We start from the raw sequence: 72,089 nt of genomic DNA, 5'->3' as shown, positions 1-72,089 counted from the left end.
CTTCCCGGAAACAGTCCATCCAAACACCGTTTCTATTAGCAACGGTAATCCCTCTCCCAGGGAACGCTTGCTGCCAAGATGGAGCTCGTGGTACGCTTCACCACCGACAACCATGTCAATGTCGGATGGAATATGGAATCTTGGATCTGCCAACGACAACTTAGGAAGATTCCACGTGGAAATGTCGATCGGAGCGGTCGGAAGGTTGACCGTCGGTCTATTGAGGATCAGGAACTCAAGCTTGGTGGAGTACGGTGTCGACTTCGACTTGATCTTAGCAGTCAATTGGCACTTGATTTGCTTGGTGGATTCACCTATACCAGCTACTGCGATATCCACTTTGGTGCGTCGGAGATTTAGGGAATTTGCAAGCTTGTTGGTGATTAAGTTGCACATGAATCCTGAATCTAACAGTGCACGTACGGGTATTTCCTTGCCGTTCTGGTCTACGACGAGGAGGCAAACCGTTTCCAGCAAAACTGTGCTGTGCTCAGCCTGGGCCGACAGGCTCACTTGGCTGTTCGGATTCATCGAGCTGGAAGGGCCAGCGATGGCGGACGTCGAGGGAAGAGGCTGGCTTGCTGCCACGACAGGAGTAGATTGCATGTTCGATGGTACTGGCTCGTGCAGCAGGGAGTGGTGTTTTTCATGGCAGTTACGGCAGGAGAACACGGAGGTACAATTCCTGGCTTGGTGTCCAGTACGGAAGCAATTCCAGCATAGGCGTTTCTGGGAAACCAGCTCACGACGCTGGCAGATGGACATCTCGGAAAATGCTATTGAAAGAGCAAATGCTTCTCCGGACAGGCGAGACACGGAGCACTGGAGCTCGATTCAACGGTGGCTGCCTTGTATGCCACCTTGAATGGTTGCGGGGTTGGAATGGAACCGGCCACCTTGGCTGTAGCCGGTTGTTGGGACCGATATCGCAGATCGGTTATAACGGACGTCAGCATACGGGCACGTTGGTAGAGGAATTCCATCAGCTTTTTATAGGTCACATCGTCGTTATTGCTGGTTTTCTCCTCCCAAGCACGTAGTGTAGTTGAATCCAGCTTGTAACAAAGGAGGTTGACCAACGGGGTGTCCCAATAATGGACTGGCTCGCCTAACTTTGCCAAAGCCCTTACATGTCGGTGGAAATCGTCAGCCAAAGCGTGAATTTCTTGGGGACTTTCTTGATTAATTGGCGAAAGGTCGTACAGAGCTCGGAAGAGCTGACGCTTCAAGAACCGCTTGTTGTCGTACCGTTTCAGCAATGCCTCCCAAGTCGATGCGTAGTTGTCCGCTTCTATGTCTACGGACTCGAATGGTTTTCGGGCTTCTCCCTCTAGTGACTGCAACAGGTACTGCAGCTTCGCAACCGTCGGAATATCTGTGTTGCTATGAATCATCGACGTGTACGTGTCACGGAATGCGAGCCATCGCGAGAAATCACCGTTAAACTTAGGTAGGTCGATCTTGGGCAAGCGTAGGTGGAAAGAAGACGAAACGTGAGCAGGGGTCGCCATTGTGTTGTTCAGCATGGTTTGGTTGGGATCAGTAGCGCGATTGGACAGTAGAAAACCTTTAACCCTGCAATAACGCGTCTCGAAATCCATGCGTTCTTCCAAGTGGGTATCTAGCATCTCCGACTTATCGTACAGCTCGATCTGTCCTTGTACCTCCAGGAACTCCTTGTAGATTCGGTCCAGTGAATCGAGGCGAATTGGTATTTGGCAGGCATCCCGATCGCAATCGAAATCCTCCGCAAACTTCTCCACTGCCTTCTGCACTACGAGGATCCCCTTCCGCTGTATCACGTACTCTGACAGCTTCTTTTCTGTTTTAGTCGCCATTATTGGACCACTTCACTGATCTTCACTACCACCACTTTAAGTATCGGAAACGGGAAAACGGTACAACTCGAAAATTCTGACTCCTTCCCGGCGCGGGTACCGTTCCTACACGACCCGAAATCGGAAATGGCACAATTCGAACGAAAAATTCCTTCCCGGCGCGAAATGCCACTTTTTCGCGGACAGACCGAGAATGGCACACAAATCGAACGAATTTATCCTTCCCGTCGCGAGCGTACCACTCTACGCGAATTTACCACTCACCACCACCTTATTAATAAAATGTAAATTTTTTCGCAACCAGAAAATTTTCAAAAATTTCTGTTCCGAGTTGGCGCAAATCAGCTGCGATTACAAAAGTTCGCAATGAACTGCAGCGATAGCGTCCAAAATGGCTCTAACGGTAGGCACCTTCGGGGGGCTGGGACGGGCAATGTCTTTGCCGTAGCGTCGCGTCAGCAGCAATTTGCAATGGTGTACTCACCGCACCGATCCTTCCTGGTTGGGGTTTCCTCCGATCCGGTTCGAAGGACCAAATGATGGGGCAACTTACATGGGGTTCCGGGTTCGAAGGATTTTCCTCTGTCTCCCTTCGAGACGGCCCAGGATGGTCGTTTTATTAAATTGCACCTTGCACTACTACGGTCTGTTTTTCACCCTTCTTCGACTGGTTATGCTGCTTTGCAGCGGTTTTCTAACTGCACTTGGGGTTCTCTTCTTTTCTTCGCCTCTACTGGGCCACACCTTGCAGACTTAATACTGCCTTAGATTCACTGGGTACATACGCCTTACAGTTCGCACAAAACTGCACTTGCAGTTTCCCGGGAGTATAATTTACGGTGAAATATTCGCTATTTTGTACACTCGCGACGACTAACCTTACAGGAGTACACACGCACCGTACCGTCTTGATGGAGATATTGTTGTTCACTGCCGTTGTCAGCTACTTTGCCTATTCCGTCTCACACGGGGCAGCGATCATTTTTTCTGTGTACTGGTGTGGTGTCTGATCGATCGGTACGGTCTTGCTATCGCAGTTTATGCTGCATTGCGGGATTTTGTGCACATTAGGAGAATGGCGCACTTTTCTGTTTAGCGGTTGATTATTTTAGGTATTTATTTATTTCTATTAGGCTTAGGTTAGTTTAAATTTAGATTTAGGTTTTTTTTAGTATTTCTCGGTACGTTCAGGCATCAACAACCACAATGTGACCAAAGAGGAGACTTTTGAAATCCATGTTGAAGAACATTTGTAGTTCGAATTTGTTGAATCCAACGAGCTATATGTTGACAAATCTAAAAGACACATCACAGATAAATAATGATAATAAGAGTGTGCTTGCAGAATTCCTAGAATCGCCTGAAACACTAACACGAACAGGAACATCACGATTCAAGCGACGTAGTCCTGCTGTTTTAACATTGCGCCGAACAGTTGAATACCACAAGGCGAAAACTGAAGAAAAAAGGAAAGTAAAGGAAGAGAAACAAAGAAAAACTGAGCTTAGAAAGAATAACAAGAAACCACCTCGTAAACAAAAGAATTAAAAATTAATATTTAGTACAAGAAGATTCCTGGTGAACTTTGAACCTTTTACTCCATAATACTGCTACAGATGAATTGTACACGAAATATATTATTGTTAACTCTATTGCATAACATTTAATGCTGCTTTGTTAAGTCTGCAGTAACCTAATTGAACCGAAAGTTTTTCTATTTCTCAAAATGATAGAACTATAAAAATACTTCATGCTGTCAGCCTTCCATATAAAGATTAATGTACCATTTTTGATTTACTTACACTGCTGGCCAATAAAATAGGTGTTAGATAAAAATACAGATTTTAGATTTTCTACGGGTTTGATGACAGGAGTTTGGTAGGGTCCGAAATTATAGTCACTTTATTATCCCGAAATCATTCCTTTACATACTTCTATGTGTGTTTTCGATCAATATCTTGCTGAAACTGCCATTTAAAGGCACGTTATCTTTGGCATAGGACTGCATGACATACTTTAGGATGTCCATTCTTTAGCCTTGCATTCGAATCTTACCATTATAGTGGTGTTGCGAAAAATAGGACCTGCGCCATTCCACGAAAAGTAGCCCCAAACCTCATTGTTCTCGCCTCTGTGCTTTACCATATTCTGCGTGTGTCGCAGATCAAACTTTTTTGCACTTTGGACGTCTAACGTTTCGTTGTTCATCTTCGATTCGTCCCTCCGAAAGATATGTCGCCATTTTTTGATCCCTTCTGAACCAGGCCTATTAACGGTGTTGAAAAGTAAATTGCATATTTCTGTGATGGCTTTTGCTTCGCAATAGTGGAACCTTTTCAACAATTCTTTCTGGGGGATTGGAATTTAACAGCTTACGGCGAACTATTCCCGGACTTATCACATTTCCAAATTTGAGTTATAATAGTCGTGGATGACGCGAATGGATGAAATTTCGCCAATTATGCAATACAATGGTCAGCTGCTGTAGATGTTATCTTGGGTTTTTTTTGCGTGTTTCCTTTTTTCAAAGGATTCAAGGTATTTGTAACGAAGTTTTCGGAATGCCGAAGTTTATTCTCGATTTATTTGTTCGTCTTATCTTCTTTAACCAAATTTCTTATCAAAACTCGTTCCACTTGAGCACAGTGAGATGTTCGACCCATTCTGTAACAAATTTTTGACTCATTCAACATTAAAATACATTTATTAACACGCCGAATACAATTTTTACCAAATAAAACATATAATGGTATTAAGTAAAATAATAACCCGTTAATACGTTCCACACACCTATTATATTGACCACACAAAAAAAAACCTGCGGCAGTCTTGTTTTGCATCTTGACAAAGATTGCAAATATAATCAGCGCCAACAACCCACTAGTAACTTGACAGATACCAAGGCTTGTGTGTGCGGTAGGTGTGATTGAGACTGGTGTAACTTGGTATGTGTAATTGAGAGAAAAACAAAATAATCTATCACACACCTATTTTATTGGCCAGCAGTGTATGTTCTTCTTTCATGCGTTAAATATACTGCAAAGAGAACGAGTCAGTAGGTCAGTTTAATAAAAAAAACTTCACTTTTTCCAAAATATATTCAGTTACATTCAGTGTGTCCAAAATATGCTTGGAACACTGTCCAAATTAATTTGGAAGGGTCCGAAATGTGAAAAATTCATGCTGTGAAGAAATGACATTTTGGAGTTTATGTCAATGTATAAAACATCCATTGGCAGTTTTCTTTCAAGAACAGTAATTTTGGAGCAGACTCGTGCATGTATTGCATTAAAAAACATAGGCAAGCAAACAAGTTTTGACGTTCACGTAATTCCACTTCCTCTAGGGGTCCAAAATTGGTTGGTTACCCTATTTGGTGAATATTTATGCATGATAATCGGTTGATAATGACATCTCGGTTCGTTAAACAGTGGCTTTTGATCAGATAATTTATGTTCTTTCATGACCTGCACCAGGGGCGGCGAAACACTCTACGCCCGAGTGGGTAGAAAGCATAGGGTGAGGGGTCCATTAGTAAGGATTTTTTCCCTTTTCGCAATGCACACGCTTACATTACATTCACATTAAATCACGTTCGTTTATGCAAGTGAAATTATGGCACATCGATGTTTTCAAATGTGTGTAGAGCGAGATACATGCGTTGCACATCTAAATTCTTTGTAATGGTTCAAAATTTCGAGTGGGTAATTACCCACTCTGTTATTTTCGAGTGGGTAGTACTACCCATACTACCCACGCTTTCCGCCGGCCCTGACCTGCACAACGCCCGAAAATAAATCTAATAGAAAATCTATGGAACGACATTGAAAGCTCGTAAATGCGAAGAAATTCAAGAATCGGAATGATCTCTGGATCTCAAAGAATCTGAATGATCATAGTTGGATGTACATGTTAGAGAGCTGTTGATTCTAATGGAGCGATAATGTAAGCTGGTTGAAAGCTTCCCCGGTTGTCTAGAGATTGTTTTCAAGCAAAAATGTTTCCCGACTAAATACTAAACAGCTATGAACCATTAGTCTTGATCTAGATAAAAATTAACAGCAATTTTTAAATATGTGCTAATTTTTAAATATGTGCTAATGCTGAATTCTGATTCTAATTACAGATTTCGTCTAATATCAAGCCATACGATTTATTGTCATCTACCCACTAACAGTATACTACATGTCTTAAAAGAATTAGTTAATGATCTATTTAATTTTATTACGTTATCCGATCTATAAATGTTGGGGGATATGAGTGAGCTAACTCTATGTCCACCACCGCAAGTAAAAAAAAATCCGGGATTAGGTTGACGATTTTTAGAGAGATTGCATAACCTTTCTATATAAGAAAGGTAAAAATATGCATAAGTCCAAAAAAGTCGATTCTTGCCAAAAAAAAATTTTTTCGAGCTTACCTCAAATCTCGATGTTTCATGCATTATAAAGTCAATTGGCATCAAAAATACAATTTCGATTTTGACATTTTCCCTTTCTCCACCCTTTAAGAATTTTTCATTTCAGTTAATATGGGAACGCCTCAATCTGTACTACGTCCATCACATCTGGACTACACTTATCCCGAGCCACAAATTAAACGATTTCAACGAAAATATATTTCTGCTTTTCCTGAGTATATTCAAACAAGGGATGCCTCTTCGGTTTGATCTGCTTGCACTTGCTAATTGGATAAAGCGGATAGAATCGAATGCAGCGGATTTTGTAGATCTTCATTCCATCTAAAGTGTGTAAAACAATCTACTGTCATACGTGATTCAATCGCAAAATGTTCCAACCTCTTCTGGATGTGCAATGCCTGTTCGAAAATGATGCAAAATGTTACTTTCCGGCAAACCATCTCATCAACCAACAATGCCATGGATGCCATTAGTGTGGAACACAATAAGGCACTGTTGGATCTCAGGAATGAGATGGAGCAGAATAACGTAAAAATAAATAAAATTTTGCAGCGCATTCCAGCCGTGCTAAACTATAAAACCGGCCGTAAGGGTAGCTCCAGCAGCTTCCGAAAACGTCCCCGCTTGGATGGCGATTGTGATCAGTCCTCTCCTAACGTTAATGAAGGCACCAAAGACATCGATTCCAACATGAAAATACCTTTGGCAGTAAAAAATCAGGCGAAGAATTGTTTTAGCTTTACCTGTCTGGTTTTGCCCCGAAAGCTACAGAGGAAGACTACGAAATTTAGTGCAGCAAAACCTCAACACCAGCGAGACTGTTGACGTCCGTAAGTTAGTTTCTAAGGGCAAAAATCTTGAAGAGCTTTCCCTCGTGTCGTTCAATGTCGGGAGCTGTAATAGCTGAAAACCGTCTCCCTGTTAAAATCCTCCTGGGAGAAGGGAATAATCTTCCGTGAGTTTGATTTTCACACGCGATATACGTTACGGTTCCAATCACAACAGCAGATATGAAATAAACACAAAAATCAGCACAACCCCGCTCACTGCATGTATCTCGCCAATCGCTAACACTTCAGACGGTACACTCGCAATTGAAATCACAGAGCTCACTCACGATTTGCTATCAGAATGTCCGCGGATTACGTACGAAGATCTCAAGAGATCTTTAGAGCCTTATCTGTTTCTGACTATGACGTAGTAGTATTAAGGCTCAAGTTACCTCAAGGTTTGGTAGTGTGCGTAAGAAAAATTGTGCTCAGCTTTGCCACCAGATTATCCATTTAAATCTTTTCAAAACTCTAAAAGAAGAATATCAGTTGATTTATTGGATCATCACGATTCAATTCATGCAAAATACCTGCTGGAAAAGCCATCGGCTTAGCTGAATGGTGCTTTTGAAAATGTGGCTGTGGTTTTTTCATTGCGCTGTTGTGTTGCATGCCCCAGCACGGTGTGGTAGTGTGACAAAAAATCACAGCCACTTTTTCAAAAGCACCATTTAGCGAAACCGATAGTTTTTCCAGCAGTTATTTTGTATGATTTGAATCGTTGTGATCTGATAAATCGGCTGATATTCTTCTTTTAGAGCTTTGAAAAGGTTTAAATGTATAATCCGGTGGCAAAACTGAACACAATATTTCCTACCCATACTACCCAGCGTTCAAAACTAATACATGCTCAAAAAAGGTAACTTGAACCTTAACAGAAACATGGCTTAACGACGATGTCCTCAATGCTGAGCTGACCGATGAGTATGAAATATATCGATGCGATCGAAATTGCTCTACCAGTCGTGTCCTACGTGGTGGTGGGGTATTGATAGGCATCAAAAAGGGATATCGAAGCAATATTGTGACCGTCGATGGAGCCGCCCGTCTAGAACAAGTAGCAGCTCGTATATATAATGGGGCAGTGTCTCACGTTGTATGTGAGATTTACCTGCGACCGAATTCTGATCTCGCTTTATATGAACAGCATGCCTCCTGTGTCAATCGACTGTACGATCAAAATGGTACCAACAATAGGGTGGTGGTTTTAGGCGACTATAATTTACCGCAGCTACGTTGGAGTTGAGATGACGAAGTTAGATGTTTTATTCCAATAAATGCCTCTTCGGAACATGAAATTTTGCTAGTCGAAACCATGATCGCTTCTGGCCTACAACAAGTGAACTATTTGACGAACGAGAATGGCAGGTTGCTTGATTTAGCGTTTGTTAGTAACACTGCCGAATGCGAAGTATTGGAGCCATCCTTATCGTTAATGAAATTAGATAGTCACCACAATCCGTTTGTGTTGAAAGTTGACTCTGTGTTTCCCGTGTCTATGAATGACGATGTTGATTTATTCTAAGATTTCAATCAATGCAATTATGATGAATTAAACACTGAAATTTCATGAATAATTTGGGTTGATATATTAACGCTGGGTACTCTAGATGAATCTGTGAATAGATTTTATCACGAACTGGAATCAATATTTCAACAACTTGGAGGAAACGCACGCGCCGCCCTGATAAAAAACGACCTTGGTGGAATGCTGAGTTACGAAATCTTCGAAATCGTCTCAGGAAGGCTCTAAAACGATTTTTTAGAACAAGAGGCGAAACCGACAAAACGTCCGTGCGGGAATTAGAACGCCAATTCGAGCTCGTGAATGCAAAATACTTTCATTCATGTGTTTCCCGAATTGAATGCAGCATGAAGGACAACCTAAAGCAGTTTCGGTCTTACCTGCGGAACAAAACGTGCTCCGGTGGAATCCCGGAATGCGTCAACTATCCAGACAGGACATCAACGTCACCAGCGGAGTCAGCAAATCTATTCTCGCCATTCTTTGAAAACATGCTAAGTAATAACTCACCACCTTTGTCTGAATCGTACTTGTTGTGCCAATGTTCACTTTGCCTGCAACATCATTCACCGAACATCAGGTACATATTAATCTCTGGGCGATTTGACAGTTCCAAGGGTCCGGGGTCCGACGGGCTACAACCATCGTTCATCAAGAATTGCTCTTCATCTTTGGCGCTACCAGCATCTCTATTATTCAATCGTTTCTCTTGCTAATAATGTTTTCCCCATGAAGTGGAATGAAGCTTTGATAACTCCAATACACAAAACAGGCAACGTACATGATGTCACCAATTATAGAGGAATTTCAATCTTAAGTTGCCTCCTTAAAATCTTCTAGAGTATGTTGTTAGATAATATCTACCCCGCGTTAAAACACATCATCACTTTGGACCAGCATGGTTTTGTAAAAAAGCGCTCGACAACTACAAATCTGATGAGCTACGTGTCGTCGCTGATTGATAAATTGGAAAAACGACAACAGATCGATGCGGTGCTTGCGACCGTGTTCATCATCAGCTTGCTGTGGAAAAGCTAAGGCGGACTGGACTACCAGACTGGCTGACTAATTGGATCTCCTCGTACCTTGCGAACCGTAGCACCTCGGTGCGACTTGGAACTACACTCTCTGATCCTTTCCACATTTCATCAAGAGTTCCTCAAGGGAGTTATCTCGGACCTTTTCTATTTGTGCTCTCTGTGAACGACCTCTGCAGTGAATTATCGTCTTCTAAAGTAATATATGTTGATGATTTGAAAATTTATCGTGTCCTAACAACTATGGTAGACTGTTGTGCATTGCAAATGGACGTCGATAGGATCATTGATTGGAACGACAGAAACGGAATGAGTGTGAATATTCAAAAATGCAGCACAATCACTTTTACACGAGTACATACTCCAATTAATTTCGAATACTCAATGTATTCTGCTCCCGTAGAACGAATCGTGTCCGTCCAGGACCTTGGCGTCATCCTCGATTGTAAGCTTCGCTTTGACGCACATTACTCTTCCGTTATAGCTAAAGCCTCAAGGGAGTTATCTCGGACCTTTTCTATTTGTGCTCTCTGTGAACGACCTCTGCAGTGAATTATCGTCTTCTAAAGTCATATATGCTGATGATTTGAAAATTTATCGTGTCCTAACAACTATGGTAGACTGTTGTGCATTGCAAATGGACGTCGATAGGATCATTGATTGGAACGACAGAAACGGAATGAGTGTGAATATTCAAAAATGCAGCACAATCACTTTTACACGAGTACATACTCCAATTAATTTCGAATACTCAATGTATTCTGCTCCCGTAGAACGAATCGTATCCGTCCAGGACCTTGGCGTCATCCTCGACTGTAAGCTTCGCTTTGACGCACATTACTCTTCCGTTATAGCTAAAGCCTACGCTGTACTTGGACTCATCAAACGCAACACTCGTGATTTCAATGATGTGTATTGTCTAAAAACACTATACATTACACTGGTACGCAGTATTCTAGAATATGGCGTTACTATTTGGGCTCCGTATCACACCATACACATTAATCGTATCGAACGGGTACAGAAGAACTTTATCAGGTTTGCATTTCGTCGGTTACCCTGGCAAAATCGTTTCCAGCTTTCTCCATATGAAGATCGCTGTATCCTCATCAATAGACCGGCAACAATTTTGACTGTTTTCGGAACACTGCTAATTCGAATGGTAATTGGTAATAATAATCATATGTAAAATATGAGCTTTTTTCGATAGCTCTAGTTCACCCACAAGAGGTTTCAAGTTTCTATAGTAATATATATATGGAAACTCGAAAATAAAAACTTGAATTTCAATCAAAAATTTCACAGTAACTCTGCGCAACTCAAAACTTACGGTCGTGTAGTTAATTTCATGGCGAATAGCTTTGTTGAAGATCGCATATTGATTTAGAGGTTCCTCTAAAAAGTTATTTAACTTTGAAGACCAACAATTTTTTTTTGAAAATTCTAAGCATTTGCGAGAAAGAGATGTAACACATAACGTTATATAAGAATATCGTTTTACTGCAAAATTGGATCAATTTGCAGTCTTCGGCAATGTTGATCCTACTCCTTAAGCTATATATCTACAGATTTTGGGATGCACAAGATGATACTGGCATTTTGTACTGAATTTATTGTTTCAACTGCCTATTTTTCATGTATTTTTACATACAAACTTGAAAACTCTTGTGAGTGAATCAGAGTTTTCGAAAAAAGCTCATATTTGAGGAGTGGTATGTGGAGCCAATTACCGTTTGATTTAACAGTGTTCCGAAAAAAGTAAAAATTGCTGCCGGTCTACTCATCAATCTCGAAACAGATGGATCTTTCTGCAACGACTTTTCATTTTCGACTTTCTGACAGACAACATAGACTCTCCTGCGCTTCAAGCAAAATTTGACCTCAACGTTCCGGGAAGATCCTTCCGGAGAATTGATTTTTTCCGACGCTCAACACATCGCACGCAGTACGGCCAGAATAATCCTTTGGATGTTTGCAGTCAACTCTTCAACAGTGACTATCATTTATTTAATTTTAATATTAGTAAAGAATCGTTTAAATAAAAAATAGGTTTAAGTTAGTGTTTAGTCTAATGGCGTTTTCGTTTTTTCTTGGTGCTACACCGGTGTAGTGCAAAGAAAGAGATAGACTGATTACACCCAAGTTTGAATGAGTGTAGCACCGACTACACCGGTGTAGTGCACTGTCAAAAACGAATATGCCATAAGTCTGTGCGATGTAACATTTTTTAATCGAAGACAATACACTACAATACAATACAACTTGCTGTGTGGTCGCACTCTTCAACCCGTAACTCTGGAAACGGAAGTCCCGATCAATAAAAAAAATCAATAGCAGCCGATGGGTGGGTTGTACCTTTGTGCAAATCGGTCCAGCCTTCTCTGAAAAACAGAGGTGACATTTTTTCCACATATGCACACAGACATTTTCCTCCGGACCGGGATTAGGTTGCCGATTTTCAGAGTGATTGCATAACCTTTCTATATGAGAAAGGCAAAAAGAGTCTGAATATATTGTCCACTATCGATAATCTTGAAAGCATATGGAACCGGTCATATTCCAGAATTAGTCACATTGGTTATCCGGTGATGACTGAAACCATTTTCACTAACAAAGTCTTTCTTCACCCTCACAACCCTTCTTTACACTTTTGATCCCTCGCTTCCTCCACTTCATTCCAAACAACACGAAGACAACATTTAACTCATGCTAATTGTTCTGTATAACTTTTTTTTTGTTTCAAGTGTGTCATCGTCGACATGTTGCTCATCAGATTTGTTGCAATCGTGCCCTTGTAAATATGTGCGAAGTGTAATAAGCATGTAATAGACATTTCCACAATTATTTTGAACATAACCATTACTTCACGGTGTCTCTGGTAGAACAATATTTAGACAAAAAATCAGTATCGCTGAAATATTAACTAATTGAATGCTTAGATACTCCTCTTTCATCTGGGACTAAATTTGAAATGTTCTATCGGGGGGTCTAGAACAATATTTTTTTTAACATTATTTTTGAAAACTGCGTTTCAATGGAAAGCTCTCAGAAGATATATCACTTTTAGGGGAATGGATCTTTGGACATACAGTATCAGAAGGAGGGGCTTGTTACGTTAATGAATACCTCCGAAGACACCAATGTCCGACATTTGGCAAATTTCGGGATGATTTAAATTCAAAATTTGAAAAATATTTTTACTCGGGGCATTTCTTTTTTGTCTCTGGCAGAACAATATTACCACAAACAAATCAATATCACTGACGTACTAACTATCCGGAAACTTGCTTCTATTTTAAACGAGACAAGTTTTGAATTGTTTTTCCTAAGGTTCAAGAACTTTTTTAATATGAAAAATAAATATCTATGTTTATATACATATTCGTTTATATGTCGATATATGAAGCTAACTTTTTTTTGAAAATTGATGAATAATTAGTATCAGTAAATAATTTCTTAGTTAATGATTTATTTGGGTTTTTTGAATTCAATTAGTTATGTGTATGTATTGTTTAGTATTTAAATTTAGTGCTTTTTCACAAACGTGCATTCCTTCGAGCGAGAAGTCATTTTGATGTGTACCAATTTCAATGATTACAGTGTTTGTTAGTATACTTATTATAAGTACATTGGCCTAATATCTGCTCCCTACTTCCATGGTAAGTGAGATGAACTGTCTTTGTAGATTAATTTTCTGTAATTGGCTGAAATTTTGAATACTTGCTTTTTTGATTTGCGATCAAAGTACATATTACTATATTTTGCTTTAAAAATGCTGCGATATAGAAAACGTTACAATTTTTCGCATCTACCAAGTTGTGAAAATATTTAAATTCATTTTTTTAATTCATTTATTTTAAAGAATTGAGTTTTTGGGCCAACATAGGGTTTAAACCTGTTATAATAACTTTTTAGAATTTCTTCAAATCCGCAAAACAATACCCTTTATATTTATATTTTATATTTTATGATAATGGAAATTTTTTTGTTCGGGATTCTTTTCCGACCCTTGTCTTGCTCAAAATTATATCACTTTTGGATTCCTCAGAACATTTTACATTTATTTCATGTATTTAGATCGTTTGTTTCGTAGACTACTCAAATAAAAATACTTAAGATAAAGTGCACTTTAAAATTTCAATTTTCCCATATTTGCAACAATAGAATTGCTACTTTGAACCAATAAACAATCCCTGAAACAACCTACTGCTTTCAAACATTTTGTCGCCTCCTCCAAATCAGATAGTATGAAATGATTTTCCGGAAAATATAATTTTCTGCTAAGATGTGGACTACTGCTCCTATGTGTTTTTAAAAGGAGAGTCTGTCGATCGTGTTTAAACTCGTAATTTTCAAGCAAACTAAAAACTAAAACAAATCAAATTGAGCTAAAATTGTTCGAATAAACCATACAACAATGATAGAATTTTGAATATAACATTATTTACAAAGAAACCCCGAGCAAAAATATATTCCCCGAAGAAAAATAAATTAAAGGAAACGATCTGTTTTGCAAACTTCAAGACCCCTTAATACCAATGCAAAACTGGCTAAATGGTGTCTTCGAAGCATTTCATTAACGTTACAAGTCCGTTCCTCTGACAATGTGTGCTCACTGATTTCACCTCCTGAAAGGGATATGTATGTTTTCAGCTACTCATTGAAAAATTACCTAAAAATTCATCAAAATGTTGAAAATAAATAAATGTTCTAGGCCCCCGATAGAACATTTCAAAGTTATGCTCAGATGAAAGAGGAGCATCTAAGCTTTCGATTAATGAGTATTTTGGCGAAACTGATTTTTTTGTTTAAATATTTTCTACCAGAGACACCGTGCAGCTATTGGATAAATAAGACAATTGCACCACTACGTGGATAAAAAACGGCTATTATTTTAAATGTATTTGAATATTAACCAAAATTATAGTTTCTGTTCAAAATTCGGGCACACCTTAAAACTCTGGGCCTGAGGAAACAAACACCCCCTCCCTCTCTCTCGGTGGCCCTGCTGTTTGCGCATTGTAAACTCAATTATCAATCACATGGCTACGGCGTGCGGAGAATTATTCCTGTGATCTTTGTTGATCGGTAGAACGTTTTTATTATGTTTTTTGGTTCTCTTCGTTCGCGTGGGACCAAGATGCACACTAAAGAGCCTCTTTATTTCTACTCTTTTATGTGTTGCAGCCATGGAGTAGAATACACACATGGGAGCAATACATATCGGAGTGAAGAGGTTTGTTTTGAAAGAGAAGAGCGGTGGTTCGCATGAAACGTTCAAAAAGCATTTTTTTCTTCTCTTTATTTGGCCTGAGGTGCATTCCATCTTTGTATCAGTGTTCATTATTGCTTCGAGAGTGAAAAATTCAGACTGTTTATTGTGCGGAGTACCAGGGGGATCGTGATAATCGAGCCAAGATATTCTGATTCTCGATAATAAAAAAAACGACAACAAATTCTTTTAATTTTAATTTATGTTACATGGCGACTAATTTTCATTTAAATAACCGAATAAGTTTAAAAGTAACTTAATGTGTACTGACAGTTGTTACTTTGACTTATTTCCACAAAACGAAAAGAAATGTTTAAAAACATTAATAGAAGAAACACAGGAATATTTCACTCAGTCTTCTCGATATGCTTCATTTGTATAGGAGGCTTTAACGTTCTCCAAACCGTTCTCCAGCGGACCTCGATCAAATTTGGATGGTGCATTGTCCAAAATATTACTACTCGGTTTCTTAATATCGCCAGACTCGACGTCATTTACCTCATGCTCACTGTATTTGTAACGCATTGCCAAAATCATGAAAAGTGCCATATCGAGGAACATTAGTACCGCGAACAAGAAAAACTCGATCGACTGTGACTGTACAAATTTAGCTTCGGCAACCAGCACTACCAACATGTTCCCAATAGCGACTGTTAGCAACCAGAAAGCCTGAATGACGGATTTCATACTTTCTGGTGCTTGTGAGTAGGAAAATTGTAGTCCCGTGATCGAGAACATCACTTCCCCCGCCGTGATTACCACATACTGTGGGAAGAGCCAAAGCATATGCAGTGAGTTAGGAGGAGTTACGATATGTCGTTGAAGTGTCTGTAAGTAGCAGAAAAACATAATTATATGACATTCTCATTTATTGAAAACAGGCAAGACACTCACAAATTCATTCTCCAAAACTTCATGAAGTACGATTGTGTAAACTCCTCCAAGTTCTAGCTTCACTGTTGCTATTTTTCTGCTTCCGTTGTGACTAAATAAATTGTATTCTCCGTCGACAACTGATTGCTGATCATAGGTATTTAGTGATATATAATATTGTACGTCAGCTATCCTGATATTTTGAAGTAATACCTTTTTAGTTGTTTTTATATTGGCTAGTATTCGGAGTCTTGGTAACCCCCGTTTATCTTTCTCTGTAGAATCCGAATACTCTAGAAAATTGATTTTGTTGGCTTTTTGATTAATAAAATAGCTAACTGCGTTTCCTGGATTCAAGTAAAATGTTCCTGACACTGTGGACATGTTTGCTTTTACGCAAAAGTTTTCTGTTGTAGAGGCTGAAAATCGGAATGTGGTGTTCTGCATAGTGGACACGTGAACTGCCTCGAATACCCCAAGAGATTGCACGGTGAAGTTGTTGAAATACGGGATATCACTTGTGAATTGATAATCGCATGGCAGTCCGTTGTAAATTCGTAACTGAGATTCATTAGGTGCTGGCAATACCGCATTTGTTTTGTCCAAAGCTATTTCAACGAATCCTGACAAAACGAAGGCTGCCCCTGCTAAAATACCTCCGAATGAGAGTTTTTGGAGAGGTGTCTTGATGCCGATCTTTTCCAGTGTAGGATATACTAAGCCTTCAAAAAAGGGAATAAACGCCAAGATCAACAAAGGGTTGATGACTTGCATCTGATCGGGTTTAATCGTGAATGCTCCGATTTCACCGTTCATTCGCGTTGCCTGAAATGTCCATCTAGATCCTTGTTGATCGAACAAAGCCCAAAACACGGGCAGCGGTATGTATAGAATCAAAATTTTCATCAACGATTTGATATCTGAAACTACTCGTTTTCCGTACTTAGCTTCGGCATAATCCAACCAGTGGCTCCTTGGGTTCGAATCTCGTTCTTTAATTTTTGTAGTTATTGCATTTCCTATGCATTTAAATACTAGAACTACCATATTTCCAGCGGGTTTTTTAATAGTGTACATTGTCTTACCGCAGACAAATACAATGATCGACAGGATCATGAGAATCGCTGGTACTCCAAATGCTAGAGAAAAGCAATCAGGGTCATCAAAGCAATGTACATCCTCACGAAGTATTGGTGTTAGCGTCGTCGATATAAGTGATCCAGCATTGATTGCAAAGTAGAATAACGAAAAAAATTTAGCTAGTTGAACCGCTTGCTCCGGTATTTTAAATTGATCTCCACCAAATGCTGAAACGCATGGCTTGATACCGCCCGATCCAACTGCTATGAACAGCAGTCCCAGCACGGTCATTGATCTGAAATGGCATAACGTATTAAAGGCAAACATCGATGTTAGTAATAAGTTACTTACGTGGCAGGCAAATTCAAGGGCGGTATTGCTCCCATGGCTATCAGTGTGCTTCCAATGCAGTAGACAATCGACAGGTACAAGATTGTTTTAAATTTTCCCAACCAGCTGTCGGCCAGGATGGCGCCCATCAATGGGAAAAAATACGCTAAACTGGTGAAGATGTGATAAATTACGGTGGCTGTATCGTCATCGTAGTTGAGCTTCTGAGTGAGGTAGAGTGCCAAAACCGCTGGAAGTATAGAGATTTAGCAAAGCCTAACAACCCAGACCATACATAGCTTACTTCGCATTCCATAATAGTTGAAACGCTCGCTGAATTCATTGCTGATTATGAAAAATATTGATCTGGGATATCGCACAGGCTGTGGGAAAAATTTTGTAAAATTATATTAATAAACAATGATAAGATTTATAAGAATAATTCTGTATCATGCCAAACAATTGTTAGTTTGTAAATGCTTGTTGTTCAACATCTAAAAAAATATTTTGGCGCTAGCTGACCCGGCAGACGTTGTCCTGCCTATAATTATTTACTGACAAAAAACAAACGAAAGCAAAAATAGCAATGCTTGTGAATCAAATTTCTATTAATTTCAAGTCCAGTGAGGTGACTCCAGGAGTAAAACATGTTACGAAAAGTCCAATAATATACGTTATATTAACCAACGCTTTGTACAGCTCTCTATAAACAGTAACAATGCTGATGCTTTAGCAATATATGAACAGAACCATGGTAGAATCGACGGTACACCAAATTTATTCGTGGAAACAAAGCATCACTGCATTCATATTCTCCTTTGTGAACAGTACCTTCAAACACGTTGTTCATCATTTCCTTCACCGCACTTCCTTTTAAATGCATGAATGCAAGATATATCATAAAGTAGGACTTTTTAACAAAAAAGTACCATCGCGGAAAAACTTGAAACCAATAACACACCAATGATATTTTATTACGTAACTTCATATAATGACAAACTATGCAAACAATCCTAAACTGAAAATATCGTATCATCAGATATGATGATTGATGATACGACATTTTCAAATGATGACATTTTCCAATTACGAATGACATCCATATCATATATGATATGGATATCATTTTACACTGTCTCTAGCATGCTAGTCCACAATTCTCAAGCCTTATGCGTCACTGTCATGATCAATATAACAAATTAACATAAAAACTATAAACTGATTAAAACCGTTTAGTTAAAGATGCATCCCAAAAATATATTTTCATAGTACTCATACATATAATGATGAGTTCTTAGTTCATTTTTTATATCTTTTAACGACATTAAATTGGCTAAAGATTACTTAGTAGGAAAAGTTTTGAAAATTGAGAGCCATGGTACTCAAGTGAGAGCAAGGATTTAAAATATACAGATCGGAAAACTAAAAACGATAGGTTCATTACCTAAACAAACAGGCTTAAAATATTCCGGACTAATCTTTTATCTTCTGCTGGTAGGAGTCGAAAAATTAAAAATCTACAAAATAATTCACTTTTTGCAAAATATATGTCTTTGTTCCATCGGGGGCAAAATACCCTCTTCTTTGATCTTGCTGATTTTTTAATCAAAAACAGAAAAATCGTTTGAAAACCTAATAATTGCATAACCTAAGGCTATTGAATGGCACACTTTTGTGATATCCCGACAGAAAACAAAACTACTTGCTTGTACACTAAGCATTCTGCCTCGTTATTGCGGTGCATTCTGCCCCATTGTTGCAGTGCATTGTGGCCCGTTGTTGTGGTGTATTTTACCCCCGCACAAGTGCGTTTTGCCATGCTTATCTTTCAAAGCGTAATTTTTAATGATTTTGAAAAATTGAAATTTTTTAATCTTTTTGAATATTCTGCAAAGCGTTATGATTGTGAAAACAAAGGAAAACGTTGGCTATACGATATCATGAATTGAATTCTTCCAATTAATGTTCTATAGCTGAGTTATGATAATATTTCTTCAGGGGGTCCGTTTTACCTCTTCTTCCCCTACTCGTCACTTCTCACTTCGACCGTTAAAAAGACAATACCTTTATCGAAATTGTAACCCGCGGGGTAACATTTTGGCACTGGGTGGAAATATATCTATTTTTGCTTACGAACTCCATAGTGTGTATTTGTTTTGACAATATTAGGTTTTTTTCCGGTACAACTACGCGGCATAATGTAACTGAGTTTGAGATTTTTGAATCGCTGCATCGTCCATCAACGGATTTTAATAACTGAAACTTGAAAACCGAAAATAAACCATTCCATGCTCCGATTAAAATCAATTCAATACAAAATAGAAAAATTTAAAAAAAATAAAAAAGGAGAATTTTGCAAGAGAAGAGTTGAAGTTAAACATCAGATCCAGACTAACTCCGTCGCCATTTGTCAAATAGCAACGACATATTGCTATTTTTAATAAGAGCTCAAATATCAACTAGTTGAAATCAAAAAACTTTGCTTGTACAATTAGAAATGCATATACATACACTCAAAGCCAGAGAGCAAAAAAAGATTTTAAATTACCTGATTCTGGAACCTGGAATATAATTCTTACTCTTGTCTTGTTTTTTGAGGCTACATCACTGTATGGAATTCATGGAAGAATTTCATCAAAGTGCTACAACAAGGGTGTACGTTTAATATACATAACAACAATAGATTTATCAGAAAAGGATGCAGTCGTCACATTCCAGTTATATCGCGTCCAGCATGACTGAAACAAAACACAGTACACATATCAATACAGTTAGTGGTACATACTAATGTTTTCGAAATTTGGAAATGGCAGTTTTCCAAAACTAAATCAGATTTCGTTTTCAGGCATACTGCACATAACTTCTTAGGAACCTTACAATCTACTGCCGTTGTGGCCAAATGTTGGGTGTCCTTCGAGGCCACGCAGTAATCGTGTTTAATAACAAGCACAAGCCATACGTTTACATTTCTGTAGACCGTAGCTCAAAGGTTCCTTAGTGTTCCTATCATTGAAGTTGTTTGTTTTCGGCAGCAACAAACTTACCAACAATTTAAGATAAGCAGCTGCTTTGCAACGGTGCAACAATTGTGTACATATACCGAACATTTTTTTTTGTATTTTTTCCGTGGAATGCGTATTACATTTTTTGTTTCTTGCTTGCATCTAGAGAAATTATGTTATGTAGTACCAACTATAAAATTTGATCACATATGAGAATCTTTAGCGATTGAAAAGCTTCCGCTATTATTCAAATTTGATGACAAATTTTGATTGAATTTAAACAGACCACGCTCGCTGCGCGTCCGACAGACACTTGCGTCGAATGACACCATAGTAGCTACTACTACTCGAGATGCATAACTTCGCTTCAGGTCTAGCATAGATAGACAAATTAGCAAGTTTTCATTAGAAGCAGGTGAAGGTCAGCATATATTTATGAACATTAGAAACGAAATAAGATAGGTATGTTCCGCTACGATTGATTATTTCATAGTATTTGCTTTATTTGTATATTAGGCTTAGCCATGTAATCACAGGTATAGTAGCCCAGTAAAGTTCAGCCGGAAAATGAGCCGGAATTCTAGCTGGTTCTAGTTAGTATTCCTGCTCCAGTGACTCAGCCTGTTTCAGTCACTGGCGACAGAACACTAACTCGATCTAACCAGAAATCCGGATCACTTTCCTGCTGAACTTACTGGGAGGACGATCAGTAAGACTTCAGACAGGTATTGTGCTTTTCACCTTTCAAGATTAGCACGCGACGGAGTCGATTTAAAAAAACGAAAGAATTGAAAATATACACTGTTGGCTCCAACCGCAAAGTTTAGAACACACATCATCGAAAATTGGTCAGGAATCGGACAGTCATGAATTGGCAGTTCATGGATTCGACCGCTTCATTGCCTTCAGATCGAAAATTGGAAAGTATTTGTTCCTTTTTTGGGTACCCATTTAATGATATTGCATCCTCTTAAGCTTTTTTCTTGGTTCAAGACCAATAGTCGTTTGAAAACTGTTCATATATCGATAATTTTTTTTTTGCTTTGTAACAATGTGGAATTGAAAAGGTCAAATCTTAAAAATGGCAGTTTCGCAATCTTGTCGCTATCTTGTTTTTTTTCGCAATTTTTAGTGATAACCACAATACATTTAACATCTGAAGACCCCCACAATTTTGTAGGTGTGTGGGTATATTTTTATTATATTGCATTATATTATTTTGACATTTGCTGTTCAATTATCCAAATGGCGTCCCAGTAAGAGAAGTAAAGCATCAAAATTTAGCTCACGAGTCGCGAAAATTTGAACTGCGCAAAAAAAATATTTTTAAATTTATTTTCATGCACATATTTGAAGCAGGAATATACATAAATGTAAAATTAAGTTCCATCACAAATACACACAACCTTTCGTGATTTTTTCAACGAATTTTATTATAATTTTACACGTTGATTTAAGATTACAGTTTCATTAGACAGGATACCGATGCACTTTAATGTATTTTTAATCCAATATTGCTGTAAAATAAATGACATGTAATATTACACGAACGAAAATGTAAAACCATATGCTTTTTTATGCTCCCATTGAGTGCATCGAATTCAACTTAATTTTCAATCAAATTTTTGATTCAAGCTTTGTATGTTTACATTCGCATTGATTTACATGTCGTTTAAATTTCATTATTTTTTGGTGTGTGCTGACACGCCGAGTTAGCGGAATCGTTAAAAGTGCTACGCTGTATTTCTCTCTAAGGAGAAAAAAATGTGTGTACACCAAAATTTCTCCCTAGGGCGAAAATTTTGGGTAAAACCACTCTTTGTACGTGAAGGGCACAAATCATAACTTAATAAAGCCATAGGTGCGTTTCGATTTGGACTCATTCGAACTCGAAATTAACTTATTGCCGGATAATTTAGCGTCGGATTAACGCTGAATGCCAAAATCGAAACATAATTAATGTTTCGAATAAAACGACTGGACTGGTTGTTTTGGCTTAGCAGACCAATGTGAAAGCACTATGCTATATTTCTCACTAAGAGGAAAAAATGTGTAAATACCAAAATTTCTCAAGCTGTTCCTCTGTTTCTACCAGATGCTGAATGTATTTCGAAGCTATGTTTATTTTCTGATTTTTTGCTGTATTTTTTGGTCAATTTGGAGATTTTTGGTACAATATCGACCGCTAGCACCTGTCACTACAAAAAACTTTCTTCGTTCAGGGAAGCTGTTTGTCATGTCCACTTTTCAACTGATTTATGGAAGCCGCTCAAAACAAAGATGGATAAAACAATACGAAGATTGCCATCACGATATCAACGACTTGGGGCTTGTGCGCTGCGGCCTATGTGAAACATCTGTCCAAATTAGCCAAAACTGCGGTGGCTTCAATTTACGGTCATGTAAAAATGCGAAATGTAAATTCAAGCTAAACAGCAAGAGCATTCGAGCGTACATAGCGAAGCAAAAGGTTTGTTCCAGTACCAGGAGAAACTGGAAGTACTCCGGAGCAAACAGGGAGAAAATCGTTCCTGTACTATCTTCTTCTCTTTTTTCTTCTTCTGGTGGCAAACCGGAGTGAAAAGGAGCAAGAATTTTTTGCTTCGGAGCAACAGGGAGTAACTTCCATGTACTGGAACAAACCTAAAATCAAAGCAATGTTTCTCCAAGCTTAGGCACCGACAATTTCACAGCACAAATCCAACAACTGGCTGGTATTGTTGAATTGCTAAGCAAGAGAGGATTGAGAACGAAAATTGATGAATGTTCCTGACTTCTGCTGAATGTGACTATGGCCACAGAGAACAGACGTCCATCTTCAGCATTCAACTTGTGTAAAATCTCTAACAGTTTCGAAGGTAGTTGGGATATCCAAACCAGGTGCGCTACTGTCGTCATGTTTTTTTTTGTGGCTGAGTTCGACAGAATTGACAGCGGTTACTCCTCTACCCGGTCAAACTAGTCCGGAACCGGTTCGGACTTCCAGCATGAATTTCAGCTCAAATGCATCAACTGATAGAGTCGGAATCGGTTGTTTTCTTTGAGCAAGATTCCAAATTGAATCTATTCAGGATTTCGAACCGGTTCCGGAATGGATTTGACGGATAGTTGGGATAGGTTGGTGTGGCGGCGCTAGTGTTTATCGTATATTAATTCAAATGTTTACACACGTTTTTTTTTTAATATTTTTGTTCGATCATGGATGTCTGTTCTCTGTGCTATGGCGTAGTCATTTTGACTGAAGCTGAACTGGACGATTGCATCACGTCCCTGCAGCTGTTTGTAACGGCTTATAACGTGTTCCGCTGCGCTCGAAACCGCCTTAATGGTAACAAATCTTGAATTGGAGGTCCTTCTTGCGGTGGTGCAACAGTATGCCAGTAAGTGAATAAGTACGATGACTGGGCAAAATTTGGAAAAGTCCTGTCTCGGGAATGATAAAAGGTAAACACATATTGATATACGCAGTTTACATACCGCCAGATCGAAGTCAGGATTTGAATTTGTATGAACTAGCAAACGCAGTCGCCGGTAATCGTAATTCGTAACATTTGGATTAGAAGAGAATGGAAACAACCTATGAGAAGGAAGTTGTACCTGGTAAACGTAAACAAAAATTACTATAACTGCGAATTTTCAACCGATTTGAAAAAAAAAATCAAATGATTCTAAAAGTTGAAAGAATGACCTAGAAACGGTATCAAATGGAATTTCGAAATTTTTGAAAAAGTTCAATTACTTCAAAATTAAATTAAATTAATTGAAGAAATGATTAAACACGATATAATATTAGTTGTTACTTACGTAGTAAAACAACCAGTATTTAAATTGGTATTGAGGGGGGGGGAGCGTAGCGTAGTTGGTAAATCGATTGTCTTGTACGCAGCGCACCTGGGTTCGAGTTCCGATCCCGCACATAGGGTTAGAAATTTTTCATAAGAGATGTTTCTAACCCGAAGAGGCGAATAACCTTAAGGTAATCTATAATTCGATTTGTAGTATTAGGTCACTAACAGCCATTCAAAGTCTCTTTGGCGGAAGTATCCAAATTCAGAATAACAGTCACATCGGTTTCTCGGAGATGGCTAGACCGATTCAACCAACCAACTTATTCTCAAATGAAAGGTGTTGCGCCCTTGTAAATGGCTGTCAAATTTCATCCCGATCCGACTTCCGGTTCTGGAGTTACGGGTTGTTGCGTGCGATCATATAGCAAATTGCGATTCAAACCGATGCTCCGATGAAAGCAAAAACGGTAAAAATTTCGCTAAAATGTCTCTCAAGCAACTTAAATTTGCAGTTCTAGGTCACCGACGGCTAACCAAACTTTCGTTGACTACATTGACCACCATAGACGGTTACGGAAATGCTTGGGAAAAGCGGCCATCTTTCAAAACTAACGAACTCACATCAGTTTCCTAGAAATGGTTGGACCGATTTTCACAAACTTAGTCCCAAATGATATCTATAATATCCCCACAGATGTCTATAAAATTTCGTATGGATCGCTTATATGGGTCCGGAAATATAGATTAAACCGTCCGGTCACAGGTTTTTTCAATATGGTTTACATAAACCGATAGTTAAAACGGCCGAATGACTTATTACTCCTGCTTGTTGAAACTAATGGTGTTCCGAACCTTTTGAGTCAATATTTGAAAACAAGCAATATCATTTTTTAAGAAAAACACGCACTCACTTTTTGGGATGCAATAGTGTTTCTAGGATCTTCTCATGTCACTCATCATACCGACAACACCGTTTTGTTTGTTTTTCATACCCATTTAATATGAACCTCTTCTGAAATAAGGTAATTTTGTATGTATCACAATTCGTGTTATCACAATTCGAAAACGTTTAATTTTTCATGAATACTGCAACAATTTAAAACAATCAAGGATCCTATATAAACTCCGTTGATAAATAATTCGAATTGTAAAATAAATGCTATAAAATTCGCATTATATCGCCTCACGAATTGAAAAAATGTAGTAGTGGAACTTATTTAAAGACTTTTTGTTGGGAAATGACCACTTAAGTATACGAGTGGGGAGTGGGTCTAAAAATGCCGGAACTTTGTCTACGTGGTTTGTAAAGGGTCCGTTTTCATGTAGCGTTCTCAAAAATTGTTCGCATTCTTAGACACAACGTCATTCAGCAAAAAACTACAAAAGCTATTTCGAAAATTAACATATCATGGACTAGTATTTACAGACGCTTCACAGCTTATAAAAGGAATTTGCTAAATAGGAGTACTCCAAAGATTACGTTAACTTTTCTATTGTTTTCGGAAGGTACTCTAAGTATAGGGGAGACCGGGGCTAGTTGGCGGTGTTTTCAGTTTTCAATTTTTACCGCTTTGATGTAGGTAGATCTTGCAAAATAGAACACGCAGCATGAAAGAGCAGACTGTTGGCAACATCTCTGATTTTTGATTAAGTGTTTGATGCATTGTCTCCATTTTTAGAGACAAAAATATATGACGCGGAAAACCCGCCAACTTACCCCGACCCCGGGGTAAGTTGGCGGTTTGTGTGGATACGCCAAAAACCAAGCAATCAAATGGAGATTCAATTCCTTCCAGGGTCCTTTTGGAACATGCTGAATGTCTTTTCAAGAAAACTGTATATTAACCGACATTTGCTATTATATTTCAGTTTCAATACCCCGGTATTTTGACTTTGACGATTACACCCTATTCAAAAGCAAATTTTCGAAATTCTTTATGCGATTGGCCGGAATAAATGTCTCCTGCATTGACGAGATACACAAGAAAAAGATTTTCTTACTTTGGAGTGAATTTCAGAAATAAAAAAAAATGATGACTTTTTTTACACAGTAAATAGTACCGCCAACTTGCTCCGCGTGGAGCACCGCCAACTAACCCCAACCGCATATTTTATTAAAAACTATTTAAAAAATAACTTTTGTTTGTGGATACATGTAATATCTATACAGATACTGAAAGCTCTTTTCACGCGCTATCGAAAAATAAAATCATTCGGGAAATAGATTGAGAATCACCCTAAATAACGCAAAGTATTTAAAATTTAGAAAATTTACTTGATATGCTCGAAAACACAATATCACCCACAACCACCACCAAACAAATCGTTTTGCAACAAAAACACATTGGATAATGGGTTTCACACAACTTGGGGTACACAAAAAGACGCAGCGTTATACATCTAATAGAAACAGAGAAAAAGGGATTCCGCCAACTTACCCCAACCGCCAACTAGCCACCGTACAGTTCAATGCCTCTACAATATCAAGTGGAGCGCATGAAGTGTTGTTTTCAGTCCGAATTTTGGTGTTTGACAATTGTGCAATAAATAAATATCACAAAATTAAAATCGCAACTACATTTCAACAAACTCTGCTGCATCACCAACCACTTCGGAACGTTAATGAACATGTTCTAGCTGGCAACACAAATGACCATTTGGTGACAAAACATGTTATGAAATAACCTTGATGTTATCTATGTTCAACCAGTGCAACAAAAATAACTTTATTGTTCCCTCGTTGCAACATAGCTCGGACTTAGACGATTAAAACTAGTTGCGATTTGCTACTTGGGATATTTGTACCCCAGTGCAACGTTTTAGGATTAATTTAGCCCGTTCTTAAAACCAATTAGATGTCTTCCGACATGAGTCACTCGTACGGTGCCTTCAAAATGAATGCACGCAAACAAGTAGGGTCTCACTGGTTTCTTGGAAGACAACTACAACTAAAAGGAAGGCTTGCTGATTTGTAGCTAAATCCTCTCTTGAACTTTTCAACTCATGTGTACCTAGATAGTTTCGCGCACTGCTTTTGCACTTTCGAACATAGGTGCAAAAACTGAGGATGCTCCAAAGTGCACAATCAATTAACTCTACTAAATCGGTGCAATATAATCGAAACCGGGATCTGATAGCGACGAATGTCTCGCATATTGACGATTTCTGGCGGATATCAAAATTTATCCGTGGCAGGGGCAAATTTACCCCTCTGACTCATTAGTGTACCTCCGTTCCGTACAATGAATATTACAAACTTTCGAAAATCCTACCTTTTTTGTTCTGAAATTTTGAAAAGGGTTTCTATATTAAAACATTTTTTGTAGTCACGACAAAAGTCAAATGCGTACTACAATTGGCGTCGAGAAGGCAAGCAGGAATTTGATGTCGAATATACCTCACTTCAACGCAGGTTGAATAGCCTCATTAAAGCAGAAAGATAGGCAATTAGCGCCATTTTGTTGAAGGCTTGTGAAAAGATACTTATTTGAGTACTCTTTGGAAATGGCGACGTTGAGTATTCGGATCGTTGAATTTTTGACTTTGCCCCGATTCGTTTCACGCACAACAATTTTTCCGAGAAATTTCAAATGATTCTGAGTTCTCTTTCTCGATGGTCGACTTTTAACTAGCTTTATTGTGTAAAGCTCCAGGACTAGATACGATCAAGTTTGCTCTGGGTTTGTTGACCTTATTCAATAGTTTCCTCGAACCAAACATTGATCCACACGAGTGGAGACAAGTTATAGTCGTCGCCATCCAGAAGCCCGGTAAACCAGCTTCGGACCATCATTCGTATCGACAATGTCAACGTATGTTATCATGCATACGAAAATTGTTAGAGAAAATGTTCCTTTGTCATTTCGATAACTGGGCCGAAGTAAATCAGCTGCTTTCTGAAACGCAGTTCGGATTTCAGAGAGGTTATGGAACAAATAGCGGTCTGGCATTGCTTGTGACGGAGATGGATATCGCCTTCGCCAAATCAGAGCCGTAGCGTATGGTTCGCCAGGTTGGCTCCCACCAAGGGCGCCAAGCTTATGGGGCGCTGAAATCGTGATCTATTTTATAAAATAAGTGAGGATATATCATAAGATAAGTCATGAGAGGAGTGCCATAACTTATTGTTCGAAAATCGAACTGAATAAGAAAGCCAATGTAAAGTAGTGCACAACTGAGACCCTTCCAAAGGCGCTGAAAGATTACGATACGCTGAGGTCTTCCCGATACCAGGAAGAGTTCCTCAATATCACTAAGTTGCCAGTGATTAACGAGTTTTGCACTAAGTTGAATCTCTAGTTGAAATGACATGAGACTTTTGGAGTTCCTAGAAGCGTTGGGAATTCGTTGATTCATCTCCAAGACTTTGTGTCAGAGTTTCCTCGAGCTGGTATATTTGACGGCCTCTCAAGAGAAAATTTTAAACCTTTATAGGAAATCTCACCTACTTATAGTTTTCGGAGCAGTAAAAGATGTCCACACATGGAGATAATCGGAGTTGCGCTCCTCCCAAGTAACATTTAAAGATTCATAGCATGTTACAAGTACAATCTTGGTTTGAAGAGGCTCTTTAAGAGTACATTAAAACCACAATTGTTACTTGGGCTGAGTCAAAAAAGCATAATTATTTGTGGTCGAGAGTGGCTTAGCTCTTTTTAGTATTGCTGTAAAACAATACTAAGAGCATTTTTAAGAGAATGCTTAACATTAGTCGAACGCTTTTTGTACGCGGGGATGGTTATGTGGATACTTCTGCCAAAGGCTGCCTGACACGATTATCGAGAGGACACACAATTTGGTCCCGTCCAGTGCAATTACCATTTAAAATCTTTACTCGCCGGAGTAAGGGGTGTTTGAAACAACCCCATGCTTCAGTAAATCCACGCATGACAAACTCGAATCAGTGACTACACTGTCGATTGCAACTTTGTGAGCGGACATGTAGACGTGATAGTTTTTCATAAAAGACAGAATATCACAATTCTGAGCTCATCTGGGTAAAATATCTGTTACAGTTGAATAAGTTGTAGCTTTGTTTTACTCCATGTGCAAAAAGATGGGTGGATAACGTCTGGGATATGACCAGAATGTCGTGATGGCACTTGGACTGACGATTCGAATGTAATGATATGCACCGTAATGAGCATTTCATAAACAAGGTTACAGTTCCTAAAAATTGTCTCCTCAATTGGTTTTGATATACAGATATACACACTTAATTTTTTCTGCCGAATCTCAGCATTTATTGCAACATTCGCCGAGATTTGAACAGTCGAGCACTCGGCAAAATCATTTTTCGCTCTGATATCTCAGTAAAAGCCATAATTGTTTGCTGAAATTCGGGAAATGCTTCGCTGAAAATCAGCAAACTAATGACACTTTCTGAGATATCAGTATAAACATTTACTGATTACTCGGCTGAGCGGGAAATTGCCGAGGTCAACTAAGTGTCGAAAAAAGTCCCTATCACTCGGCAAAAAATGTCCTATAATGTCATGAAATAACGAGATCTGGAGTAATCTCGAAAAATTACCTTTCTGTGACATTAAAATTTTTTAATTGAGATGCAACCTAAATTTAGAAATGTGGCTTTTAATTTTTTGTATATCTTAGACATGCATGAAACGTCAAAATCTGGTGACAATTCGAAAAAAAAAAAATTTGATACTTTTTTCGAAAATCCAAAAGTTTCACAGGAGAAGAACACTTTTACAAAAATCATGAGATGATACAAGATCCGATGTTTCATACATTTCCAATACTTTTTGCATCAAAGAGAAAATAAAGGCTACCTTTCCAAACTCCAATATTTTTAAATCCCGTAAAGGTTATCCACAAAAATCGAGATGACGCTAAATCTTGACGTTTTTTGACCATCTAAGCCGTTTTGCATCAACACTACGATTTTTTTTTGAATAATCAAAGTGTTCTTGGTGTTTTTTCACGGGTGAAAATTTTCGCGAAATTGACCGCTAAGCTCGACGTATTTATCATGTCTGATTGAGCTAAAGTTTTGCATAGAGACTTTTTTCGATGTGGTTATTAAATTCGATGATTACTTTTTCCCATTGACACCCCAATATACAGTCTTCTGAATAGATGCTTACATAAAATGCGTGGCACTCAAACACGAACAAACTTCGGTCGAATCTTTTAGAAATCGAATCATTCGGTATTTTACAAGCTTTCAATAGTCGGAAATAAATATAGCTGTTGTTGAAGGGTTGAACCGCAGAGGTGGGTCGAATTCCCTAAAAATCGTCAGCTCAGTAAACAGATATACACGTACAGTCTTCCGAAACTATCCTCCGTCCGTCTCCTGTAAATACCTAGGGTATTGATTTCTCAAAGTCTCCCGAAAAAAACTCCGCCCGTCGCCTTCAAACACCTAACTTCGAATAATATTAGACAAATCAGCAGTCAACTTTTATTTAAAATTTTACAAAACTATAGTGGTCTGTCGGTGTTCCATACTGATGGCTTTGTTCGAAATAGGCTAAAAAATTTCATTCTTTGAACCTGATGTTTTCCAGGTACATTGAAATATAAATTAGTTTTCGGTTAGATTGTCTTACAGATACTTAATTTCATATTTACTGCGGCATATTCTCTGACAATGCTGCTAGCGTAGACAAATGACGCGTGGGGCGCAAAACTGAGTCTCCGCCAAGGGCACAAGAAGATCATGCTACGGCTCAGCGCCAAACGTCAACAAATGACATAGGTTTTCTTGATACTAAAGGAGCTTTTGATTCAGTTTCTGTCGAAGTTATATCAGAGAAACTTCATCGTAATGGTCTTTCACTCAAGTTGAACAACTTCTTAACCAACTTGTTGCGTGAAAAACATATGAACTTTGCACATGGCTTTTCGTCGACGTTAAGATTTAGTTATTCGGATCTACCCCCACCCCCCTCCCCACCTTTCCAAGGCTTATGTCTTAGACCACTTATGTACAATATCTACACCCTAGACAAATTATTTGGGCTGCTGAGCTGGGCATCATATCAATCAAGATAAGCAATTTTTCATAAATGGATCAAATATTGATGGATCAACAGATTTTTGAATATTCAATGTAGATCACAATCAATGTAAATTGTAAATCGCAAATTGGAAGAGCCCTGTAACGTATACGTTGCAGAATTTGCAGCAATACAGTGCACCTTTTTCCAAATACGTCATATTTTCGGGCTGCCTCAGCTCGGCTTGAGGCACTCAAATCAATGAAACCGGCCAGATACCCCTCATACTTCCTGTTGTAAATACAAAGGGCTCTTTGTGCTGACCAATCATTCCAGGTGCTATTTGTGTGGGTCCATGCTCACTGCTCAATTCAGGACAATGTAAAAGCGGACGAACTTGCCAAAGCAGGCGCCATTAAGGGGAAATGTTCTTGAGAGACCTACAAAGTGCAACAATTTCCACAATATTTCCCGGCATAAGGTCCTTGTTGCCTGACAATCGAGATGGACAATGGGTGATAAAGGATGGTGGTTACATTTTATTATTTCAAACGTTTCACTTAAATCTTGGTTCAAATTTCACGTCAATATCAAATCACGTCATAGGGCTGGCTGAAAGCGCCCTGTGTCATTGTGGCAAAGGTTACCAAGATATTGACTGTATCGTCTGTGTCGTGATCAGAGCCTGATTCTGATCATCGTGAAGCTATAATTTCCTAAACTTCTTTCGCTTCCATTTGATCCACAATCCGGAGGAGTACGGATTCAGTTGAGCCATCGTGAACTGCTCGCTTTATAAATTAAAAAAAATCGATGTTATCAAACATCGATCCTAAAAGATCGACTGCAAGCAATAAGAGGCTAATAAATACGAAAACTTTTTAAAATAAGCGAAATAAAATCGTGCGACCAACAAAATCGTTTATCATATACATAAACATTTATGGAAATAAACGAATCATTTCGTTTCATTCACGAAAAATAACGTCGTTGTCAACGATAATATTACTGCAATGTACACTAAATATGTAAAACTTATGAGTGCTTTTGTTCATCAAGCGGCCATTACTTCACACCACAATCTTTCTAGTCCCCAATAGAGGTGAGCAAGTTGAAATAAAATCGATTTTGCCAGATCGATCTTTTTAGTTAGTTAACAAAATCGTTGTTGTTAAACATCGATCTTAACTTATCGATTGAAAAAATAATATGCTAATGAATACGAAAACTTTCTTAAGATGAAGGAAATAAATTCGTGTGAGCAATGAAATCGTTCGTAATATACATAAATGTTTATTAAAAGAAACAAAAAATTTCGTTTCATTCATGAAGAATAATGTCGTTATTAACGATAACATTCGTGCAATGTAAACTAAATAAGTAAAATTTACAAAAACTTTCGTTCATGAAGCAGCCATTTTTTCGTACCGCAATAAAATCGATTTGGCCACATCGATTTAAATTAAAAAATATCGATGTTGTCAAACATCGATTTCAAAATATCGACTGAAAACAGCAACAGGCTAATAAATACGCAAACTTTTCTAAAATAAACGAAATAAATTCGTGCTACCAACGAAATCGTACGTAATAAACACAAACGTTTATTAAAATAAACAAAACATTTCGTTTCATTCATGAAAAATAATGTCGTTACCAACGCACTATGGGTCACAGGGGCGGTTTTTTGGTACAAAAATCAATAACTCCCAAACCGTTCATTTTAGAGAAATTTTGTCTGAGAGAATATTTGTATGGTCCCCTCGAACATTCTTTTCGAAAAATTATTTTTCGAACGAAATGGTATAGCAAGGTACTTACTTCAGCAAAGTTGTAGAAAAATGTTTTTCAAGAAGCATTTTCAAATGCATCAAAGTTATAGCACTATCGGTTTTCATGTTATAATTATTTTTATTCTTTAACTTAGGGTGTTTCTGAAAAAGTCAGTTTTTTAACTATAACTTTTGAAGTAGTTAGTCTATCTTAATTCTCTCTATGAAGCAATTTGAGTACTTTTCATTGCGCATATATTTGCTGGAGAGTGTGAATCGATATCATTTTTCGTTATCGAGTTACGATCATTTTTTTAAATAAAAATGATAGTTTTCAATGACCTCTAACTCAGAAGGTTGCAAAAAGTAGCAGCTAAATTTGTACTCTTTCGAAAATGCATAAAAAATACTATCAAATATCTCGAAATCAACTTTGGCTTTTTTGTCCTTCGATGTCATATATAAACAACAACACCGCGAGTCGTGACAGTTTAATTGGTATCAATCCCATTCATGTATCGAATCGCAGTAGCCGACGACTGCTTTGATGAACGCGTGTAGTGCTTTGTATTATTAGTTCCGTTAAAATGAATAAAAGAAAATCATTCGATCTCTGGAAAGTGACCAAAGGTGAAAATAGAAATAAAATAAAGGCTGGGTTTGAGAAAATTATGAGATCATTTGATGTGGGAGAAAATGAAAAAAAGAATTTCGCTCGAAATGCAAAAGCTGTAGCAATTAAAACATGTAAAACGTTTGATCAATTTTGGAAAGATTCAGATAACTATAGCGACGACGATGCTGATGATGTTGATGATTGTGATTATAATAATTAAGATGATGTTGATTATAATAAAATAGTTATGTAGAATAGTAAAATAAATATCTGCCTGAGCCAAAGGTTTTCAATATTTGTGTACATATATTCGACAAGCTCAAAAAACCATTTAAAAACTCGACTTTTTGATCTAGTAAAGCAGGTGCTAAATGGCGATGACCAGGCCCTTAACCCATTCATGCCCATGTTGTTTGTGGACAACAACGTTTTTAAACAGCTATAACTTTTGATTGAGGCGAGATTTGCTCACAAAAACAAATAAGGCTCATTAATGTGATTATTGCCTTTAATTTGAGTATTAACAGTTACAAGGATCAGCTCTAGAACTGAAGTTATTGCAATTAGTCTGATTGGATTCCGATGGAGCAGTGCTGCCAGGGACAGTTTACGTTGACGACGGAAAATGATTTTTTCATATATCTTCGTTATGGTGCAATATTATTGAAAACTGATAAAACTTATCAATTTAGACTGTCGTTGGCTACGTTTTCTACGTAATTGGACTATTGTAATTATTCTAGGAGAATTGCATTGAGCATTACAAGGTAAAAATTGACCAGCTTCTAGCACTGCCATGGAAGCACCTATCGTTATGAAAATGGGCTTTTCGTGTTTCTTGACCCAACCGTTTTCAAGGAAAAATAGTTTTGAAACCCTACATGCACTAGAAAAAAGTTGGGCATGAAAGGGTTAAAAACAGCCGTAAGCTGATGTAATTTGATCATAATGTTGATGTCAACATTTTTCGCTGAAGGATAAAAAAGCAAAAGTTGATTTTGAGATACTTTATAGTATTTTTGATGCACTTTCGAAAAATTTCAAATTTAGCTGCTACTTTTTGCAACCTTCTGAGTTAGAGGTCATTGAAAACTATCATTTTTATTAAAAAAATGATCGTAACTCGATAACGAAAAATGATATCGATTCACATTCTTCAGCAAAAATATGTGCAATGAAAAGTACTAAAATTGCTTCATAGAGAGTATTAAGATAGACTAACTACTTAAAAAGTTATAGTTAAAAAACTGACTTTTTCAGAAACACCCTAGGTTAAAGAATAAAAATAATTATAGCATGAAAACCGATAATGCTATAACTTTGATGCAATCGAAAATGTTACTTGAAAAATATTTTTCTACAACTTTGCTGAAATAAGTACCTTGCTACACCATTTACTTCGAAAAATATTTTTTCGAAAAGAATGTTCGAGAGGACCACCCTAGTTACATTTTATTTTAAAAGAAAGCCAATTTAATTTCCAAAAATATTCTCTCAGACAAAATTTCTCTAAAATGAACGGTTTGGGAGTTATTGATTTTTGTACCGAAAAACCGCCCTTGTGACCCATAGTGCAACGATAACATTCGTGCAGTGTACATTAAATGTGTAAAATTTACGAAAGCTTTCGTTCAGCAAGCGGCTATTCTTGTTGATGAAATGAAGGAAACCTATTATTTACAAGGCACGAAAATACTTCGTTGCAGAAAAGAACGAATGAATTCGTTCATTGCATGATCGATTTCATTATATTCACGAATTTATATTATCAGTGTAGGTCCATGTGAGCACCCCTCGTTTTGACTAATTGCTAAAACCATTGATTTTGTTTTGATTACATCTCCGGTTCTAGTTACTCTAGAATCAAACCGCAAGATGTTTTAAAAGGAAATTGTTCAAGGAGTCTAGGCAAAATGTTAGTTTTTAGCTGCAGTGCTATTAACTATGCTATTTTTACCGGTAAAAATTAAAAGTACATTTTTATCACCATACGTATATTTTAATTTTGAAATATCTAATCTCACCGTGTTCCTCAGACATTTTTACTTTAAGAACACTTCTAATCTCAATACAATTTGAGCCAATATTGATATATATATATATATATATATATATATATATATATATATATATATATATATATATATATATATATATATATATATATATATATATATATATATATATATATATATATATATATATATATATATATATATATATATATATATATATATATATATATATATATATATATATATATATATATATATATATATATATATATATATATATATATATATATATATATATATATATATATATATATATATATATATATATATATATATATATATATATATATATATATATATATATATATATATATATATATATATATATATATATATATATATATATATATATATATATATATATATATATATATATATATATATATATATATATATATATATATTGAAATATTGAGAAAATCTTCAAATGGTCATAAAGACCGACGCTGATCTGCTAGAGGCAAAACAAAAACGTAGTTTTTTATCATTTCACGTATACTTCACTATAAATTATGTGTGTATCAGTATACTAATGTTAGATTTTTGTCGTTGCGTGCTTGCGATTTTATATGAGAAATTGGGGCGTTTTCACTTCAAAACGGTGTATCTTAGTATGAGCTCAAATTATATTGAGATCACAAGTACTGTTTAGGTGCGTTTTTACTGCAGCTAAGACAACTGATCTAGATGAAATTCGTATGTTTAAGGTCGGTTCATTAACAATGAAAGGCTTCCGAGTCAAAGAAAGTCGAACGAAAGTAATAAATAGGTTTTAAAATAGGTGGGGTGGGGGGTGTGAATAGTCCCACAGCTGCGTCGATGGATGGGTAATGCCTGGCATGCCACAAGAACAGATTTATCTGCAAATTACAGTGTAGGTAGGTGGTGCAATGGGTAAAAAAAAATGGTTGTGTACAGGACACATCCACGGCGACATTAAAAAAATAGCTTTTTTCAAGGGCGTGCAATATAATTCATAAATTAATTTGAATTTATCGAAACTATCGTCTCATTGCAGAGCTGGAGACTATATCTAGAGAAAAATTTTCAATAGGACGTAAGTAACAATGAGAGATTCTTTTTGAGGTCTTTCTCTTCTGTCCATTACTCGGCCATTTCAACATTTACTACTCTACTCTTTGCATAATATTGTAGTTAAAACCGTCGGCTTTCGATATGTACTGGAAAATTAGTACAAAGTGTTGTAATGACGTCGTAATAAACGAAAGAGAAAGTAAACAAAGAGAGGCTCTCAATGTTGCTTACGTCCTATCGAAAATTTTCTCTAGATATAATCATCACTAGAAACATACAATGTCACGTTATAGTTGTTTCAATTGATCGATTATCTCTTCCTCTTAACAATAATCGATTAGCAACTTTTTGAAAAATATGAAGAGTTACTCAGACTGGATAAACTGGAGAAAAATAATTTTAAGTCCATCACGTGACACGAATTTTTAACTTGAAAGAACACCCACTCAAGATGCTGCTGAGGAGAGTTAATTTTAGCTTTTAAATTTTCACTTTTATGTTATAGAACTGTTAAAATTTTGAATCTAAAATTGAACCACACCAGAACGTGTCTTTAGGTTATTACTTGCCTCGAAATTGTTTTTCTCAATCTATCCAACCAGAGTGTATGTTCTGAATACTCTTTAAATGTAATCAAAAAATAGTTCCAAATATTTTTCGAAAGAAGCGACAAAGAGAACGGTAGCGTACACCAGTTTGAAACAAAACTGCTTGTAATAATAAATCAGAACCATCTGCTGGAAATATGATTGTTTCCATTACAATTCCACTCCTATATTAATCACATATTAATTAATATAGGATATATTAATCACAACGCAGCTGAATACACCCCAAGGAATTTGATTGATATACAATACCAATGCTTGAGAACATGCTTTGACAAGAAAAACCGACTAGTGCTTTATTTTGATCAGATGGCATTATTTTCGGGTTGACCACCAACAATCGCAATAGATTAGATTCGCAACTGAAACTGCTTTAACATAACTCAATCTCCACGCCCACAAAAATCTACAACTGGCATTAATTAGCCTACCCGTATCACCCACCCAACGCACACAGAAGCAGAAAAATAAATTTATCCCAATGCAACTCACACACGTCGCACTCTGCCGTGTTGAACTCATTCTAAAACCCACCCTCCCCTACTAATTTCCAAATTATAGTGTGTACACGACATGAACCTATCGCATTCCCATACGCGCAGGGTGCAGAGCGCACGATAAACTTTGCACACAGTAAGGAAACGGGCGCAAGCTTTGAACGGTTTAATGCCAGTACAGGCAATAACTCGCATACAGTTGAACTGTGTAAAAATGCATCTGTTTCTTTGCTTTGTGAAAAGTTTATCGTTCACACGTCCACTGCTCGGATTTGAAACATTACGTGTACACGAACGATTTTACCGTCCGGACGATACAGTCATAATGTTGTTCCTTTGGCATAAAAGCAACAACTGATTCAAACAGCCATGTGGCACCTCTATTTATAACTTTTTGTGTTTGATTGATAGGTGCTTCCTATTGACGGCTCTGCCTGAGAAATCTACCCCACGAATGAAAATTTTCCCATTTGTCGTGAGTTTTCTCATTTTACTGATTTCCAAAAGATTACTTTTATTGCAGAGGTATTGAATTATTACCAATCTTTAAGATGGGCGTCTCTGTACCGGTTGGTGTATGAATGATTAAAATCTATATAGTAATAGCGGAGTTAGAAACGTGCAAATCTTACATGGTAACGGAACCATATGAGATATTTTAGATTTTAGAATGACACCTAGCCCCAGATAATTTATTTATTTATTTTCGTCAAGCATATGTAGACTACATAGAATGGTTTTACAATATTTACTTATATACTATACATTATTTCTACGGTTTAGTTCAGATTTGATTTGTTTTCTAGACATGGAAAGGTCAATTATTACACAATTTTCATTATAATGACGCATCATTCTATTGATGGGGCTATTTTTAGCATAGTTTGTCCTAAAAGATTGTTCTTGGAATAAATTACGAGTTCTTAGTTGTCGGCTAGGTACATAAAATTTTATATGCGAAAGTAATGATGCGGATTGTACACGTTGAGAAATAATGTCGTTGATAAAGTAAAGCATGGCAAATTCGCGGCGTTCTTTGAGTGTTTGTATATTAATGAGCATGCAACGTGCTTTATACGATGGAAGAGGAAATGTCGTCCAGTTTAGTTTACGAAGCGCGTACAAAATAAATTGTTTTTGGACTGATTCGATACGTTCTTCGTACAGGACAGTGTATGGGTTCCATACTATGCTGCAATATTCCAAAATTGGCCTGACATATGTATTGTATAATGATTTTATTGTGTAAGGGTCTTCAAAATTGTAGGTGAAACGTTTAATAAAGCCCAGCATACTATTTGCTTTATTTATTATTGTATTATAATGTTCAACAAATGTGAGCTTGGAGTCTAAGATTACGCCTAAATCTCGTACAATTTTGGATTTTTCTACAAGTTGGTTGCCTAAGTGTATGTCTATGGGAACATTTGAAATTTTTCTGCTGAAGGTTATTGAGTTGCATTTCTTTACATTAAGTTGGAGTAGACTTTTGCTACACCACATGTGGAATATATTTATGTCGTTTTGGAATATTTCAGTGTCTTTGACATTTCTTATTTCCATGAAAAGTTTCATGTCATCTGCATATATAAGCACTTCAAGATGTTTGAGTATAAAGGTAATGTCATTAACGTACAAAATAAAAAGAAGAGGGCCTAAGTGGGAACCGTGGGGTACGCCAGAGGTGACAGAAATTGGTTCCGAGAGTATATTCTGAAAGCGAACTGTTTGTTGACGTTTCGTTAAATATGATTCGAGCCATTTCAATAGTTTATTTTCTATGCCATATTTTTGCAGTTTGAAGAGTAATAAAGGTATGTCAATACGGTCGAATGCTTTACTAAAGTCTGTGTAGAGTGTTTCCACATGGTTGCCATTGTCCATTGCATTTACAGTAAATGTTACAAATTCTAAAAGGTTTGATGTTGTTGAGCGGCCTTTATAAAAGCCATGCTGCTTGCTTGTTATTTGATTTTTGATTTGCTGAAATATTTTGTCATTTACTAGTTTTTCGAATAATTTTGGAATGCATGATATAATGGCAATCCCACGATGGTTTCGGATGTCCGATTTAGCGCCTGATTTAAAAATTGGAACTAAAAAGGATGATTTCCATATTTCTGGGAATGTTCCATTTTTCAGTGACATGTTGAAAATATGTAGTAGTGGTAGAGTGAATTCTTCTGCTAGATTTTTTAAAAATATTGGTGCTATTCCGTCCGGTCCAGGTCCTTTTGATGCGTCCAAGTTTTTTAGTGCAGTGGTAATTTCGTGTTCAGATAGTTCGTGGACGGCAATGTCATTTGAAAATTCAGGTATAAATGAAAAGTAGTCGCGGTCGCGGTCTGTTTCGGAATATGAAGTATAGACTTCTTGAAAGAATTTTCCAAATAAATTGCAAATTTCAGTATTGTTATTTCCTACATGTCCGTCAAAATGCATTTGGGATGGAAAGTTGCTACTTTTCAATTTCGTTTTCACGTAATTGAAGAAATTCTTTGGATAGGTCTTGATTTCAGTCTCGATTTTACGATTATATTCTTCATGTGCAGTGTTAATGGCTATGTCGAGTTGGGAGCAAATATCCAGATAGTTTTGCCGATTTGTAATGCTATGTTCTTTCTTGTAAATTTTATGTGCCTTTTGCTTTCTATTTTTTAAATTTTTCAGATGTTGGTTGAACCATACAGGCTGCTGGCCGCCATGAGTTCTTCTTCTTCTTTTTACTGGTACTGTTCCAGAGATTAAATTAGTTACAATTAAATAGAATTTAGTCACTGCTTCGTTGACATTTCCTTCTATACTCAATACAGTTTGCCAATTTATTCTACATAGTCTACGTTTGACTTCTTCGAAGTCAGTTTTATGGTATTCCGGCACTTCCTCATACTCCAAGTCGTTCGGGGAAGAGTTTTGATGAATAAAAATTGAATATTCGATTGCTGTGTGAAATACTTCATTTTTCCATAATGGAGTTAAAGATGCATTAACACAGAAGTCTTCAGTGCAGTTCGTGAATAAGAGGTCTAAATATGAATTTTGTTTATTTTTTACATGGTTAATTTGGTGCAGGCCAAATTCAGATATTTTGTCAAAGAAGTATTGAAGTGTTTCATTTTCGCCTACGACAGGGAGTAAGATAGATTCGTTTTCAATGTCTACGATGAAGTTGGTGTTACGTTGATTAAAGTCGCCATAAATATGCAGTTTTACTTCAGGTTCCATGTTTGACATGATAGATTCTACAGTTTGAAAAAATAGTTCAAATGATTTTTTGTGAGCATTTTCAGGTGGAAAGTACACAGAGGAGAATATGTGCACTTCTCCCGATATTACTGCTTTTGCCCATATATGTTCAAATTCTATATGCTTAATGGTTTCTATTTCTTCTGAAGGAAAGTCTGCGTTTATGGCTATAATGACTCCTCCTCCAGACTTTTTATTACAAAGAGACAAATTACGGTCATGCCGAAATACATTAAATTGATTTCCAAAAATTTCTTCGCTTCTTACGCTTTCATCCCAGCTACTTTCTGTTCCAAGAATTATATTAAAAGAAGATGAAATTAGTTTTTGTTGGATTTCTTTCATTTTGGCTGGGCTTTTCATTCGATTAAAATTTTGGCAATAGGCCAAAATTTCAGTCGAATTCTGTTGTGGATGCGAAGAAGTTTTTGGAATATTTAAATTACTTACAGTTATATTTTCTTCCTCTATAGAGGGCGTCGTTACTTCCGAAAATTCGACGTTCCAAATTTATGCGTAGCTTCGCGGAGTTGTTGAAGGCGCCTGGTTCTTTCGCTTGATAAAAATTTTCCATAAGAGTCGAGGTCTGCTGCTGCTTCGTCTGGGTTTAGCCCATATTCCTGATAGACTTCGATGAAAATGCGCAGGAGATGGTCAGGAGTGGTCGGTAGTCCTTCGGATGCGAGCGTCATTTTGATGCTGGTCGGCGTCATTCCTTCCACGCATGTAGATGGGTGTTGGTCCTTCATATATGCCAGGTATAGGCGTACAATGTTCATTATTTTTGGTTCGCGAAGTCTGGCCTTTAAAAAGCGACCGTCGCCATTCGTTGATTGTGACGTGAGGCGTACGATTGGAGGGTGCAAGGGGTCCAGTTCAAATTGGCTGTCTGTGTTCGAATGTTGAGATGTGGTAGCCAATGTGTTTAAACTATTTTCGCCGCTGGTAGGTGTCACTTTCATATGTTTGGGTTGAATGTTTTCGTTAGCTGAACGGTACGGGTTGATGGTGTCACCTTTTTTAAAGTTTATGAAATTTGTTTTTACTGCTGGTATTGCAAGACCTGCAATCGGATGTTCGGTGGTTGTGGGAGGAACGGAAAATTGTTTTTTCGCCGTGGCAAGTAGTAATTTGTCTGACGTCTTACCACTGTCGTTATGATGATTATTGTTAGCGCGATCGTTGTCACGTTGACTTGACTGCTTACGACGTTTTCGGTTGCGCCTTGCCTTATCAGCAGCTTTCTCCTGAAGTCGTCGAATGCGTTGTTTGGCGTCGTATTTTGTCCAATCCTGCTTCCATTGCCATTTATCGCCCAAAAATCGCCAGCCTGGAGACGTATGATCTATTTTCTGTTGGATTACTGTTGCCTGTGATTTTTCCGCTAATTCTTCAGCCAGGGATTTTGATTGATTCATGCCATTTTCTGGTATTGTCATGTTGGAGATTGCAATGGAAATAGCTTTCACTTCTTCCTTCAATTCCTCCAATAGGTCGGAATTGACGAGAGGGTACGGCTCAGAACATTTAGTGGAAATCAGTTCGTTCTCGAGGTGTGATAGCCGTTCGTCAATTTTATGATTCATATTGTCCGATATTGTTTTGGTCGATTTGCTGATGGTGTCGATCGAATTTTGCAACAAATTGTCACAAGAATGAAAATGCTGACCTAGTTTACTGCATATGTTTTCGTTTTTTTTATGGACGACTTGCATTGACTGCTTTACGTCGTTAAGTAATTGTTCGATGCTACCGAACAATTCAAGACTGTGGCTCTTTAGGTCAGCTGTGGTTCGATGTTGTGTGTCCGTATGCGACTTCATCATTTTTAGCAGCTGATCTTGTAGATAGATCATTTTGCGTGTGTCGACCTCTGTCCTAATAATGTGCTGGCAGTCCGCACACACAGGCACCATAAATGCCCGGATAAAATTTTCCTGATTACGCTGCACACCTACACAGGCAGCATGGTACGATCTGCTGCAAAATTCACACTTCCAGAGGAAGCGGTCGTCGTTTATGTTGCAAGTTTTTACACCGCACTGCATTATTTTACTATTACTTGAAGTTCAATAGCACTGTAACTTACGAGGCACGCGCGCGATGTTTGTTTACGTAGGTAAAAAATACTAATTAATAAATTACTTGCGGAGCGCTTGAAGAGGCGTCCGCACTCGTTGACGGTTCGAGCGAAAAAATGGAGTAAGACATTTTCAATGTCAAAATCTTAAAGGTTTGAGCGAATTCTATACGTTTCTTTTATCGGAAATCTAAAAAGCAGTTTTTCGTTACACGTAATTTATTTCCGATTTTTGTTTTAGGTGATGTTAACATAGACATTTCAAAACAGAAAAATATGAAATGATATACTTCGTATTATCTCTGATTCTTCACTAGCAATACTTGAAAGTGCATGCATTGATCTCTTGTTTCTAAAAATGCCGTTGTAGAAAGCCAAAGGCATTTTTTGTACTTTTTATATCATAAATCAATATTGTATCATATAGTATAAATTCGAAAAAACTGAAAGACATATTATCATTTTCCAGTCAATAAAATTATAAAAGAATCGTCTGAGATGTGAAAATTTAGCTCAAACCGAGAAGTCCCGAAAATTCCACAGGATGCACTCTGTTAAACATTCGGCTTGTTTACCTAAGGCCTAATGTCCATTCGGCCTAATGTTAATTCAGCCTAAGGTAATTCGGCCTAATGTCTATTATATCTAATGTCCATTTGATTGAATGTTCATTCGGCACAATGTCTTTTAGACTTAACGGACACTCGGCCTATGTCCATTCGCCTGAAAGATCTTCTGCCTCGTGTCGTTCGGCCTAATACCTGGACACCGTGAAATATACATCGTAAAATGATTGAGAAGTAACAGATATTTCAGGTATAAAAATTGTTGATCATTTATGTGACTACCGTTTTTTCACTAAATACAATTTTAGTTGGAAGAACGCTTCATCACTGTTAACTGGTTAAAATGAGCAGGATCAAACTCATATAAAAGTAAATTGCAATAACTTTGAAAATAAGTCGAATTTTGAAAAACTGTCCAAGTTGTATTTAATATCGTTGTGCTCGCTCGACGAAAAATGGTTTGCACACTTGAGAGTTATGATTCTAAGGATTTAAAGAGAACAGTTCATTCGAGTTGTTCAAAAATGTCGAAAGTCATACTTGGACGGGTCATTATACTATTACACGGTGCTACAGTGGTTTTTTTTACTTTTCAAGTGACCTAGTATAGGTTGTAAATCTGACCAAATACAACACAAGACAATGTTTGAAAAATTTTATATATCCTCAAAATCTTCATTAATGACAAAAAAACATTTTCGGGATTTTTGGTATTAATTTTTTTTACGTGGTCATTTTTCAACCGATTTTAAAAATTTTGAACGTTCTGGAAAGAAGAAGCAATGACCTTTCCAACGGTATGCTACTTTATATTCTTTTGTCAAAAATACTTCGAGATTTTGGGTCAACAATATGAAAACAACCAAAATTTTTCGATCTTTCCATGAAATTTATGAAAATTACTCAACATTCTTCTAAAGAATCAACCGATTTTTATCATAAATCGGTCGTTGGATGCGGAATTTAATATTCTCCCTCAATTTCTATTTACCCTTCTGGAAGTCGCGCTAGTGCACTGAGTGCACGCTGCTCTGAAAATCTAGCGCACTAACGGCTGCTCGTTCAGTGGGCTATTTGTGCGACTTCCGGAGGGTTGAACAAAGACGCTTCCTAATAAAAATGTAAAGCAATTTTCATATTTTCAATGAAAAAATCGAATAATAATGGTTACTTTCATTTTGTTGTCCCAAAACCACATTTTTTATCCCCAGTGTAAAGAGTATTTGAATATTTATTGTTTTCAGGAAATGATAAATATGGCCCATGTAAGATCTCGTAAAGCGAGGATATCACGAACAGGAACATAGGGTGGTTTTCTTCTGGCTCGTAAGGAGTCTATTAATTGGGATCTGGCTTCACGCAGGCACGTAGCCAGGATTTTGTTTCGGGAGGGGCTTTAAACTTGGTGCATAAATGTGTTATTTTTGGTGAATTGCTCAATATTACCGAACAGGTACCACAGATTTGGTAATTGTTTGTATTCAGCGATTTCTGATCAGGAAAGAATAAGGAAAGTTACTAGGGCAAGAAGTGTAGTAGCAATTTTCTTTGTTCTTCAGACAAGGCTGACAATATAAAGATAACTATGTTCGTCATTCGCTTCGCACTGGCTCGGACAGAAGCATAAACTACACTAATTTTCGTGACCATTGTTTTTGGTTTTGGAAACAGAAATCTTCCTCAATTTTTTCTCAATTAATTGATCACACTAAACGAGCTACAAAATTGTTAAAAGTCGCTGACTGATAAAAATGATTTTTAAATTCATTTTAAAAAAAATCGGGAGGGGCTTTAGGCTCCTAGCCCCCCTCTAGCTACGTGCCTGGCTTTACGATATTCAGTGCAAGACCAAACAACATGTTCAATGTCTTCGTAACCCTTTCCGCAAGCACATTCATTATCTTCTGTGATCCCAATACGGCGAAGATGCGCATTCAACGTATAATGGTTGAACATGAGCCTACATCACACGATTGAAGTTTCGACTTACCTCCAACCCTTTGAACCATGCCTTCGTTGATACTTTAGGGATAATTGAGTGTAACCACCGTCCCAGATCTCCATTGTCCCATGATGATTGCCAACTAGTAAGCGATCCCAAAACCACATAGTAGTTTTAACAAAAGAGCATAACTTAGCATACCGTTGGAAAGGTCATGTCTTCTTCTTTCCAAAACATTCACAAAATTGACTTTAAAATCTGTTGAAAAATCACCGCGTAAAAAAAAATCGTGCTGAAAATCTTGAAAAATGTTTTTTTGGTTATAAATAAAGATTTTGAGGGTATATTAAATTGATCAAACGTGGTTTAGTGTTGTATTTGACGAGATCTACAATATTCAACAGACCACTTTGAAAGTACATACAATTATTTTAATTTTGTAGCACCGTGTTATTCTTACACATATAAACAGAACTTTTTTGGATATGAAAAGTTTCACTCATCGATAAGACATGTCGAAAACATCAGCAGCAAAAACACTTCTTCCGGCGTAATCAATTAATATCAATTCATCCGTCCTTCATTCGAAAGTGTCGCAGACCGATTATGTCTCGCGCATATGCTTTACACTGAACCGCATTTCCAACCTCTATGAGCTGTGACTGTCGAAGCTACAAGAAGTTGGCCTTAAGTCATATTTAAGCAAGCGTTGAACTTGCACTGATGCAAGTTATACAAAAATCAATCTGCTTCTATATTGATTGTTTTGATGCGGATATGGTTGCAATCAATTGAGAAGACGCATGGAATTTAAATTATGACTATGCACAGTGGAGCATTTAATACACCAAAGCTGATCAAAATTACGTTGGTTTTTTGTTCAACAAAATACTTATAACTTAATAAAAAGTGTATTGAGGGTTCAGGAAGAATTTTATTTGAATTAATGCACTCTGAAGTGATATTTTACTTTTCTGGTTGTTGAATTCAAATTTTTGATAAAATATATGAATAATTAAAATTATATTTATGAATAAAATTATATTTAATTTCGAGTTCGGCGACACTTACGCTCAAAATTTGTGTAAAAATTGTGAAAGTCGACCAATTTTCTAGAGTGCTGATTTAGTCCAAGAAGTTGAATTAAAATATTTTGTAGACGTTTTTGCATGTTGTGGAAATATTCCTTCTTATAACTGGTTGTCTTTCATTCCTACTTGAAATCATTGTTAATGTTCATGATTTTTTGTTCTGCAGATCAGAAAGGATTAATGGCCTTAAATATTCCATCTATTTTGTAAAATTACTCGCAACACACCTTTCTGGACATAGCTCCTCAAGTCACAAAGATGATTTCTTGTAACTATGGTAACAATTCCGCCCTATGCTAAAAAATATATAATTTTATAAAAATTGCCAAATATTTTCAAAGTGGATTAAAATGCGATATCGGAAATATTCGGTAGATTTTACTTCACTATTATAACAAGGAAACAAAATATTAATTTCGAGAAAAACGAGTTTAAAGTTTGAATCGCAGCATCCTTTACATTACGATTGGAAATTAATTTTTGCCATAATTCTTGTTTATTGTTACATGTTTCAAATCTGGCAAGTGTCGAATGTAGCTGACGAAATTCTTTATCCAATGCTATAATTATCTCATTTTTTAATGTTTTGCGACTTAGTCCGGTCTGACTTAACACCGACCAACTGGTCTTTCATATGATATACTCCATTCAACCGGAAACTACCAAAAAATCAACTTTTTCACTTTTAAGTGAGCTTGAAAATTTTCAATCTTATATTAAATACGTGTGTGCCTATAATGTTCGATAAATATTAAGTTAATTTGTTTGGATTAAAAATACAGAATGTGATTGTACAAGCCCTCTTTTACAACTATACTGGCTATTTTGAATAAAAATCGCTTCAGACTTCAGGACTTTTGAATTAAACTCTCAATATTTGAGGATAAAATGTAACTCAAAAATAAACTAAACTTGGTCGATTTGACCCTCTTGTAACGTGAGTAAACATAACATTTAAAAACTAGTCATCTGTCAAACGATGCGGAAATCGTCACGCTACAAATAAATCATCACATACCAATGCTAGCTTAATTTAAGTTTTTTGACTTTTGATCAGGTTTGGAGTTAATTTACTCCTCTGTGCTATATGTCAACTCAGAAAAACGAGGGATAACAAACAATCGATATATCTTGGAGGAATATACCGATAGAGATGAGGTAAGAGTTTTTATCCGCCACGCAAAAATTTATATCGATTGTAAGATCCGATACGAGAGTCGATTATTGGTTGTCTGAATTCCACTATAGCTTTTTAAGAGATGTCAAGGTTTTACTGTTGAATGTTGCTATTCACGTCATTCAACATGCACGCTTTTTTTAGAATCACACTTTCATTCACTGTTTTATACCATGATCCATAAAAAGCATTAAACAAAATAAAAACAAATTTGTCCCTGAAACAGTTGGTCTCTACACGATGACAAAATAAATCGCAACAGCGACAGACTATCGGCGAAAATGCGATTTTGTATTCACTTCAGATATCCCACGCTTAAAGCAGACGGCCGTGTGTTACAGCATTGACCTGCTTCATGCTTCAAATTCAGACTGACTGTAGTTGAATTGATGACCACCTTGTACAGAAGTCGCTGAAAGGTTACTCTCGACGCTACGGCACGTAGAGGTTCATATAAAATGCAGACTTGTCTTTTCGATATTTGGCGAATAGGTAGAATTAAAAGCCATTCAACTTCGGACCAAAATCTGGATCCATCTATCGTAGCGGTACCGGGGGCAAGTCCGACACCTTAAGCGCAATCATTTTTTGTACCACAAAGCTCCAAAAATTGTATATTTTGTGCATAATCCTTGTTTAGATGATTCCTAACAAAAACTTTTTCAGCGTTTCAAAAAATTGGATTCATTAAAAATTAACGATCGTTACGAGCGAATTACCACCCGGTTAAAGTTAAAATTATTGGATGCCAAAATATAGAGAAAAATGACATTTTAAAAACGTTGCTGGAAAGACCGACACTCCGAAGGGGCAAGAACGACACCCTTTTTAACTTTCTTTTTGTTCAATTTTTTACATTAAAAATGTGTTGTGTGTGTAGTTATGTGTATACCCTGTCAAAAAAAATACGAACGAACATGGTCAGGCGATTTTAAAAGTTTGACGTTTGACTCAACTCGCCTGTGCTAATTGCCCCTAGGAACAAATGCAATTTGCGAATGCGATTTAAAGGCAATTTCAATACTTAGACAAATTTTCTGGTGGCTGAAATGGACTTGGTTGTTTTTTGCGTTTTTCAAACATGGCGGTTCATGTTTGGCTTAAGCTTAAAATTGTTTTTTGAACAATTGGTGTGTTCTCACTTGTATTTTGTTTGTCTAGTGCACTTCGTTTAGCCAACGAATGTAGAAAATTGTGGAATCGTGTGTAAGTATAGTAGAACAGGATCTCTGACCTAAAGTCTTAATGAACGTCAGATTGTGATAAGTTTTGGTGTGCAATACCAATTTCACCTTTGATTTTTCCTATAAGTTGGTGGTGATTACCTAGTATACTGGTAAGTATATGTGAGTAGATAATGAATCCGAAAATAAGTATTATTTTTAATTTTCATATTAGGCAATTAAGGGCGATTAAATGGCGCGTTCCGTGGGCGATTTGGGTGCGATTTAAAAAAAAAATGACGGCTGCAAATCGCCCAAATGTTGCATTTGAAATAGCCCCCTAATTGCCAGCAATTTGTTGGCAAATTGAAGGGCAATTAGCGCATCCGAGTTGGCAAATAGCCCTCCGTTAGCCAGCAACTTGCCCTTTTTGACTGGGTATGAGTATGAGTGATGCAAATGCATTCATTTTGGAGTTTCATCGCGTAGCAAGAGGAAGACCGTTCAAATGTGTGGTGTTATGAATAAATAATGTTTCACACTTGGTTTATGTTATGGTATGGATTCTCTCCAGTAATCTATTCGAGCTTCTTACCGCTTAAGACAATACTGACAAGGAATAAATGCAAAAATCAGAGTTTCCGTGCATTTAAATTATTAACATGATGTAATAATAGTGTAATTGAACACCATTAACAACTCCCAGTCGTTCAAACTGATTCAAAAAAGAACTTATCCATCTAAACAGCGTGTCGGTCTTACCTCACCCAACAAATGTCTCCTTTTTGCCTAACTTCATGCAATCACCCCAAAATTTGTAAACTAGTGTAATTTGAAAATGTTCCATTCAAGCATGTTATTTCAAATCTATAATGATTCCGTCGAATATCATTAGATTTTAAACAACATGTCCGAAGTGTAGTCGGGACACCTGACGTGACCTATGCACATTTTATAAGAAAATACATTAAAAAATACATTATTTTATAGCTTCGCTATTTGATTTTCGGATTGATTTAGATATATCAATCATTATTGTCCGTTAGCTTCACTCAACCAATATTGTTCAAATTTGAATATATCTACGGTTTGTACAGTTGACGATTTCGTACTTCATGGTGTGTCATTGGTGGTGTGGATTCGAGCTAACCTTAACAAACTCAGCGAGTATTTTGAGCTTTGGTAGGCACACTTTCAGTCCTACGAGGTTTGTTTTCAGTGTCGCATATCTGTGTTTTCAAATAAGTAACACAGTTACACAGTTAGATCACAGCTTGCTGAACAGTCCAGATTGCAATATCATATGGATAACGAATGTAGATGAATCAATCTCATCGACAAAACCATGTGAAGAAGCATCGACAGTGGCGATTTCAATGCAAATTATAGAAACTCGCGAAAACTTCGCTAACAGATCCAGTGAAGCACAAGATACCAGGTAAAAAGCACGTTAGTCAATTTTAACGATACCCATTTTCGTGGCTACCTCTTTTCGCGTGATGTAAAATTTGGTTTGATGCGGTATGTACCGGGTTAATTAATTGCACCATAAGAAGCATACCATCACAACCTTTTTTCTTTCGCTTTATTATGGAATCAGCAGACTGTAAAAACAATCTTCGGAATCTGCAAGAGCACATTTTCACCTGCACTGAAGCGGCAGTAGTCACGAAACTAAACTAGATTCACTGCCGTTCCAAGCATATCTGTCCCATGCCGCCTTTTATCGATTTTGACTTTTCAACTATATTTTCGTTAAAATCTTTCAAAAGGGTTTGTTCTGAAAATTTAAAAAAAAATCAAGTCATTTTGTTCCATCGCGAATGTTCCACGCATATCTGTCCCTTGAAATAAAATCAACAAATCGCCGAAACATATGTTAGATGAACGTATGAATATGTTTCTAATAAAATAAGGACTAAAAGCAAAGAAAACCGTGGTACAACATTCCAATATGGCACTTCTAGAGATCTAGCGTCAGGGATGCCAGAACAACTATCCTACTTTACATTTAAGTCGTTAACGGTTGATGCTGAAATTGAGTCAGTTTTAAAACTTAGTGTTATAGCTATTAAATTGGTTGTTTGAAGCCCGTTTCGAACCTAGATTGGCGGTGTACGAACTGAACATCGAGTTGGGTTCCAAACCGAAAAATACACCAGGTTTGTTCTTACAACCGCTAATTTGCGTGAACAATTGAAATCGTCTGTTTGTAGCAACTTCCCTGTTTTCGTTTTGTGTTGTCAAGTGAAAACGACATAAGAACCCTTTCATTTTGCGTCCCGGCTTATAGGTGCCCTGTAATCTTTATACCACACCGAGGCTAAGTGTAACGAAACTAAGGCTTGACCATAAACAGAAATATTATTTAGTAAATTGTTTATACTATGTCCAAATCATCAGTTGTGTGTCCTGCATCATACGTATCCACAAATACTTCCGCTGCGGTGAGCTTTTCGCTATCCGCATGTGTGTCAAAAGACCTTTCTCTCGAGCTTCAACGTTAAATCAGAGTACTCCATCAATTCCAAAATTGGCTAAATTTAGTAAAGGCAGTTGAAAAGGAAAAATTTTAAGAAGAACCATAGCTTTTTGGTGAAAATTTGTTATCGATCCATATCGATTTATAGACCTAAACTTTTTGCAAATGCTAATTAGTATATTTAGCATGTTTATGAGTATAAGTATTTTCAAAATAAAGTTAGCCCATTCAATTTATAATTTTTACCTATACTTATGAGAAACTGAACAATTTTAGAAATTTCCCAAATACTTTTTGATATTAGCTCAAACACATCTAAAATTTGGCATACATAACTGGACTTGTTGTTTTAGTTAATGTTCACATGTGTGTTTACCATATTTCACAAATAAATATACAAATACAAACACAATCGATTTTAACTTTTACGTGATCGATTTTGATTGATTTTTAATGGCATGTCAATGAATAATTGTTGCAGAATGTAACGAAATATGAGGAACGGTTTTATTGGATTTCTTTCAACCCACGTTACATGAAGATTGCTGAGGGATTTTTGGAGGGTTTCTAATTAGTTGCATTAAGAGATACTCTTTGTTTCAATTCTAATTAGACACAATTTATATGAACATTTTCCGCCAAAAATGGTATAGAAAACTTAAGTTTGCATTCAAGTGTTAATTTAATTCTAAACAATTATGCGAAAAATCCCCTTAAAGGGAAGCAGTAGGAGACAAAAAAGACAATTATAAATTATCTAGTGTATAATTACCGGTGAGCTAGATACTTCGAAACGTGTCGAAACCATTTTGCTTTATCTTTGTGTTTAGTTTGCCGCCTATTCCTACTGCACTTTAGACAACCACAGGTAACGTATAATAGATTCACTTTTTTGCCGCTAAACTATCTAAAATAGCTGTATTCGACGTTTTACACTTCTTATCACAAACGGCATTTATGCTGGCAAGCAATATATCTATTTTTATTTTGTAAGACGCATCGCGCTATTATGATTAATAGGCACAACTAATACACCAGACGCTGTTATTACTTCATGCTTGCTGATGTAATTCTGATAGATATACTCGATACCACATTTGATTTTACATCCCAATTATTATTCGATAGCACCAATACACTTCCAAAGCGGAGAGTACCTCAATTAGTGTCCGATCGTTGTTATGCTCAATGTCTTCTCTACGGGTCAAAGTTTCAGTGTTATTTTTTGGTGGAAAGTATAATAATGTGATATTGTTTCTCTTTCTTCGCATGAGTACTATTGAAACAAAATAACGCGCGCACGCCTTGTTTGATTACTTCTCCACTTCCTGACTGCTGAAATTAACCGACAATTTGATCAACCCCCCGCATGTTTCTATTGATCCAGCATCAACGGTTCGTTGGAGATATGTGATGCAACTTTTGTGAGTAATTTTTGCGGTATTCAACAATTTATAGCGATCAAGCGCGAACAGAAAGTGAAAATGAAAACATAACAAAGCAACCGTCAACACTGGCCATGTTTTGGCGAATAGTAGCAAAATAACGAACAGCTGCGCCGAGCGACGAACTTCAAACCTCGCAAGTAGTCGGTTGATGGAAGACTGAAGTAGTGGCCGGACCGTTTTACTATAATAAATAGAGAGAATGAGTTTCCAATAAGTTTCGCCGTTCATACCTACCCGTTTTTCAGTAAGACAGTGTGCTGCTCTGAGAGTTACTTTAACATGAGCAGTATTGTAATTGTCGGTCGAATGCGTCGGTGACTGGAATTATTCACTTGAGTCTCGAAATGAATCAAAAATATGTAGTCAGTTAAATAGAATACAACTTATTTATTTATTTATTTCGTCGCTAGATGTAGACTACAAAACAGGGTTTTACAATATTTACTTATATGCTATTTATTATTACTACAGTTTAAAGATGATTTTATTTCATTTCTGGATATAGTAAGTTCTTAAGGATAATCTGGCCTACATAAAGACATCTGTCAGAGAATTGGGTGGGTAAATGAAATTCGTTTTTTTCTGACTATCATGAATTGGGTCGTACTCCTTAATCGATTTGCCACTTTTTTAATGTTCGCAAAACATCTGGTTATTGTCTCTAACATAGATATGATGTTTTATTAATTATTGACAATGTTATATGGAAATTTGTTTTTTTCTATTTTTCCCATGTTTTTGATATTATTATGTTGTTGTTTTGTTTGTGCCGTCGACATAGGCGTGCGCTGCTATGTTATCAGTTAGATTTCTGGTAAAGCTTCGATTGTAAAACAGTTATTTTATTTTGTTATTGGAATTCACGTTGTTTCATTTATTTCTTAAATGTAGAAACTGGTTTCTCAAAAAAGGTAACCAAAGTATTTCTGTATCTTATTATCATACCATTTTAAGTAGGCCTAAAAATTAACATTGATCATTTTCAACTTCCTCGAAACAAATTTCTCGTGGTCTTTGGCGTAATACAACTCTCACATTTTTTGCGATATGATTTTTTGAAGTTATTAAAATTGATAATTTTTCAGTTCCACATAACTCTCGTAAAATATTGATGCATGGATTTTTTTACGAATAATTGAAGTTGTGATTTCGTATGAGCTGACTGGAAATTTAATTCAAATATTTTTTGAACATTCGCCTTATGTATCCTGCAATAAGCAAAGCCAATTTGAGGCATTCAATTGGAAGTATGCTTTAGCTTTATTAGAAGAAAATAATGCGTATTTATTGTAATTTAAAGATACATTGCACGGTGGTCTCCCCATAGTACAACACAAAAAAAACTTCAGCAAAAGCGTGTTTTATCTCGCGATTATATGATTATGGATATATGTTTTATTGCTTCAAAATTAATTTTGCCAATAATTTTTTTTTTTTTTTTCATACGTTTATTTGACACGGCATTTGCAATAGCTTTTTACGCCAGTTTCTTTTTTTACATAGCACGTTACAAAAATCCTTAAGACTAATTTTAACTATACTAGTACTTTGTCTAAAACTAACACTGAAATCACTTTATTGTTTGCTTTTTTCCTTACATTGTTGTATTTCATACTGATCTAGTATTTTCGGGTGTATTTATTTACTTTTTTTCTGTTATTGTCTAAATTTAAAAACTAAATATTCTAGGTTCCTTTAATTGGTGAATGATTAGCCTTGGATGAGAGTATGAGGAGATGAATTTAATTAAATTTTGACAGACGCTGTTTTTAGAAAATGATAGATAAGTTCCATGTATAGAGGATCGCGATACGCCAGGATGTCTCTAACAGGAACATGGATTGGTCTTCCTCGGACTTGTAAAGAATCTACTAATTGTGATCTGGCTTCACGATATTCAGTGCAGGACCAAACAACATGCTCAATGTCATGGTAACCTTCTCCACAAGCACAATGATTACCCTCAGCGAGCCCAATACGACGGAGATGCGCATCTAAAGTATAATGATTGGACATGAGCCTAGACATCACACGGATGAAGTCCCGACTTACATCCAATCCTTTGAACCATGCCTTCGTTGATACTTTAGGGGTAATTGAGTGTAGCCATCGTCCCATATCTCCATTGTCCCAAGATGTTTGCCAACTAGCAAGTGTCCTCTGTCGAGAAGCGCTATAAAATTCATTGTAAGCGATGGGTCTTTCATATATTTCACCATCTAGTGCACCAATCTTGGCTAAATTATCAGCTTTCTCATTGCCCGCAATAGAGCAATGGGCGGGGAGCCACACTAGGGTAAATTTATAACATTTTCTTGTCAGGTTACTCAGAGATTCTCGTATCTTCCCCAAAAAGAATGGATCGTGATTATCAATCCTCTTTGAGCGTAGAGCTGCAATTGTGCTGAGACTATCAGTGAGGATAAAGTAATGGTTCGGGGGTAAAGTATTAATTATTTGCAAACTATAGTGAACTGCTGCTAGTTCCGCTATATAAACAGAGGCGGGTTCTGCAAGTTTGAGAGAAATTGAAAAATTATTGTTGAAAATACCGAAACCAGTGGCCTCACTGATTCGTGACCCATCAGTGTAAAACATTTTAAGGCAGTCTATGTGTTGATATTTACTTGTGAATATTTTAGGGATCTCCCGCGAGCGTAGATGATCCGGAATTCCACGAATCTCTGCTTGCATGGACGTGTCGAAGAATAAAGTGGATTCAGGAATATCTAGTATATTGACGTATGTGGGAACATACCTAGCAGGCGTTATTTCTTGTGACATGTGATTGAAATACACTGTCATGAATCTGGTTTGGGGTTGAAGCTCGACAAGTCTTTCAAAATTTTCAATTACCAGTGGGTTCATAACCTCACATCGAATAAGTAAACGAGAAGAAAGATCCCAGAATCGGTCTTTTAAAGGAAGAACTCCCGCTAGTACTTCAAGACTCATCGTATGGGTCGACTGCATGCAACCTAAGGCAATTCGTAAACAGCGATACTGTATCCGTTCCAGTTTAATAATGTGAGTGTTCGCAGCTGAACGGAAACAGATGCACCCATATTCCATTACTGAAAGTATTGTTGTTTGATACAATCTTATCATGTCACTTGGATGAGAACCCCACCATGATCCAGTTATTGTTCGCAGAAAATTTATCCTTTGTTGGCATTTCGTTATTAGATACCTAATGTGGCCTCCCCATGTGCCTTTAGAATCGAACCAAATTCCAAGGTATTTAAAAGTCAGGACTTGGGCTATCGTTCTACCAACCAACTGAAGCTGAAGCTGAGCTGGATCACGCTTCCTTGAAAAAACAACCAACTCTGTTTTCTCCGTAGAGAAATCGATGCCTAACTTCAAAGCCCAACTTGATAAATTATCCAAACTATCTTGCAGTGGTTGTTGTAAATTTAAGGCTTTTGGTCCTGTAACAGAAACCACGCCATCATCTGCAAGTTGTCTTAGAGTGCATGGGCTGACAATACAATTATCAATATCATTCACGTAAAAATTGTAGAGAAGGGGGCTTAAACAAGAACCTTGTGGGAGGCCCATGTAACTTATTCTGAATGTTGCCAAATCGCCATATGAAAAATGCATGTGCTTTTCTGACAATAAGTTGTATAAATAATTATTTAATATTGGTGAAAGACCACATTGATGTAGTTTCTCTGAGAGAACATCAATGGAAACAGAGTCGAATGCTCCTTTTATGTCTAAGAACACAGACGCCATTTGTTCTTTTTTTGCATAAGCTAGTTGGATTTCTGACGAAAGTAGCGCCAGACAATCATTCGTTCCCTTTCCCCTCCGAAAACCAAACTGGGTATCTGAGAGCAAGCCGTTCGCCTCAACCCAATTGTCGAGACGTCGTAGGATAATTTTTTCCAACAATTTCCTGATGCAGGATAGCATTGCAATCGGTCGATACGAGTTATGATCGGAGGCTGGTTTTCCCGGTTTTGGAATGGCGATAACTCTCACTTGTCTCCAGTCACGCGGGACAATATTCTGCTCAAGAAACTTGTTGAATAAATTCAACAAGCGTCTTTTTGCTAGGTCAGGCAGATTCTTCACCAAGTTGAATTTAATTCTGTCTAGTCCCGGAGCATTATTGTTGCATGAGAGGAGTGCAATTGAGAATTCCATCATTGTCAAAGGCGAATCTATGAAATCGTTACTTGTGGGAGCATCGCGAGTGATTTTCTGCGCAGGAGCAGAATCGGGACAAATTTTCTTGGCAAAATTAAATATCCAACGATTCGAAAAATCTTCGCTTTCATTAGTCACGTTTCGATTCCTCATTCTTCTGGCTGTGTTCCAAAGAGTACTCATTGATGTTTCTCTTGACAAGCCATTAACGAAGTGTCTCCAATAACTAGATTTTTTGGCACGACGTATACTGTCAAATTTGTTTTGCAAAATGAAATAATTTTCAAAGTTCTCACGTATACCCCCTTTCTGTTTCATAATTTCTTTGTAGGCAACTTGTTTAGCTTCATATGCATCAGAGCACTCTTTGTCCCACCAAGGATTAGGGGGCCGTCTATTTATTGTCATTCCAGGATTGCATTTCGTTTGGGCTCGTTCTGCTGCTTCAATAATTAAACCCGCTAGGAATTCATATTCTTCGGTAGGGGGTAGCTCTTCTGTCGAAGCAAGAGAAGTGGAAATTAATGTTTCGTATGTTTTCCAATCAATATTTCGTGTTAAGTCATAAGGAACATTGATTGAATTCGTAAGGCCTAATTCACTGTTAATTGAAACAACGATTGGCAAATGATCGCTACCGTGAGGATCAGGTACAACCTTCCACGTGCAATCTAACCGAAGTGATGTCGAGCACAGAGATAGATCTAATGCACTTGGACGTGCAGGAGGTCTGGGGATGCGTGTTGTTTCGCCAGTATTTAAAACTGTCATATTAAATTCGTCACAAACATTGTATATCAAAGAGGATCGATTATCATTGTAGAGGGAACCCCACAATACTCCGTGCGAGTTGAAGTCTCCCAGTATCAGACGCGGAGCAGCCATGGATTCCACTACCTCAAAAATTTGACGTTGTCCAATTTGAACTTTGGGAGGTATATATATAGAAGCGATAGACATGTCTTTGCCTTTAATGTTCGTTTGGACAGCTACAGCCTCAATGCCCGCAAACAAGGGGATGTTAATTCTATAGAAAGAATAGCACTTTTTAATTCCTAGAAGCACTCCTCCATACGGGGTGTCTCGGTCTAGGCGAATAATGTTGAAATCATTTAAGTTGAAATTAATGTTTGAGGTAAGCCATGTTTCACATAGAGCAAAAGCATCGCATTTTAAATTATGCAGTAAAATTTTTAAGGAATCAATTTTAGGTATGATACTTCTGCAATTCCACTGTAAAACAGTGATGGAATCTTTCATTGGAGGAGGTGAATTACCCATTGAAAGATACAATCGCTGCAAGGATGGGCCATTGAGCAATCAGCTGCTCTAAAAATGTTCTAATTGTTGGGAGGAAAGCTGAAAGTATACTCTTTAGTGGTTCAGAAATATTGAATGCTTTAAAAATCCAATCAACAATTTCAGAAAAGTATTTCAAGTATTTTTACGTCTTTAAGTATGGTGTCTTTGAAACGACCAACCCCATGCTTAACTAAGTCATCAACAGTCAAACTCGATTCTGTGATGACCCCATCAATTTCAATTTCCTTTGAAGGAATATACGCTCTATACTCACGCGTAAAAAGCTCGCAAGAAGCAATTGCATTGGCTTGTTTGAAACTACCAACGACAATGCGTATTTTATCTTTATTGACTTTGACGATCTCTTTTACATCCGAGAATCGCGAAGTCAAATCTTTAGAAATTTGAATAATATTTAGCGCCTTTACTTTACGCCTAATAAATACAATCCATGGTCCCGTTGACGACTCTGGGTAAATTTTAATTCTAGTCGGATTTACATTTTCAGCATAAGGCTTAGGGGGAGGGTCTGTTACTCGTTCTCCCATCTCTTCATCCATTTTACCTAGCAAGAAAAACTATCACAAAAAGGAATGAAAAATATACCTGTTATACCTGTAGAACACACCTCATGTGTTACGTTGTAAACTCGGTGCCCGTTGTTTGACAATGTGACACCTGCTGTTCTTCTTCGTCGCGTTGCTTCTTCAGTAGAGAAATAGTCCTACCTGCAACACTTCAAAACTCTCTCCGATTAAGCTGCTCGTCGGTATCACCACCACAAGCGCGCTCTCTCCGTTTCCACCACCTCGGTAGACAAATGTGGCTACCTGTGGCTTGCTGCGAAAATCCCACTGTCGATGCGGCACTTTTCAGTGCCACTTGTTTTCCTTATTCGTCGTACCACTTCTGCGGTAGACAAATAGAGCAAATGGGTCTACCTGTGACGCTTCCCTCTCGTCGATTAGAATTGCCCGACGACACCAATACACTATATTTTTTTCTGTGTGTACAGGCACGATCACTGTCGATCTCTGCCACCGCGGTAGGCAAATTCGTCTACCCGCGGTTTGCTGTCAAAACACCACTTGTCGAGGATGCCGTTGACCACGCCTCCGACGTATCAACTGTCGACTCACACTTAACAAACTGGTCTCTCTCTCTCTCCCACAATAACGCATACAGCGTCTCGCACTCCGTCACTCTCTCGAGAACAAATCCTTCCACCTGGAGGCACAACCGTCTCGGTCGGTTGCAAAAACTGTTATGAATTTTGCCAATAATTAACTCATACTATGTTGCGTTTCGGCTTCGCCTCATCAGAAACCGACACTAACACATTGTCGGAATAGATTAGCGCCGGCTTGACGCAAATCCCTTAAAACTAAAACACACTATGTGTTTCAATCAAACGACTGATCAAACGTGATGTCCCGTTCGAGCAGAAGTTCTGTTTATGCCGATGAGACACAAGTAAAGCCGAAACTTGTCTTGGCTTAGCAGGCCTATGCGAAAGCACTATGCTATATTTCACCCTAAGGAGGAAAATTTGGTAAAAACCAAAATTTCTCACTAGGGTGAAAATTTGTTGGTAAAAACCAGTCTTTGTACAGGAGGGCACAAATCCTTATTTCATACTATGTTGCGTTTCGGCTTCGCCTCATCAGAAACCGACACTAACACATTGTCGGAATAGATTAGCGCCGGCTTGACGCAAATCCCTTAAAACTAAAACACACTATGTGTTTCAATCAAACGACTGATCAAACGTGATGTCCCGTTCGAGCAGAAGTTCTGTTTATGCCGATGAGACACAAGTGAAGCCGAAACTTGTCTTGGCTTAGCAGGCCTATGCGAAAGCACTATGCTATATTTCACCCTAAGGAGGAAAATTTGGTAAAAACCAAAATTTCTCACTAGGGTGAAAATTTGTTGGCAAAAACCAGTCTTTGTACAGGAGAGCACAAATGTGAAATTTTAGTTTAGTAACGATATTTGCATTGCACGTATTTATGACCACTGTACATTATGGGTTTTTGCGGTTTTTACTCGTCTCGAATGAAAATTTGAACTTTGGGCTTGATGCCTGTCTTTAATTTCTGCAGAAGCTGCTGGTCAACACCTCTAGCTGCTTTTTTCCCGTATTTGAAATTGCATCCTTAGCCATGTTTCCATTCTATATATTTATAGAATGTGTCGACTTGGATTGGGTGGAATTCCGGGCAGTTTGGGGAGTTCCTATTCTCAATGACGTTGACTTCATTATCCCGGTACTGTAATTGCTCATTCTTACTGTAGTGGCTACTCGCAAAATCTGGCAAAAACTTGGGAGGGCTCCGGAGAAACCTAATTTAGCACTAGACGATTTTAAGACAATCGTAGACTCGTAGAATCGTATAACTCGGTTCATATTGTAGGTTGTGATGAAAATCGGATTTTTGTGGCGATAACTGCAAATTTACTGCCAGATCATAAACTTTTTCCGGCAAACTTGTCTGCAACAACAATTTTATACTTCTTGGAAACATGTGATCTTTGCCAACATAAAGCTTCTGTTCTGGAAGCTGTTTAAAGTCAAATTTTCATTACCCTTTCAGATGCATTTTTTTTTGAATTTGTTCAGATCCTGATCATACATCTTTCTGACCCGCGATTTTGACCATAACGTTTTGCTTTACGGCCAATTTGATAGCCCTATATTTGAAGAAAACGACGACACAATAGCACCTTCAGGACAGCAGACAAACATTACATGCAATCTGTTTATACTGCACATATAAACGTTTGGTCATTGTTTATCATCATACTCGGGTTTTTATTTCTTTTGTGCAGAATAAATTCTCTCTTTTTCCATCGCATGAGAATTTATGAAAACATTAACTTAAATTTTTTGCACATTGTAAGCGGTCGAAAATTTCCAGAACCGACCACAAAGAGCACTATACGGGCAACGATGATTCGTATCGATTCTACATTCATAGAGCTTCAAATGTTTCTAACTTGGATTTTTTTCTAATTTTTTAGAATTATTTTGGAAAAATTTAAACAGGTCGAAATAGGTCGCCTGCTGTATACCTTGTTTTAATACCAATTTAATTTTTCTTGAGCATCCAAAACTCAAGAATGTTTCAATGAAAAGATTTACAACTGAACATAAAGCAAACATAAATAAAATCAATAAAGTACTATGAACTGAGCTCAAAATTCATAATTTGAGATATTGAGATATAAAAAACAAAAATATTTTTTTTTTAATTTGAGTAATCAGATCAAAATATTTACGATATATTATTTCTCTTTCTATGTCGACAGGATTTGGTAATGGATATATTTTTTTCACTGTAGACTTTAAATTTAAAAAATAATTTTTATTTTACCTTAAAAAATTTTTAGTTTCATTTTATGATATCTATTTTTGGGTATGTGAATTCTGACCTAGATTTTCACCTAAAATTATTTTTTCAATTTAAAAAAAAATCTCTATTTATAGTATTAGGTGAATCTCTAATAAATTTATAAGAAAAATGATTACAAACAAAAACTTCTTAGCAACTCGAGCATCAAGTAGAAAATAGAAAATTTTCTTTCTGTAGGAAAACATTCAAAAACACTTTTCGGGGTTTGTTAGTGGTTCAAAATACATTTAGAAAACATAGTTAGGAAAGAAATCAATATTTTTTCGTAGCCCAGTGCTATTTATAGCGACTGGGTATTTGATGGATGTGACTGCTGAACTGATCGCCTTATGAACGCTGTGATCAGGCAATCTCTTGACGATCGTTCCCCAAAACTTTTTGTCCTAAGTTATATATCTCATGCCTTCCAAGAAATAAGAAATTTAAACACATATTTTTTGGTATTCACTATTAGACTAAGATTACAATTTGCTATAAAATTTCATTTTTTCCTCGGATAGGAACAGGCTTAAAATCTTCCAGATTATATTTTTATTTTTTGCTGAAGGGAGTCGTGCTTAGGCAGAGTTACTACGAATTGCTCAAATCTACCATGTTTCACGGCAACAGCAAAGTCGTCCCTCTTTACCATGAGAACTGACAGCTTTCCTATCTGTATATTCCAAATCCTTTCATAACTATTTTTTATACCTTTTCCTACTTAGTAATTTCTAGCTAATATAACCTCGCTAAAATGAAAAAAAAAAGATAGAAGTAGAATAAGTTGTTATCCAAAGAAATAACATCTATTTAGTTCCAAAAGATTTTCTAAGATTATATTACTGTTCAGTTTTAGAAAAAAGCTGAAAGTTTCTCTTCTTCTCGCTTTCCATGTAATACCTTCTGGAATCGCCATAGATGCCTTTACCGACTGCATTAATCATTTGCAATAAAAAGTTTATAATTTTTAGTCAAAACAAAAAACGAAATTGATTACCAACAGTCTTGTATTTTTAAGTCGGTAACCAAATCTTTGCTTCAGTCACCGCTTCCTCTCGCCCTCCTCCTTATCTTGTTATCAAGAGAGATTCCTGATTTCAACGAACTTGTGTCAACTAAGATAACATGGATTTCTTAAACAAAATGAGAAATGCAGTAAGTTTGACATGTTTCTCGTATGTTCTCAACATTATAATAAAACATATCAATTTTTTTTTTAATTCCAGAGCAATAGGGGGGGGGGGGGGGGGCTATAGCCTCCCCCTACCCCCCCCCCCCCTTGCGCACGCCAATGGCCGTCGACCAGCCGTGTTTTTGCTACTCCGTTGAAAACGCGTATTTATCTCGGAATTAGGTCTCGCGACACGTTTATGTTTATACAGAGCTGTACTAAAGCATCCTAGTAATATATTCCCGTTATTTGGAATCACGAAAACCTCGAAACACCTTGAAAATTTGGATTCTTGCGTGAATTTATCTCCTCGCAGAAACGGCAAAAATTCTTTTGTCTCCGAAACTCGTATTGAAACAAACTGCTGGCTAACCCATATCATCTCATCGTGCCGCCGTTCACTACATTGCGGGTAAATCGTACTTCTGTAACAATTGGAAGGATCGATATGGCATGCGGAAAAAGTAACCTTGTCGTTGAAAAGGCAAAAGTAGAGATTTGTGATGGTTTTTGCGATGGATGGCGTGTATTCCATGAGCGGTGCACTGGTCTATCTGCTGATGAGCTGTCAGCATGCAGAAATTCGAACATTTTCTGGATGTGCGACAGGTGCGTTGATGTATTAGAAAATGCTAGATTTCGCAGTGTAACTAGTTCTCTCGTCGCCGTGAACGCACTTCGCAAAAAGAAGCATGATGATGAGATTGAAAACTTGAGGACCAGCATTGATCAGCTGAATGCATCTGTGAGCAGTTTAATTGATTTCACCAAGCCTAGTCAACCGTCTAATCATTTTGCGAATTTTCCTGAGCATGAAATAGTTGATCCTCTTTCGTCGACGAGAACTGAAATTCTGCAGTCTAGCTTTTCCGGTTATTGCAACAACTTCAAGCTATTCTTGTCCATTGTTGGGAGTGGCGTAACCGAAGAGCAAATAGCCGATCTTGCAACTACATGCCTGAATGCTGAAACGCCAATATCCGTGAAAAAGCTTGTACCCGCTTGGCAGGACACAGTGACCCTTGACTTTGTGTCATGCAAAGTGAAAAAGGGTGTAAACCTGAAGGAAAAAAAATTATCGCAGGGAACTTGGCCCCGTGGTATACGATATCGAGAATACCGAAGTATTCATTCCGGAGTTCCTTGGATTCCACGGCAACATGCGAGATCTTTGGCTGATCTACATATTCCGTAAAGACATTTTTTTTGCTTTGTGTTATTATGCCTAACGTAATGTTAGTGTGTTGAATGTTAATCTTATGTAATATTGTTGTGCCATTTGAATGTTAATTAGTTTTAAATAATGTCAATAAGGCATTATTAGTCAATTCAATAGTAATTCTTCAAAAGGGCTAATGAGACTTTTGTAAACAAACTTATCTCGCTCATTATTCCGCTACCGAGTTGAATTTTATGAAAAATACACATGAATCAACATCTTTACCCTTGGTAGAATCAATTTCAAATGATTTCTGTGTTGAAATGATAACAAATTAAGAGAAATCAGCAAAACAAAAGTTTGTTTACAAATCTTATTAGCCCTATTCAAATGTTGATATGGAATTGAAAAATAAAATAAATACAAATACAAATTAAAAAGATGGGTGGGTAATGTCCAGGACATAACCGGAGTGTTATGACTACACATTTGGCTTGTAATTCAAATCGAACCGAATGTTCAGTGAAATGAGTGGGAATGTTTCAAATTATTCTTTATGATAATTATGGCGGATTTAAAAAGAACCTTTGTTGTTGGCGTCCTCGTTGATGTCTGTGTTTTTTTATTTCGTTTATTTGACACGGCTCATAGCGGTAGCTTAACGGAACCGTGGATCTTTCTAGTGTTTACAATATGTAAAAAAATAAAAATAAAAACAAATATTGATTATCCGTTGGATCTCGTGCGCGCAACTTTTTATTGCGAGCGGAGACCTTCTTTCGCGGCTCGCCTACTGCGTCATGGGGATCATTTAATTCTCTCCTGTCCTTCACATCAAGGTCATCATCGTTAAGTGTCTTGGTGCTCGCGATCAGATGTTCTTTTCTGCTTCTTGCACTTACGGGTGACCAATGTAAATCCGTCGTCATTGTTATTATCTCCTTCACCGATGTTGCTTAAAGTGGTTTTTGGGGTGCTGGATGATGTTGTCAATATGGACTGAACAACTGCCATAAATTTGGCAATAGTTTGTGGTTCAGGCATTGAAAACTCTTTTTTGGGTTGGTTTGCCGTGGATGCGTTGGCGATCGGTAGAGATGCGTTCTCCTCTGTATCTTCCGCGCAAGGTTGACTGTGGTGCGCTGTCTGATTACAATACTTGCACGTAGGAGTTTGTCCATCATGTGTCCATAAAGTAGTTTGGTTAATAGTAGCTTCGTGGGTTTTGAGTTTTATAGTCAAGTGGGAGAGGATAGGTCTTTCGATCCGCATCCTCACCACAAGAACACCGTTCAGTGTACCCGGGAAGAAATTTCTCTGCGTATCAGGTGTAATGGATTCTGCTTTTCCGTATTGCGACATGTATTCTGCAATTAGATCAGGAGGTGATAGGTCATGTAGCTTTACATCTACATAGTCTTTTTCTATATACGCGGGAATCTTAATTCCAACTTTATACCTTTAAGCCACGTGCTTCAAGTTGTTCTGCAAAACGAAACGTTCGATGTGGGCTAACGTGTTGAATGATATGAGTACTACATTGCGAAGATGATGATACTGAAGATACATAACCTCCTTGAACCTAAGCTGCATCTTCACCTTCAGCAGGTATTCCACTTCACGAAAACTCAATCATATTGAACACAATTTAAAGTCAACGACCACTGTGTTGGGTTGAAGCAGAGTTTTTCGTCAACTTTACTCGTGAAGGCAAGAATAAATTAAATGTTTCCTTTTTTTCTCAAGACAATGCACACTAGATCGGGAGGTTGCTAGTTGTTGGTTCGATAGTACGTCTGACTTGGGCGGAAGTAGAAAGTAGAGTTTGGACTATTCGTTTGTGTATTATATTAAAATTCTGCTTGTATTTCTTTCAAATGACCATTCAAATGGCCATCATTAACTCCTTAGGAGTTCATGCTAGCAAGTTTCTAATTTGGAAAAAAATTAATAACTCTGTCACTTTTCAACCGATTTTGATAATAAATAGGATGCGAAATTTAATGCTATCTCTAAATTTTTTTTAAAGGAAAGACTTAGAAGAATGTAGAGTAATTTTCATAATTTTCATGGAAATATCGCAAAATATAATTTTTTTCATATTGTTGACCAAAAACCGCAAAGTATCTTGACAGAAGAACATAAGATATCATATCGTTGGGAACGCCATTTCTTCTTCTTTCCAGAACACTAGAAATTGGTTGAAAAATGAACGCGTACAATGTTTTAATGCCGAAAGTTCCGAAAGATTTTGAGGATATACAACAGTTTTCAAACATCGTCTTGTGTGGCATTAAGCGAGATCTACAACTTGTACTAGGTCACTTTGAAAGTACAAAATCACTGTAGCACCGTGTAATTTTAACAGTTTTATGCAAAAAAAATTTAAAACTAGAACCGACTGTCCCCAGCAGCAAGTTGAGCGGGTGTTCTTTTTAGTTTAAAATTCAAGCTATGTCATGTCTTAAGCGATACTGAACTCAAAACTATTTTCCCAATTTTTTCCAGTCTAAGTATCTGTACTGCTCTATGTATTTGAAACACAGTCCTAAACGTGTTTTAAATTAAGGAGTTATATACAAAGTTGGAACTCAAAAAATCGAAAAAAAAATTATTGAATATTTAATTGAATACATACTTTTCAAAATATCTGTGCGAAATTTCATCCAGATCGGAGCACCATATTTCAATCTACAGCCGTTCGCAGCACGCAGGTTCTTCGTCGAATGAAGTTAACACAAAACTTTAAACGCAGTTATCTCGGATCTAAGTTTTTGATAAGTACCGTTGCGGTGAACGTGATATCTTAAAAACTCTTCATCCGATCTTCATAATTTTTTTTGAATTGTTTGTATTTATGTTCTCGTGTACTTGAACGGTTCCGTTTTCTTCAAATTTTTTTCAATTCTTAGTAACGAATTTTTGTTTAAAATTTTGGACACCAAAAAACTCAATTTTTTGGTCAACATGCTTTTTTGAGGGGAAAATTTTTTTTATTGGGAAACCGATCCGTTCAAGCACGGCAAAATACATTTTTCTTCAGTAATCTTTTCACTTTTTTGATTTTCTGTTGAGCGGTTCGGCTTGGAGAGCGTTCACCGCAAACCTCTGCCAAAAACACGCTTCGAGGGATAGACCATCTCCACCAACCTTGAATATGTTTTTATTAAACCTGTTTTTTCAAATTTTGATAGTACTACTAACGAACTGTCTTCCGCTTTTTCAAATAAAATTTGCCTAAAACTTTAAAAAATCTCGAACTTAGCTTACTTTTTCGCCACAACTTTGTATATAACCCCTTAAGCATCAAATCAAACGACGATGCAAACCAAATTAATTTTTTAGCAAAATTGTTCGAAGTAATAAAACAAAACTAAAATACTGTGAACAGTCTACAAGAAAATATATAGACTTATCCAGCTACGTGGGTATTGTGCCGTTTTGACGTTTGAATTGGGAGGAAAACAAACTGCTACGTGGCTTAAGGGTATGGCGGTAGTATAAAAATGCGAGATCTAGGTGTGCGTATTTTAAAGGTCAGATATCTCAATACCGTGTTGAGCACATGCTCAACAGAAAATCAAAAAGTGAAACGTTTAGCCTAAGTTGCTTGAAACTTCGAATGATGTCGCCACCATAGAACGCCGTCCACTAATTGCGATACTGTAAATTTTAATGCGAGAAAATAATTCCATGACGTCTTTTACAAACTTGTTTTCTTTATTTACATTCGGAAGAGGTAATCAAGATGATCATTTCAAAACAGCGTAATAACTTAATATAAATACAAACAAGTTAATTCGTCATTTTGGAGTTTCATAAAAGGATTACAAATTGTGCCGTGTGTAAAATGTAAAATGCATGATTTGAGTTGAGTGCGCTTCTAGTGTGAACTTTTTCTTCTTCCATCGCCCTTGAAATATCTTTCGCATATGGACCAAAACATAAAAAACGAAACCACACGACAAATAAAATTTATTTCATTTCCGCACTTTTTTTTTATTTTTGTGGGTAATAGACATCCTGAAGTATCGAGCAATGCAACTGTCAACATAAAATTGTTATTGATATCGAAAATATCACGCTCGATTCTACATAGTCTCTTAGTAAGTTAAAACAAACTATAACAATAGCTATATTCAGGGGCGGCGAAGCACTTTACGCCCGAGTGGGTAGAAAGCATAGGGTGAGGGGTCAATTAGTAAGTATTTTTTTCCTTTTCGCAATGCACACGCTTACATTACATTCACATTAATTCACGTTATGCAAATGGAATTGTGGTACATCGATGTTTTCAAATGTGTGTGGTGCGAAATATGTGCGTTGCACATCTAAATTTTTTGAAATGGTTGAAAATTTCGTTATTTTCGAGTGGGTAGTACTACCCATACTACCCACGCTTTCCGCCGGCCCTGGCTATATTCGACATATGTAATTTTTAACGTGCTATAATTTTTTTCAAGTAGATTAAAGTTAAGTAAACGTAACTGTAAGGAGTACTCGAAGAAACAAATATTCATCAGTTTTTTGTATGATAAAGTATTCGGTCGCTTTTTTCAATGTAATGTAACAGTCCAAAATACCAAAAAGTCTTTTTGTGCATAGATTACCACGTCAACAAAATATAAACATGAAATTTTCTTCGAGCATTTTTGACATATTTTCTAAAAAAAAATAAAACTATGGTGGTATATTTATGTTTATCATTGTGTAGAGCCAAAAACAATTTGTAACGTAACAGTCTTTTTTCATAGATTATTTAATTTTTTATACTGTGTTGATTTTATAGACCCAAAACATCCTTTTTATGCTTAGAATAAGTTAAATAAGGCTTGTAGTTTGCAAATAAGTTCATTGCTGCAATTCCGTTTTTCTCTTCAAAAGCAAATTTGGTATGAAAATTAAATATAACTATTGCTCGATTTCACCCGGGAAATTCTGTATTGATAGCATTGGGGCAACTGCCAAAATGATGTCAAGGAAGCATATTTTCACTTGTGATTGTATCGTACATTACTTCAGACTTTGATACTGTATTAAACAATACAGAAATAAATATTAACTTCGAGAAAGCTACAAAAATTGATATTATCGACGTAAAATACATTTTGAATTAGCTTGCCTTTATTACTAAAGTAAAAAGTATTTGCGACATAGCGACGACAATCAAAGTGAATAATGAATTTTTCGCTTTTTCTAACACGATGAAACAAGGATAGGAGAACCCGGGGCTATTAGGACAGTGGTGGTAATTCGGACCCCCTCGATTTCTCAGAAAATCGTAAGACTTTCTGACTGTCGTACATATTTGTAGAACCGCTATTCTAAAACATTAATTTTAACAGCAAAATCTAATTATTTGTTTTGTTTAGAAAGGCAATACAACGTGTTTAATTTTTTTGCCATCATCAAAACGAAAATCACTGTAATGCAAAAACCATAATTAAAGCAACAAATAAAATTGAAATAAAATGAAAGGTATGTATTTAAGAAAGCTTGAGGCTCTTATTATATGGAATGATTTTTGTTTGGATAAAAACACAGATATTTTCAAGACGCTAACCACTTTTGTGCGAAATTAGCGTACGGGGCTATTCGGACCCCTTATTCTATCAAACACAGTTGAGCGGCTTGCGGCTTCGCAGGCGATTGCACACGGCATAGCAAAGAAAATACCTGATGCGCCAATCGACAGCTGTGACTAACCAAATTAAGTTTTTTTTTATCGGAATTTATTTTTTTTGTTTCTTAAGGAGTTTCTCTAATTGCCCCGTAGGGAGGTGCGAATTACCCCTACATTGTAAAAGGATGGAAAAACGTAGAGTTTTGCATATCGCCACCTAGCGCTGCCATGGAGTGGTGCAAATGAACTTTTATGGCACCAAAATGTAGCTTAGGTTTCAAACTAACATTTAGGACTTTTGACCGATTAATTTTTTCACATCTATCCTCCTAAAAGGGCGACTTGCTTATGTAGGTCCGAATAGCCCCGGGTTCCCCTATAATTCACTATACTCATTCACTTTCAATTGGGTCACAACATGAAGAATAAAATTCTTTTATTGCATAAAAAAGACGAATTTTAATCTTCATGTAGTGACCCAAAGGAGTAAGTTTTCTAAACGTAACCATATGAATTCCCTTTTGAATCATCACAAAGAATTAAAATTCATTTTCTACTGCAATGTAAACAGATTTGTTTGATACAATCGGACTTACTCGACAATTGTTTGAACATAAGCGAAAGTATAGTAGGAAGGTGGTTGAAAGGAAGGTATTGTCCTATACCGGCTTGAACCTCCGTTCGAACCGGTCACAAATCTTGATAGCTCCTGGTTTACCTAGAGTTTTTTAACAGCAACAGTCTTTCTCAAGGCTATCTATATTTTCGCTCGATCAGTCTTTTTCAAGACTACCTATATTTTTTCGACAATTAGACTTTCTCAAGACTACATACTTTTTCTACTCAATCAGTCTTTTTCAAGACTAAAACATTTTTCAAGAACAATTCCGCCTAAAGAAATATTTAATTCTTCCAACATGCCTGGGTCCTCCCAGAAAGGCCGTGTGCCAAAAATTAAAGCTAAACGGAAAAGGGTATCTTCTCCATCCGAAAATTTAATTGACTGCAGCAACTCATTCGATGTTTTATCCGAATGTGAAGCCGATGAAATTTCTAAATTTCATCGCATTGTGCATAATGCCAATGAGAAGAAAACACAATCACCTCCGCCTATAACAGTGATGATTTCCGACTTCAAAGCCTTTCGAACTGAGCTTTCGACGTTCCTTCCGGACGTGAAAGTCTCTTTTCAGATTGGCCGAAGAGGAGAATGTCGAGTTACAGCGGAGGAATTGATTGGCCACAAACGACTACTCCAGTATCTTACGGAGAAGTTATATAAATTTTATTCATATGATTTCAAGACAGATAGACCATTCAAGGTTGTCTTGAAAGGGCTACCACAATGTCAAAGTTTGGACGAAATATCCAACGAATTGAAAAATTTACTTGACTTTTCTCCTTCACAAGTTATTCTTATGAAGAGAAAAGCCAGCGACGATAACACGCCAGTACGCTCTGGAATTATTCAGGAGCTTTATTTAATTTTAACCGTAATGAGGTTAATAATTTGAAAGTATTTGAAAAAGCACGTTTTATGTTCCACGTGAGAGTAAAGTGGGAACATTATAGACAACATGGGTGCAGAATTCAAAATATTTGGGCACGGCACAAAAAAATGTCATTTGGATTCCAAATGTATGATCTGTGGTGATAAATCGCACACGAAAGATACTTGTCCGGTGAAAAAAACCACAAAAAGTTTCAAATGCACTAATTGTAGCGAAAATCATAAATCGTATTTCTGAGGTTGTCCTGTTCGAGAAAAATATAAATTCTCGTTCTAGACAATTTTTTTTACGTTTTAACGACATTTAATTAGCTAGAGATTACTGGGTAGGGAAAGTTATGAAACTTAGAGCCATAGTACACAAGTGAGAGCAAGGATGTGAAGTAAACAGATCGGAAAACTAGAAGTGGCAGGGTCATTAGAACAGGCTTAATATCGTGCGGGCTTAATTTTTGCCTTCTGATAATGAGGGTCGAGCTTAGGCAGAATAACTACGAATCACCCGAGTTCACTATCATGTGTCCTGATAAAGGTAGACGTATCTATCTTTACCGTGACAACCGGCCTATTAAGCCTGTTCTAATGACCCTGCCACTTCTAGTTTTCCGATCTGTTTACTTCACATCCTTGCTCTCACTTAAGTACTATGGCTCTAAGTTTCATAACTTTCCCTACCCAGTAATCTCTAGCTAATTGAATGTCGTTAAAACGTAAAAAAGAAAATGTGACTAACATAGTCGAAATAAAAAAGGAAAAAAGTTCTAGACAAAAAAACAACAAATAAAAAATGTACCTACTTCTTCAGGTACACTTCAATAAAACACGTCCAAACGTGTTAATCCGATTCAAAATAGGTTAACAACTTCTTCTACTTCCGTCACACTATCCTACAATGGTGTGTCATCTTATTCTTCAGTGGCAGGCAACAAGACCAAAATAACGGCTACCACTACCACGCCTACAAACTCGCACCCAACACTTCCTTTAGCCCAATGGATCTAGGCAGCGTAACG

The 72,089-nt window shown here is 37.0% G+C and overlaps 2 protein-coding genes across 3 annotated transcripts; both read right to left on the bottom strand.

Moving 5' to 3' along the window:
* Positions 1–776: 776 nt before the first annotated feature.
* On the bottom strand, positions 777–1,838 carry LOC131687323 (uncharacterized). Its single transcript, XM_058971401.1, has one exon. It carries the CDS (start codon positions 1,836–1,838, stop codon positions 777–779), a length of 1,062 nt encoding a protein of 353 aa, XP_058827384.1.
* Positions 1,839–15,139: 13,301 nt separating this feature from the next.
* Positions 15,140–52,925, bottom strand: LOC131689195 (peptide transporter family 1-like). 2 transcript variants are annotated; one of them, XM_058974115.1, is made up of 6 exons: positions 52,731–52,925; positions 52,083–52,586; positions 17,510–17,588; positions 17,227–17,455; positions 15,817–17,170; positions 15,140–15,750 (listed from the first exon to the last, which is right to left on the bottom strand). In XM_058974115.1, the coding sequence occupies exons 2-6, from the start codon at positions 52,116–52,118 to the stop codon at positions 15,274–15,276; spliced, it is 2,175 nt and encodes a 724-aa protein (XP_058830098.1). In that variant the 5' UTR covers positions 52,119–52,586; positions 52,731–52,925; the 3' UTR covers positions 15,140–15,273. The 2 variants fall into 2 exon arrangements, with proteins under 2 accessions (XP_058830098.1, XP_058830099.1); XM_058974116.1 differs by having other exon boundaries at positions 52,862–52,917.
* Between the last annotated feature and the right edge of the window lie 19,164 nt (positions 52,926–72,089).

Source organism: Topomyia yanbarensis, chromosome 3, assembly GCF_030247195.1.
Source record: "Topomyia yanbarensis strain Yona2022 chromosome 3, ASM3024719v1, whole genome shotgun sequence".
In the NCBI taxonomy this organism is placed as follows: Eukaryota; Metazoa; Arthropoda; class Insecta; order Diptera; family Culicidae; genus Topomyia; species Topomyia yanbarensis.
The sequence above is the reverse complement of the archived record's forward strand: the minus strand, read 5'-3'. Positions and strand labels throughout refer to the sequence as shown.

Excerpts from the sequence above, each read along its gene's own strand:
- LOC131687323 (XM_058971401.1), bottom strand. The coding sequence starts at position 1,838 with ATGGCGACTAAAACAGAAAAGAAGCTGTCAGAGTACGTGATACAGCGG.
- LOC131689195 (XM_058974115.1), bottom strand. The coding sequence starts at position 52,118 with ATGGTTTCGACACGTTTCGAAGTATCTAGCTCACCG. Across the intron at positions 17,456-17,509 it reads CAACTATTATGGAATGCGAA|CGGTTTTGGCACTCTACCTC; the intron begins GTAAGCTATGTA and ends CTATACTTCCAG. Across the intron at positions 15,751-15,816 it reads AAGTTTTGGAGAATGAATTT|ACACTTCAACGACATATCGT; the intron begins GTGAGTGTCTTG and ends TGCTACTTACAG.